Below are 53,391 nucleotides of genomic sequence, written 5' to 3' on the forward strand. Positions count from 1 at the left end.
TACTCACATTGACGGTGCTATTTTACAGGAAAAATTCTGTTTTTTGTTGTTTTTTTTATTGTGTATTACTATGGGCATTATAGGCTGTAGCAGATACATAAACTTCCTTCATTTCTAGTCAGCTCCTTGAAGTGTACACATGGGCGCTCCTTAATCTATACCACTCTTTGTAGGGTATTGAATGCAGACAGATGCTAGCAACCACCAGGTCTCGTGAGGTCATGTAGATCTCATTCTTGTTGGTTCTTCAGAGAAATATAGAATATCATGGGCTTATCCTCCTTTGTCCTCTGTTGTCTATTAGAGATAAGTGATCTCTATGTGAGTATCAATACCGGTCAATCTAATCTCTAACTGCGGAAGAATAAACTGAAATAAGAATCAATGGCGCAACAGGCCATACATAAGTAACCATGGGATAGCCCAATCACTTCTGTCCTTGGTATCATGTATGTGTATGTTAGATATTGCTTCCACGTATTCCAGTATTTCAGCCTTTATCACCTGTCCACGGTTGGTGGACAATCATCATCCTATCATGTGGAACAGCAGACCCTGGTCCCCCACGCTACAAGACAAGCAGCCAAGCTTGCACCCTGCCATACCATTTCAAGTCTATGCTGTGCCTGGACGTTCTCATCAGTGCTATAGACTTCAGGCTTAAATACCACTTTAAAAGGGTATTCCCATTTTGGGCATTTATAGCATATTCACAAGATGGGTGCATAGACCCCCATTTATCTTGAGAATGGGACGCTGCTAATACCTAATTCATAGTTGCAGAGAAGGGGGAGATGGTCACGTAAGTGCAGGTCTCTTCCTTCCCCGCAGCCATGATCAGGAGGTCAGTGGGGTGCTCCCATTCTCGAGAGCGAACCCACATCAATTGCAAATTTAAGCCATGTCCTATGGATAGGTGAAATTACGATTCCGGGACTCCATATTCAGTAACTCCATCAATAAAAAATAATATTAATGAAATGTGTTTCAAAAAGTTTTATGGAAAAGTTTAAATGGATTCTACGTCAGGGACAAGTTATTTCACCAATGGGCCATTATTGTGGCTTAGTGGGCCAAATTAAAGGTGAATTAATAGTGCAGGTTAATATAAGAAACTTTGTAATATATCTTGTTTAAGAAATGGGTTTCCTTCTCCAGTTATTAAACTGAGTTACTTTGTCCATATTAGTCTATGGAGATAGGAAGGGGGAGGAGGACGCTGCTGGAAAAGACATACAAATAACTGCTGCTGCTAAACTCTGCCACTCTGTGAGTGAGGGAACCCTTCTGACACTGCTGTATCTTCAAGATAAGATTCTACCACTTCACAGAATGAAGCAATAAATCAATTATCACCCTCCCCCTCCCCTCTCCATAGAGTTTGTGATCTGGATACAGGTTGGACTCTATGTAAACAAACAGGCTGAGCGAAGATAAGAAGGAGGACAACTTAATAAGTGAAAAAGGAAACAGAACTCCTTAAGAAGATATATTACAAAGTTTACATTCATTTATGAGAAGTGATTTATAATTGGAGGTACACCTTAAAGGGGATGTCCAAAATCATTTAAGCAAAGGACAGGAATGGCACTGTTTTTAGAAGAATTCAGAGTTTGTTCTAAGATTTCAGGAAATCTGTATTTTTTATTGCAAATTTTGCTATGTTTTTTTTCACGCCAAGGCCTAGAGAAGCTTATACTTCTCCCTTCTGCTAAATACAATCCTGGCTTTGGATGACAAAAATTACAGCAAAATCTACATAAAAAACACAGCTTTTCCACACCATTTTTGCCAAGGCAGCTCAAGAATATTAAAGGGGATATACCATAAAAATAATTTATACCCTATACATCTGTATAAAGTACAGTGTCGAGCACTGTACTTTGGCTATTTCTTGTGCTCCCATTGAAGCGAATGGAGTACTGGTGCATGTTCTATGTCTACCCTACATTCACAGTAGTGGTATAACACCCCTGTTCTTGGGATTGGTAAGGGTCTTAGTGGTTGGACCCCTACCGATCAGCAAGTTATTCCCTGTCCTATGGATAGGGGATAAATTATTTTTGCGGGATAACCCCTTTAACCAAAGTGTTAGCTGTGCAACTCTAAAGAACATATTACATAAACATAAATGTCGTAGAAACTTCCAAAAATATACAGAAATTGGAGAAATTTAGACCTGATTGCCATAGATGTATGAAAAAATGTATGTGTAGTCCATATGTGCACAGAGGAGACAGCCTTGGCGACTTTGTCTCCGGCATGTGCCAGGTCCGCAGTAGGATGGCACAGAGGGCACATGAATGATATACATGTGCCATGTGTGCCTTCATGGCTACATTCATTTTTGTCAGTGAGCCCGGGCCATACATAAGACAGGAAAAGGACCTGTTATGAGTTTTGTCCCTGACTTGCAGCCATGATAATACATGGGCTTGTATATGGGGCCATATAATAGAATTGGTCATTGTGTTAGGTGACATTGCCCACGGTCATGTACTGTCTACAAATACTGCATGATGCAATTTTTTTAGACATGGATATCTAAAGATTGGTTGCGTAAATTACATTGTGCCGTACATGTGCCGTCCATGTGCAATCTGTTGGACACATAGAAAGCGCATGCACCAAATGCCTTAAACCTCTCCAGCTTCTTGTACACAGACTATTGGTTAGTCCCTAAGCATCATGGGAAATACAGGTTGTATACAGGTGGAGTATCTACAAATCTAACAGAGGCTACAAAAGTGTGATGAGAACAAAGTCTTCACGCTCTATCATCCCATTGTATAGTCCATGGCAGAATCTAATTTTGTATTCCTGAGACAATGGCTCCTGCTATAATGACAATGGCTGTAAGAGATGTATTTTATTATTCTAAATAAAAGAAATAAACTGAAAATTGGGATTTATTACATGGTGGTGTTTTTGAACCCTGAAATTTCATTCGAGGAGAAGGGCATGCAGAGAAAATGCAAAACCAATTTCCATAACTCTACAAACAGCTCCCCATATCTCAGCTTTCTGTACCGCTGTGTACCGTTCCAATAATGAAACTCTCGGCATAAACAGGTTAACCTGTCCATGGTGCCTGCTGCTTTAGATATTTCAGCAATATGTCAAGTGCAAATTTATCGCTGCTCCCATTAACGTGCATTGCTGATTAATTGCCTAGATTAACTTAACCCCTTGTACTGTGATGGTGCAGGCACGGGGATGTCAGCTGACACCATGCTGCAACTGACCGGATTGGAGATAACCCAGCTATTTAATCGCTTAGGTGCTACTGGTAGTAGAGTCCATGGCTCTGTCACCCTGCCAGTGTCCCTGACTGTGAGTGCAGAACGGTGATGGGCTTCCATGGTAGTTGTGTGGCCTAATGAAGGTCACAGGTCTGCCATCTTTGTGTTATACTCACAAGCATAATACATAGAATGCAATGCAGAATTTTATATCTTTTAGAGCATGCTGGTCTTTTAGCTAAAATAATTTAATGTTGCCTGACACCCGGCCCCTGCACCGATCTGCCGATTCAGCTGTTAGGAACCAAATGAAACCAAGCCAAAAGGCTGATAGGTCATCAGTATCCATTACTTTTGGGTCTTGGACAACTACGTTTGGTGAGCCGGGCCAATGGCAGGCACAGCTTCTACAAAATATACAGAGTTGAGCCTAGTAAACAATCACGGGACCGGAGTGCCACATAACCATCAAGGGTTACTGACATCGCCCTCCATCAATCTGATAATGATGGCCTATCCCAACAATAGGGTATCAGTTTTGTAGCCCAACTTCCAAATGTACAATAAAGTTACCTGCTGTATCCAATCTTGTTACCATGGAGAGAAATAACTTTATTTCTGAGGAACCCAACTCATAGAGTTGTAGAGGAGGGTAAAGCACACCGAGATTGTCCGAAATTGCTTGCATTCAAGACATCTACTTGTAAGCACAATTGGTTCACCATCCATGCTGTGAAGATAACTGTTCGTGGTTCTTACCTCTGCTATTTTCTGGAGGAACACTGACCAAGCTTGAAGGAGTTCCTGGGAAACCCGGTTGGGAGTATCTGACATGACCTAACCACAAACCACTTTATTGAAGTATTTTCCATGCCACAGTAAAACATGCTTTAATGGCCTCTCAGGTTGCTCCGAGATCAATGAATAGATGATTAGGATGTGACTTGTGTCACAAGATGTCTTGCCTTCCTTCTGTATCAGATTTGGCAATCTTTGGTTTGCTCTGAATTTCATCATCATCATTGTGTGGACGAGACATTGGGGACCGAGAGCCGGTCAATGCTTCACTTGAGTAAGTAGAAGGTTGTCTAGTCTAAAGTGTGCGCAGTGTGCTTATAAATGTAGAGGGCGCTGGGGGGCCCCGGACAAAAGTTTGCACCCGGGCCCACGAGACACTTGTTACACCACTGGACATAACATAATTAAAGGGATTCTACCATTAAAAATCTTTTTTCTGTGGCTAACACGTCGGAATAGCCTTTAGAAAGGCTATTCGTCTCCTACCTTTAGATGGGATCTCCTCCGCACTGTTCCATAGTAATACCGGTTTTTACCGGTATGTAAATTAGTTCTATGGCAGCGATGGGGGCGTCCCGCAGCGCTGAAAATGTGATGAGGGCGTCCCCACCACTGCCTGAGAACAGGATCCTGCACCGCCTCTATCTTCTGCTGGATCCTCCCCTTCTTTCTTCGTCTTTCTTCTGACGCCTGCGCAGTTGGCTCTGCCACTGAGACACTAGTAGAGCTGACTGCGCATGCGCGCAATTGCGGCCTCGGAACTATGGCCGCGCATGTACAGTCGGCTCTACTAGTGTCAGAGCCGACAGAGGTGAAGCCGCCGAAGAAAGACGAAGAAAGATGGGGAGGATCCAGCAGAAGATAGAGGTGGCGCAGGATCCTGTTCTCAGGCAGTGATGGGGACGCCCTCATTGCATTTTCAGTGCTGGGGCCCGCCCCCATCGCTGCCAAAGAACTAATTTACATACCAGTAAAAACCGGTATTACTAAGGAACGGCGCGTCGGAGATCCCATCTACAGGTAGGAGACGAATAGCCTTTCTAAAGGCTATTCCGACGTGTTAGCCACAGAAAAAAGATTTTTAATGGTAGAATCCCTTTAAGCCTTAAATTTTACCTTCATTAATACAAATATACTTAAAAAAATTAATGTAACTTTATTGTAAATTACAATAAGAAGATATATCCCGTAAAGACATACATTGGATACCTACTATATGTCAACACTTTTGGAGATTTTATCAGTTTTAACAAAGATCGCTCTTCCTCCCACAAATGGGGGGAGAGTTCCTTTTAGCCTAAAATATTTTCCTTTTAATAAGTTATATAATGGACGTCCCCTGATATAAGTGATGCTTAGTCTTCGCATCTCCTGACCTGCTACATTATATTAACAAAATGATCATTTAGAATAGGATAACCTATGGTGTCACCTATGGACCACAGTGTATAATACTGGCAGTAGGCCAAAAATATATATATAGCATATATATCATATTAATTCATCCGTGTGACAGAATTAACACAACTTTAAATATATATTTATGGAATTCGAACATTTTGAATTTTTTGGCAACTTTAAATTTTTAAAATATTTTTGAACTAAATATGTTAAATTTATATTTGTTGTGAATAAACTCTAAACACAAATGCATTTAATATTGAATTCTTATATATCTAGCAATATATTCTAAAATATTTCTCTATCACTAAATCTCGTGAATCTGGGCAAATGACCCTAAACACCCGTGAATGATAATATGGTCTTTCTCACTTTCCAGTTTGACCCAGGCCAGATGGTGACTTCAGCGGTATGACATTTCTCAGGAAGCTGAAATCACAAACTCAATTATGTACATCAACCACAACGGAGAAGAAAAATCACATGAATTTTACATAAGTCACATTGGGTGATATGAAATGTGCGGCTTTCTGTAACGTCTCATGCACGTCACAGTAATACGGCACCGCGTGACTTTCGAATTGTATAGAGCGCTTATAGAAAATTCAATCCCTACTGCTTTGTATAGAATAAGTACTAGAGTTTTGTACCATGATAGTCATTGAAAGTGAAAGGTTTGTTGTTAAAGTGGACCTCCACCAACACCAGACCTTCACTGATTCCAATGTAGTTGGAATTTTTTTCTAGTCCCACCTTTCCCAAGAAATCAATTCTGTTCATTTCAGAACTCAATATGCTAGCTAGGCTCTCCACTGTCAACAATGGGAAGAATAAGTTCACAAACAAAGCAGCATTTCTAAAGCAATCTATTTAGGAAAAGTCTTCAATTTACATAAGCTACCAGTATACACACCTGGAGAAAATTGTTGGTACCCTAGATTTAGTGAAAGAAAAACCCTCAATGGCCACAGAAATAACTTGAATATGACAAAAGTACCGTATTTTTCGGACTATAAGACGCACTGGACTATAAGACGCAGGTTTTAGAGGAGGAAAATAGGGAAAAAAAATTTTGAAGCAAAAACTGGTAAAATATTTAATATATGGGAGTTGTAGTTTTGCAACAGCTGCAAGGCCACATTGACAGGTGACCCTGCAGCTGTACGGGGATGCATAGAGTGTTTTTTTTTTTGCGGGGCCAGAAGTACTTTTTAGTTATACCATTTTAGGGAATATCTATTGCTTAGATCACCTTTTATTGAAAAAAAAACCCCGGTGGTTTATTATATATGATTTTCTACTTTTATATATATATATATATTCTAGGGACAGGAGGTGATTTATAACTTTTATTTATTTCATATTTTTATTATATATTTTTAAAGCTTTTTTTTTTTTTTTTAAACTATTTTATTCCCCCCCCGGGGCTTGGACCTGCGGTCACTTGATTGCAAGTCCCATAGACGGCAATACAACTGTATTGCCGTCTATGGGACATTCTGTATATTAGTATTACGGCTGGTCTTAGAGACCAGCCGCAATACTAATATATAGCAGTGACAGGCCTGGGAGCCTCATTAGGCTCCCGGCTGTCACCCGAACAGGTCGGCTCCTGCGATACCGCCGTGCAGGAGCCGGCCTGCAACTTTACAGGTACGGGGCCGGTGGGGACCGGCCCCGGGGGAGAAGAGGCCGCTGATACAGACTGCAGACCCAGCATCCGCTGTACTAGAGAGGCGGATGCCGGGGAGGGATAGACGCCGGGGCCTGAGACATCGCTGCCCTGCCCTGCACGAAGCCAGCAGCAGCTCCTCCGTCCCCCCGCTGCTGGCTTCAGGCAGAGGAGCGCAGCGATGTCGCAGGCCCCGGCACCTGTAATGGCGTCTATCACTTGCCGGCTTCCGCCTCTCTATTACAGCGGATGCCAGGCGCCACCTTCAGACTATAAGACGCACCCTTCTTTTCCCCAAAAATTTTTGGGGAAAAAAGTGCGTCTTATAGTCCGAAAAATACGGTAATAATAAATAAAAATTGTTGACAAGTCACAAAGCTTCTGGGAGAATTTCTTATGGACAGATGCAACAAAAATCAAACGTTTTGGCAAGGCACATCAGCTCTATGTTCACAGAAAAATGAAGCCTATCTTGTAAAGAACACTGTCCCTACTGTGAAACATGGAGGAGGCTCTTATGTTCTGGGGGTGCTTTGCTGCATCCGGCACAGGGTGTCTTGAATCTGTGCAGGGTACAATGAAATCTCAAGACTATCAAGGGATTCTAGAGAGAAATGTGCTGCCCAGTTTCAGAAAGCTTGGTCTCAGTCACAGGTCATGGGTCTTGTAACAGGATAATGACCCAAAACGCACAGCTAAAAACACCCAAGAATGGTTAAGAGGAAAATATTGGACTATTCTGAAGTGGCTTCTATGAGCCCTGACCTAAATCCTATTGAGCATCTTTGGAAGGAGCTGAAACATGGCGTCTGGGAAAGGCAGCCTTCAAACCTGAGACAACTGGAGCAGTTTGCTCATGAGGAGGGGGCCAAAATACCTGCTGAGAGGGAACCATCATTTCTGTCCAGGCCTGTTTCATGAGTTTTATTTTATTTTTTTTAAATTCTGTTACAGCGAAAAGCAATGTCTGACTTTCATTTGTTTCTTTTCATAGAAATTTTATTTATTATTACTTTTGTCAGATTCATTGTGGGTTTTTCTTTCATTAAATGAGGGCTACCAACAATTTTGTCCATGTGTGTAGAGAGGATCCTTGAGATGGGACAACCCCTTTAAGGATGCAATTAGTTGGCGTTGGTGGAGGTGGTGGTAGTTCTTCTTTGAAGTCCAATATAACTGGATAACTGGAAAAAAAAATCAAAGCACAAGAAAGAAACAATAAACCTATTTTCATATGGAATTGGATGGAAATAATAATGACATGCTCCATTGGATACTATGTTACTACAGAGTCCATGTCATGGAGCGTCCCTAGCACAAAGGTGCAGAGACCTTGCACATGATCCTGCTATGTGCTGCGTGAGGCCTTAGGATGGGAATTATGTAGCAAAGTTACCATCTAGTCCATCGAGAATACAATATATCTAATACAATTATTGGCTATGATTTGGGACACCATAGGAGCATTGAAGGAAGCCCATTGATTCATTGGTGGCCACTAGTCTGGTTGAAGTACTAAAAATGGTGAAGAAAAAATGTATTATCTAAAATCTGTGATATTAAATGTGAACAGAGGAGCAGAGGCGTGATATAAATTGGCGATGTCTATATTGTTCAACTCTGGCTTAGAACTAGTTAAGTCCACCGAGGTCTTATAGGGGATCCATCAGAAATCTCACTGTTTCCTATGGGTAAGGGTAAGTTCTGATACATCCTGAAGTCAGATCTGGTGGTGGCTTACTCTACTCTATGCCGATGGTTCCTCATTCTATAAAGCATGAAGAAGCTACAAAGACTTTCATTCTAGTTACCTTACAAAAAGACTATATAATATTCCATATGATACGTATATTCAGCTCCATGATTGAGAATTACAAAACCCATAAATGTTAGAACTTTTTTTCCCCATGAAAAAATAAAGTCAAGCACAAGCTGGTAGTGAAATAGAAGTTATTTGTTCAAGCAAAGGCATTGTCTTCACTCTTCTCCACAGTCAATGAACTTCCGCAGGATCAGAATTGCAATGCGATATCGTTCCTCTTACAATAAATACGGTACATTTACCTTTCTCACAGGTCAGATCATGTAACTAAACTTTTTGTTCCAAAAAAAGTTCAGGGAATGCCCATGAAAATGGCTGGCCTTGGTGGATCCATAGTAGTGGTAAAATCCTTGGCAAGATTAGAACATAGAGACGCTCAGAGTGGTCATTTCCAGTTCATACCTGGGTACTAAGAGCATGAAGCCCTCTAGAAAGACTAGGGGTGCCCCCCATCACAAGAAGGGGTCCAGCTTCTGCATAGTGAGTTGGAGTGTATGAATCCCTCTCTCTTCCATTGCACATGGTATCTGCGGTCCGTATGATATATGGAGAGCCATATGGAGAGTAGGCTGGAGCTGTGTATGGAGGGAAGACTCCATCAAGGTGGGATGAAGAGCAGTCATGGCAAGGGAAGTGTGAGTGAGGCCGGTGACCAGAATCCTCCTCTGCCTCCCCATTCAGGTCGTCTTTCTTACAACAGTAATACTGTATAGGATATAGGCAAAATGAGGAGAGTCAGTCATTGGCCAGTAGTGTTACAATAGTGTGTGTAGTCCTATTATATCATATTATACAGTCCTAATAATGATACAAGACATTACATGGATATGATATTGAATTGATCACCAATCCTTAGGATAGGTTATCAATATCAAATTATTGGGGGCTCCAACATCCCAAATCCCCAAAGATCAGCTGATTAAATGGGCTGCAGTGTTTGCCCAAGTATTGTGGCCTCCACATTGTATTGTGGCTGTGCTTAGTATTGCAGCTCAGTCCTATTCATTTGAATGGGACTAAACTGCAGCTAGTTCATGGATGTGATGTCACTGACCTGAGAAGAGGAACTGGAGCTGACCCAATCACTGCAAGCTCTTCAAAGATCTGATCGGCAGGGGTCAAACTTTACTGATTTAATATTGATGGTCTATTCTAAGGATAGGTCACCAATACCATAGTCCAAGAAAGTCCCTTTAAAAGGGTAATGCCATGACACGTATTTATACACTATCCATAGGATAGATGATAAATACCTGATCAGTAGGGATATGACTGCTGAGACCCCATTATCTTGAGAACAGGGGATGTTTTCCCTTCATTGTGCATTTTGGCTTAATGTCGGGGTGTCAGGTGGTGGACAACGTTTGCATTCACTTCAGTGGGAGTGCTAGAGATAGCTGAAGTACAGCACTTGTCTATATCTGGTACTCCGAGGATGTGTCCTGTCCAGTACAGGCATGCATATATTCAGCCAGTGGCTGCAGTCAGACTGAATGGACGATGGGGGTAACAGACCCTGTTCTCAGGATCTGTTGGGGTCTTAGCAGTCAGACCCCCAATCTATAGGTATGTATCATCTATCCTACAGATAGAGAATAACTGCTTTTCATGTCATAACCCCTTTAATAATAGACATCATCTAGTACACAGGTCATGCTCTCACCTGAAGCCTGCAGTAGCAAAGCACTCCAATAATGCATAGAAGTATCACAGTCGCTAGGATTCCTCCTGTGATCACAACAGTTCCTGCTGTCATCCGAACAATCCCCCATCAAACCTAAATGTAAAAAAAATGAGTCTTCAATAACACTATACGGACAGTATCTATAAAGTTCTGGCTGGTAGCAGAAAACAACAGAGCAGCGGTATCAGCAGTATGTCTTTTCGGAATTAGTGGTACAACATTAATGCAAAACTACCGGCAAAAAGGATAATTTCATGTAATGGACAAATTTGCAGCTGCACAGCAGGGGGTGGGAAGACAATTTATATAGCTGTTCTTTGATATAGTAATTTACATGCCGAGCAGTCAGAGAGGGCGCGTTGTCTCAGCATGGGTCTTCTGAGACAGAATATTACCTACTTCTGTCTGAATGGGATGCCGCAAGGGCAATGGTTTGTGCTCAGTGGGTGAAAAACTATAGAAAGCGGTGAGAACAGAATAAAGCAGAAAAAGGTATTCAAAGGAAAGATGAAAATAAAAAAAAAGATGAAAATAAGTAAATCTTTGATAAGCATAAAATATAAGTTATTGCTTTAAAAAATAAAAATTATACCCCAGCCATGCTATAAGCTGTCTATATTAAACTCTATAAGATGTTATCTATGATCATTGCATTGTAACACTCTGATAATGTGGGATATGCAAGCTTTCTATAGCATAGAGGCAATCACATCATCAATGTTAGAGCTACTGTTCAGTCACAAGCTCAGAAATGATAAGTCAGTATCTACAAGGGTTGATCATTTGCTGTTTATTTTTCAGTCACTTTTAGCTCCGATCCTCTAGGGCGGAGCTGTAATCTGTGACTACAGTGCCTATAGGGAGTCTGGAGTACTCTGAGACACACCCCCTATCACATGATTGGTTGAGGCTGCTGCTCTGTCCCTCCCCTGCAGTTCCTGGCTTCTGTGCATAAACACAATCTATCACCAGCTCATCAGGAAGCCAGAACCGGAAGGATTTATGGAGCCTGGATTTTGGTTCCATTAGGACAACGTGATTATAATGTGCAGATTTCTGAAGGACTGGTGAAAAAAAAAGAAGATTATCAAGGTAATAGTAACACAAAGACTAAGGGGAAAGATCTTGGGTAAGAGAACCTGGAAGGGTTACTTTAAATGCTTCAGTCTTTCTTTGTTCTGATTGGTTGCTTGTTATGATATGTTGAGACCACCCAATAGTAGTAAGAAGCACACTAGATATATTTACTTCCCATACATATATTATGTTTTGATTCTAAAAAACAAATTCTGAGTTATAGATCAGAAAATATGAAGTTAGCATCCGAAAGGCAACAGAATCTTTTCCTTGAAAGTTAGGCTGATTTGGGAATGGGTACATGGTTGATACACGCATGCTTATCTAAGACACAAAGAGACTGCAGTTAAAGGGGTTTTCCAGGCAAAAAATAATTTTTTGAAAAAAAGTCTATTAGTACTATTAATGGGTTAACAAGTGCAACCAAATACCATTAGCAGTGTTTTGCGTAATTTCTGGGTTTATATGTGAACTCCTGGCATCTTCTGCATTTGTTTACATGGTAGCTTCCTGTTCTGTTTTCCTACAACTACCATGATGCCTTGGGCCACACCGAGCTGACTCACACCACCTCACTCTCTAACACGCCCTCCCTTTCCTAACTAACTCAACCCCCCACCCCATCATTCTTACCTATATTCTGGACAGGACCTTCAGGGCACGGGATGTCACTTCCTAAGGTGCATGCCGGTATTTTATTGCGCACACACAGGCAGTTGGCAGACATCAAGAATAGGAGGTGCTGGCTGCCCAGAAGAAGTGCTGTCTCGTGCCCAGCAGGTCTGGACCGGAAGCAGGTAAGTATGATGAGGTGGTGGGGATTGGATGGATTAGTATAGATTCCGTTCTGTTTACCCCCTTCCGGAAATAGAACATCACCGGAAAATCCAAAAATGGGCCTGGAGCTGCACTTAGATGGCTGAAATACAGATGATGTCAGTAAGACTATCAAGAGGTGGTCTGTTGGGCAACTGCGCCGGTAGAAGAATTACTTCTCATATACATGATTTATGTTGGATAGTTCAAACACATCCTGCATAGTGTCCCTCTAGCCATTTGGGGAAGTTCATGCTCTAGAATGCATTAAGGAGCAGTCTCTGTAATTTTGTTTAAATGTCCATTAAGGATCATTGAGTCACAATAGATTAGAGGAGATTAAAAGGGTGAGGATGAGTCACTGGTATAAACACATTTTAGCCAATCAAAAGTTATGATTCATTGTAAGATTTGTACATAGCAATTACTACCATCTGTTAATGGAGACTCTCTCTCTCTCTCTCTCTCTCTCTCTCTCTCTCTCTATTCCTCCACCTCTCTCTTTAGCTTGGATGTAACAGCTGCATTGTATTGCTATATGCTGGTGGAAATATTTACTTTTTGACTATCCATCCATCCATCCATCCATCCATCCATCATCTATCTATATATCTAGACACAAAAAAAATTCCCCGCTGTCCTCAATGGCCAGGTGCGATGTCTCTATTTTACAGCATAATACACAGTTCCATTCAGGAGAGATGCTTTATTCACCCAGAGCAGCAATGTTACAGCTTCTCCATAAAACCTCCTTTCTCAACCTACAAACTTACATACTGCATAAATGAGGCTTATATCAGCACACAAAATAACAGTAATAATTATACATCATTGCAGAATTAAGAATATAGTGAAAATATCAGTGATGATGCCAGAATATACTGTACTGTACACAGTGATCTTCTTGTGTATTCATTACCCCTTTGTTATATTGTCATAGTAGGTACTATCCCTGTACTGTGACATCACTGTGTGTATTATCCCTGTACTGTGACATCACTGTGTGTATTATCCCTTTTGCTGTGACATCACTGTGTGTATTATCCCTGTACTGTGACATCACTGTGTGTATTATCCCTGTACTGTGACATCACTGTGTGTATTATCCCTGTACTGTGACATCACTGTGTGTATTATCTCTGTACTGTGACATCACTGTGTGTATTATCCCTATACTGTGACATCACTGTGTGTATTATCTCTGTACTGTGACATCACTGTGTGTATTATCTCTGTACTGTGACATCACTGTGTGTATTATCCCTGTACTGTGACATCACTGTGTGTATTATCCTTGTACTGTGACATCACTGTGTGTATTATCCCTGTACTGTGACATCACTGTGTATATTATCCCTGTACTGTGACCTCACTGTGTGTATTATCCCTGTACTGTGACATCACTATGTGTATTATCTCTGTACTGTGACATCACTGTGTTTATTATCCCTGTACTGTGACATCACTCTGTGTTTTATCCCTCTGTGTAAAGGAGACCTAAATAATTGTTCATTTTTCAACTTCTGAATGTAATGTGATGATACTAGATAGGAGCCCCACTACTTGTCTTGCTGGCCCCATGGTTTCTTATTATGCCCCTGTAGATAATAACTTGAGGTTTGCTTGCATGGTTTCTTCTCCTCGCCATGACTTGCCCTTGTACAGCATCTCCCATTCCTAGCTGACTGTCACCATCAATCATATATACAATACTCTGTTTATGTAGAAGACAAGAGGGCAACTGAGGGCCTGAGGGGGCAGTATTGTTCTGGATATTTCTGGGGCTGCTCTAGCGCATTTCAGGACTGGCAGATTTTGCAACTTTTCTTCTAAGAAGTTCCGAATTTATCAGCAGCTATGAATATGCCTCGGACGACATCCTCTAAGACAGAACAATTGCAATTCCGTCCCTCTGCACATTCGCACTGCTATCATCTTCTTCTTGCTCAGCTCAACCCATTAATGTGACTTTTTGCCACAAATACAGTCTTGAATTAGCAAGTATTTTTTTCCATGCAAATATATTCCGCCTCCATTTGTTCAGTGGTTTAGTCGCACTCCATATTTTGTGTGCTTACATTATTTTATGAAGTCACTACAAGCTTGTCTAAGGAAGAGCATGAATTCCTTGCTGGCCTTAAATATGTTAGTGTAATAAACAGTGTAATTGCATTGTAGTGTAATAGAGATCTATGGGAGTTGTTACAGAAGTGACTCATACCACAAATACTGGAGGTCAGGGTAGAGCAGATGGGCTGAAACTCCTAGGATGCAGAAGAAGAACAGGCAGTGTCTTGGGTCACGGAAATCCTCTTCTCAATTCAATAGATGTCCAGGAGTGTTCTATAAATCAATATACAAAGCGTAAGGGTTGTGCTAGGACATATGACAAATGCATCTCAGCTACGTTCTATATAGTGAATGGACATTTAGGTATAAATTGAGATATCTGATGTCCTTGCAGAAGATAAACAACACAATAATGCTCCTGTTATAAGACAAGGTCTGTTTTCTACACAGTGCACAGAGCTGGAAGCAGTTGGCTCTGTGACAAGTATAGTGGCATCAGTACTATGGCTTTGTTCCATTGAAGTCAATGGGAGATGTGCTGTAGTATAGACATCCAGCTGCTATATAAGGCATAGAGCTATTGGATTCTGGCTCTGTGTACTGTATAGTACTCAGACTGGATGTATTCCAAACTAGCTGATTCATCAGTCCCCCACTGATCCTATGGAAATGCCATAAAAAAAAAAATTCCAGGATACATTTAGCTTCCAATATATATTCAATACCTGTGAAATGTTTGTCTGGTAACAGCTTTTCCTGGCTGCTCTCTTACATACTTGCATGCTTGTCTTGGCCGAGTATGTATTTGTATTTAACCAGTAAAGGCGAATGAGCGAATGCCAGACACCTCCAAAGGGGCACAGTATTGGGCATGTTGTAATCCAATACTCAAGATCTTTCTTTGTAAAGACAGTTGTCATTAGGAAAGAGTTTGAAGATCTCCATACAACTTAGATAGCCAGTTATGTGGCTGTTTATCTGCTCATTCAGGCCTTCTGTGATACTCGGGATATTTTCATTGCCTATATAATACCAACATATCCCAACAAATAACATTGAGAACACATATTCATCAGTATCTGACAAAGGGTTCAAGACGGTGTGGGGAAGGTAGCTCGGTAGAAGCAGTGGTACGGACCCAACCAGTCAGAGATGGGGACACAAATCTCGTAGCAAACAAACGGTTTATTTAAGAAAAATAGCAAAATAAACCTTTCCGTCTGGCACAAAAATGAGCAAAATAAAATACAGCCTTAACTTCAGGCAAAATAATGTCAAACCAAAATCCTGCTCGTCTGAGCACTAACTAAACTGAAAATACTAACTGTACATGTGGCCTACTATCAGCCACACAAAATCAACCAAAAACCACTTTACCTTACAAAAGGCTCTCAGTGTCAGGACAGACCAAGGCACTTCCTCTCCTCCCAGGATCTGCCCTGAAGTCTTTTATGGGCCAGTAATGAGCCTGAGGACCCAGACCTGGGGATGAGGCCTATTCTAGACCCGCCCTGGACCACACATAAGTCAGGAACCTCGGGCTGATATAGCGGGACTCCAGCACTTTGCCTTTCACAACAGATAAGGCAATGGATTGGGTAAAATACTTCTGTTATCTTGAGCTACAAGTTTCAATGCAAGCGATGGGAATATGGGAATAGTCCTTTAACTGCTGCAATTGCGAGAGATGCCAGCTGCGATTTCAGGTATTGTATAAGTATATGAATAGTATTATAATGGCCCGCACCCTCCCTGCCCACCCTACGCCCTCCTATTTACCAATTGGCAAGCATGGCAGAAAAATTCAGACTAGAGGAACCATTTTTATCACATAACTCTGCATGCCAGAAATGATCATTTCTATGTCATAAAACTGGCAGGTAGACAATAGGAAATGGAGGCCACAGCTGCAAGTTTACATATCGGTATGTTTTAGGAGTGTTGGAGACATTTAGAGTACATGGTTGAAACCCACAAAAACTTGGGGAAATCAATGATCATACAAACTTCATGCAGATGTTGTCCTTGGGTGACAATTGTTTCATTACTTGTCTCCCGTGTCTGTTGTGATGTGAAGCCTGGAGATGTAAATGATGTTAAAATGTACAGAAGGGAGTCTGATCGATGGGTCACCCAGGGATAAGGAGAAGAGGTACCAAAAGTCCCTCTAAAATCTCCTATTGAATGGAACAACAGTACAATTGCATGAGCGGATCTCTATTCACTTCAATGGGGCTGTGTGCACTGCTAGATATTACAGCCCTGGCCGACATACAGTAAGGAGGCTTTAGGGAGACTTTTGGCGCCCCGTTTTCCCGATCACTTCGTTTGACTTGTATTACTTATGTAAACTGACAAAAAACTAAAACAGAAACAGTAGCAATACAGAATAGACTAGAATGCAAAAGTCTGCAATACAAATGCCTTACACTTAAGACGCACTTGTCTGCAGACAGATTTTACAGAATACATCAATAATATATGGAAAAATAGCTAACACTCCTTGGATTAAATTGAAAAATCCAGCTTTATTAAATTCATGACTTCAGCACACAATGACAAAAAACGCCTCTGATGCAGTTCTGGCCGACAGGGGACCCTGATTCATAGCTATGAGTAAGGGCCTCTAGTTGGCCAAAAATGTGTCAGAGACGTGAATTTGTCTTCTTGTGCTGAAGCCATGCATTCTTTTGTCTATGTAATGGAGGGATCCCTGAGCCATGCACCGGGCGGGTGAACTGGTAGGCTATATTTTTGGACTATTAATCCATATCCATACACTCTTCTGTACCACACACTTGATACCCATCATACATCTTGCAATGAAATATTTAGGGGAAGATTTATGAAGTCTGGCGGGTTTATATCTCCTGCGCCAGTGAGGCCATCAGGAAGCGCGCCAGCACTGAAGTCTATGCCAGCTCATAGATAGTATAGATTTCTAGTGTCATATATGGCAGATTTCTGGCATAAAAGATGATTAATCTGGAGGGGACCAATGGCCGCAACCCCAGAACATCCTCATCATGCTCCCTTTGCGGATAGTGTTGAGCACCAGTTATGACAAATTGTCTTGCAAATCCAAGGATTGTGACTTTTTTACACCGGAAAATATTTAATAAAAATAAAAAATATATAAATATTATATATATTATTCCTCATTTTCTCCAAATCTCCAAAGAATAAATCCCTGGATCGAAGATGTCAAAGACCCATCTCCAGAAATCTAGTAATAGTCACAGTTACATCTCAATGCAATAGACAATGCATAAAGTCATCATGGGCCTGGTCACACTAGAAAATGTGCAAACTGATGTCACAAAATAGGAATTACAAACCAAGTGATGTCATAGTTCACAGTGAAGTTATGAGTTATTGCATACAGTGATGTCATAGCATTGGAGTAATGTCACATATCAATGGTGGAGGTAATAACTAAAGATCTTAGTGATGTCACAGCAAAGGGATAATATATAGATAATGCAAACAGTGATGTCATAGGACAGAGGTAATAAATACAGCTATGTCACAGTATAAGGATAATAGATGCAGTGATGTCACAACATGGGGTAACATTTTTGGCTCTCTGTGGCTGTCCAGCCCTTCTCCTGCCCCAGGGTTCGGATATAGCTGCAATCTATACGACCCCTATAGTTGTGCCTGTACCATCCACATTGGTAAAATCTGGTCACACTCACAACCAGAGCTGTTTGGTTTCTCCTGCTTGACCTTCCTACCGGCACGATCTACCCCAGGTACTATATACGTAGAAGTACACATGGCTACACATGTTTTCTGCTTTGGTAAAGAGAGTCCATTTAGTATATGAGGATTTGTCATTGGTGGAGCAAAAAATCACTGGGGCAGAAAATCCTGAAAAGTCTGTTAGCTCCATTTACTGTGGCTAGGACGAGAATATCTTTCGCTAACGTGTCTACTCAAGAGGCACGAGAGAACAGGACGACTGCATTTACGAGATCCTCACCCATATAGATACATGAGCTAACTATTCTCTATCAGTCTGTTGGGATTATAGGGATGACTGCTGCCCACTTGGCAGAAAAATTGAGAATAATTTATAGTGGAAGAATGGTTGGCCATTTTACGTATTACATTTTATGTAACATCTAACATCTAATCCGCTTATCAGTTATCACAACCATCCCCCTCTCCCCCAAACAAAACCACTTCCCCAATATTAACCCTACCCATAGAACTAAGGCAAACAAATTCCTTTGGTTTGATATTGGCACCGACGCTATTATACCCAAGATCCTGATAAGGATTTCTATCCAAATGGATCACCTTGTCTAAAGGATTTACAAAGTCTTGAGAGTTTATACCGTGTCGTATAAGAAGATTGGTGTATTATTATTCGAGTTTTCCCCGTGTCAATGGCTATACTGTACAATGCAATATCGTCATAAATGCTGAAGGGCAATCTCAGCTCTTGTACGTCTTCACATAAAGATATACTACATATCAGTGCCCCAATTTATACCGCTCTACAAATCCCAGTGCGGATGTAAAAAATGTAAGGCTTATGGTAGTGTAGCGTGGAAAATGAACTATGATGTTTTTGAAAGCTTGGCAAGAAATTCTTAAATGTTTGCTCGGTCTCTAGTGAGCTCTGAGCAGGGCAAGTTGAAGGGAAAGCTTCGGAGAGCAGTCAGGCACATGATAGGAAGTGAAAGGTACAAATGCTAGCGGTCCTGTAACATCAATCAAGAGCATATCTTGTGTCTGGGGACTTGTATCAGCAGTTAGTGGGAAAGGAGTGATATCGGCTCAAAGAGGTCAAGATCACCCAATATGAACGCTCGTAGAACGGAGCTCCGTATCCAGCACTCCGGGGTCAGTAATATGGAATTCTCTCTATGTAACTTCTTATCTTTGAGTTACATTTTTAACTTTGGCGCATTGTTTTTCAGAGATCAGTATTAGATCTGTAAGGTGGTAGAAGGCATCACACTCCAAAGGATGGCGAATGGTTTGGTCCACACCCAGGATTGGTCTGTTTGACGGTTGTGCATATCTACCAGGGCTCTGTGCATCTTATTGTGCATTATAAGATGTGTATTTCACTGAATGTGATGATGAGTTCTGGTACTATATAATGTTACACTGTCACTTCAATGGTCTACATGGGACAAACCTAGTTGGCTTGTTGGCTGTGCATTGGGTAGTGTCCCTTTGCCACCACTTGACATGTATTCGTCATGCATTGTGGTGTAACACCTTTTAGGCATGTTAAGCTAGAAGATATAAGGGGGAGGTTTTCCTGCGCTGTTGGGTCTTCCATCCGGAAGGCGTTCTGTTTGTGTGCTGCAATTTTAGAGCCTATTGTTTCTGAAGACCAGCGTCCTGAATCTGGTGTTTGCCTGAGAACTGGTTACTATGAGTGTTGAGTGCAAATCCCTGGGCATACAATCGCTGTGTATGCAGCAAGACCGCTGTTCTCACGCCAGGAGAAATGTTCTGTTCCCATCATGTGGATTGCTGATCCTGGCAGTTTCTTACTGCTGAGCAACTGATGTTAACCTGTGTTGTGCTGAACATCATCTACATCAATAAGCACAATGTCCCTACAGTGTATTTCATGACTAGCAGGGCCGATTCTGGCTTTTCTGCTGCCTGAGGTGTAAACTGAAATGACATCCCCCGATTATAGAAACTCCAGAAGAAGGGTGGTGGTCCCTGTGCAGGTGTAACATCAAAAAACCCATACTCATCTGACCCTACTCCAATGTCCGCCACCTAAGCCCATTCGGTCATGCACCATGTCCCCGGAAGCCCTGCACTACGTGTTGGCAGCCATCAGGGCGCCAATAACAGATGAGAGATGTTTTGTTTTTATGTTAGTCCTTACTCTGCTCCCTATAAGTTCAATTCCTGAAAAATCTTTGAAGAATAATGTCCCATAGTGTCCCCTCCACACAGTATAATGATCCACAGTAGCTCCTTCACATAGTATAATGTCCCATAGTGGCCTTCATACAGTATAATGTCCCATAGTGGCCTTCACATAGTATAATGTCCCATAGTGGCCTTCATACAGTATAATGTCCCATAGTGGCCTTCTCATAGTATAATGTCCCATAGTGGCCTTCATACAGTATAATGTCCCATAGTGGCCTTCACATAGTATAATGTCCCATAGTGGCCTTCATACAGTATAATGTCCCATAGTGGCCTTCACATAGTATAATGTCCCATAGTGACCCTCCTGCAGATCCCTGCCCCCCTGCAAAAGGTAAAGTATAAATCTAAACTACTGATACTGGTTAAATAAGACATGCTTGCACCATGTGCTAGATATCCATGATGGATTGTGTATTTTCTGCATTTTTTTGTGCATTTCAGTGAGACAGATCATTATTTTGCTGATACATGTATTTGTATTTTCATACAAAGCTAAAGTAAGACCAGACCTGGGGTGCCGGCCCTAAGGGGGGCCACCATGACAGGACCCTGACAGTGTGGCATAGCTTGTTAATGGAGGGAAAGGTAAGTGGTGGGGGTTGTCATGGGGAGGAGATTTAAGCCTCAGACTATCCTTCCCGCAGTCATTCGCCTATGGAATGAGCCGAGACCTTGCCCGCCTGCCCTAGTTTTTATTGTTTGATGGTGTGAGATTTCATTGTCGCAGCAGTGTTGGCGGGATGGGAAGTCCTTGGAGTTGGTTGAAATTCCAAGTGTGGGGAAACATTGTGGTCAGATTTCCCTATGATTAACTGTAGTTTTGGTCTGGATGGTTTTTGGGCGCTTCTGCTGAGCGGTGTCCCAGGGAGTGGTTTATATCTGCTTTATGGTGCCCCTGAGCCTGAAGTTTGCAGCTGGGGGTAATCAGTGTGGTGGAACAGATTGGTGGCCAGATTCATGTCGCTCCGTGGACTTCCCCCAGGATGCATTTTAGTGATTTAGTTTAGTTGGGGTTATTTATTTATTCATGGCCATATATTCAAGGCTATCTATTGTTTCGGTTGTTTTATATAGATATGATTAATTATATACTTATATTATGTCTAATTAATAGTCTTGACTGAGTAGTATTCGATTGAATACCTCGCCGCCATAGGAATGCGTGTAAGCGGCTGAACACCAATGGGTTAAACACATCGAATATTCGGCCACTTACACGCATTCCTATGGCGGCGAGGTATTCGATCGAATACTACTCGCTCAACACTACTAATTAATAGAGATGAGCGAACACTATTCGAAACAGCCGTTTCAAATAGCATGCTCCCATTGAAATGAATGGAAGTGGCCGGCACGCAGACTTTGCCGGCCGCCGGCCGCTTAACTCCTCGCGTGCCAGCTACGTCCATTCATTTCTGTGGGAGCGTGTTATTCGAAACGGCTGTTTCGAACAGTGTTCACTCATCTCTACTAATTGATAGTAAATGGCTGCTGTGGCCAATTAAGCCAACCCCCTGGTGTGCGGTCTTTATTCTCAGGAGAAAGGAAGGATGAGTGGTGGACGCGGGGAAGGTTGGCGACAGCAAAAGGATAAGTATGTGTACATTGGTTGCCAACATGCTCAGTGCCAATGTCATGGCATTGTATGAAATTAGAATACATGGCTAGATTCTTCCAGAAATATAAATGAAGAAAAAAAATGGGGGCATGGACCAGATAAGGAGATCCAAGGACCTCGGATATATTCAAGGATCGGTAGCTGTGGCATCCATACAAACACTCAACAGAGTTGTATCTAAGTCTACACAACCTCTAAAATTGAGAGAAATCTCACCAGTTGTTCCTTCTTTGGCCTTTCCTAACCAGTATAACTCTATGGGGAATGCCTTGTCTTTGTATTGCTCTTTGTTGGCATGGTCATATTCTGTGTTTGTATTGTAGCATGGCCTCGTGTACCCGAATGGGACAAACCACCCATGGACAAGAGTGGCATTGTTTTATGGAAGAAAGCAGCCATGATGTTCTAACCTTATACAACCTGTAGAATCAGTCAATGTCACAGTTATTAAAAAATACCACATCTTTGCATATAAGTAAGATGCACTGAATCTATACAGACAATATAAAACAGATGACAATAGTGTTACTTCCAATTTATATAAAAATATACAATATGGGCAATTAAATTGGCCAATGGGGTTGTATAAGATTGAAAAACCATGTCTACTAGCTTCCAGACACAGCGCCACACCTGCCCATAGGCAGTGACTGGTATTACAATTCATCCCTCATTCATCTCACAGAAACAATAGATTGAACCCATGGACAAGGGCAGCGCTGTGTCGAGACATATTGTGGCTATATTCACATACTGTGGCTAAAAACGGCACTGCAAAATTGAAAATGAAAATGAAATCTTTTTTTCTTGACCATTTTGTATCTGTCTGGACTTTGTTAATCTTGTAAGATCTCTTTATGCAATATCCGGTTTTCATTTGTTCCACCCAAATGGTTGTGACCAGAGACATACAATTTTGGAGGGCCTTCACGTGTTCCTCCAAATGGGTAGATGGCATATGACTGTACAGGTTTTATTTTCCAGAACGCCTGGATACAGAGGCCAGGGCAGAGTATTCACTAGTAAGACATACCAGTTAATTCAATCAGAAAAGAAGAATGAGCACCGGGAACTGACTAAGCTGATGTAAGTCGGAGTGAACTATGGACGCAATGTGTAGGATGATAAGAACATAGTCTGCGCAGTGACGTGAATTTGCAGCCTTCACGAATTCCTATACATCATAAGAGATGGGGAGAGCTATGATGTTATGTAAATCTGGCCTTGTATACTGATGTCCTGGGAATGCGAGGAATATGTATCCTACATTTCTGTAAGAAGGTTAGAATTATTCTACAGTGGAATCTCTTTGAGCTGACAACACAAATGTGCACAGAAAATTGGTCTTTTATAGGGGTGAAAAGTACAAAAAATGCAGGGTAAAGTATCTAACAGAGACAGCAAACCTGCACAGACCCCGAAACACAAATCATGATGAAAGAGGCAAAAATCAGACATATTATACTTCAGCATATTATACAGAGCCAGGTATCACATCAGTATATTATACAGGACCAGGTATCACATCAGTATATTACACAAAGCCAGGTATCACATCAGTATATTATACAGAACCAGATATCACATCAGTATATTACACAGAACCAGGTATCACATCAGTATATTACACAGAACAAGGTATCACATCAGTATATTACACAGGACCAGGTATCACATCAGTATATTACACAGAACCAGGTATTACATCAGTATATTACACAGAACCAGGTATCATATCAGTATATTACACAGAACCAGGTATTACATCAGTATATTACACAGAACCAGGTATCACATCAGTATAATACACAGAACCAGGTATCACATCAGTATAATACACAGAACAAGGTATCACATCAGTATATTACACAGGACCAGGTATCACATCAGTATATTACACAGAACAAGGTATCACATCAGTATATTACACAGGACCAGGTATCACATCAGTATATTACACAGAACCAGGTATTACATCAGTATATTACACAGAACCAGGTATCACATCAGTATAATACACAGAACCAGGTATCACATCAGTATAATTCACAGAATCAGGTATCACATCAGTATACAGGACCAGGTATCACATCAGTATATTATACGAGACCAGGTATCACATCAGTATATTATACAGAACCAGGTATCACATCAATATATTATACAGGACCAGGTATCACATTAGTATATTACACAGAACCAGGTATCACATCAGTATATTATACAGAACTAGGTATCACATCAGTATATTATACAGGACCAGGTATCACATCTGTATATTATACAGGACCAGGTATCACATCAATATATTATACAGGACCAGGTATCACATCTGTATATTACACAGGACCAGGTATCAAATTAGTATATTATACAGGACCAGCTATCACATCAGTATATTACACAGAACCAGGTATCACATCAGTATATTACACAGAACCAGATATCACATCAGTATATTACACAGAACCAGGTATCACATCAATATATTATACAGGACCAGGTATCACATCTGTATATTACACAGGACCAGGTATCACATCATTATATTACACAGGACCAGGTATCACATCAGTATATTACACAGAACCAGGTATTACATCAGTATATTACACAGAACCAGGTATCACATCAGTATAATACACAGAACCAGGTATAACATCAGTATAATTCACAGAATCAGGTATCACATCAGTATACAGGACCAGGTATCACATCAGTATATTATACAGGACCAGGTATCACATCAGTATAATACACAGAACCAGGTATCACATCAGTATACAGGACCAGGTATCACATCAGTATATTATACGAGACCAGGTATCACATCAGTATATTATACAGGACCAGGTATCACATCAATATATTACACAGGACCAGGTATCACATTAGTATATTACACAGAACCAGGTATCACATCAGTATATTATACAGAACCAGGTATCACATCAGTATATTATACAGGACCAGGTATCACATCTGTATATTATACAGGACCAGGTATCACATCAGTATATTATACAGGACCAGGTATCACATCTGTATATTACACAGGAGCAGGTATCAAATTAGTATATTATACAGGACCAGGTATCACATCAGTATATTACACAGAACCAGGTATCACATCAGTATATTACACAGAACCAGATATCACATCAGTATATTACCCAGAACCAGGTATCACATCAATATATTATACAGGACCAGGTATCACATCTGTATATTACACAGGACCAGGTATCACATCATTATATTATACAGAACCAGGTATCACATTAGTATATTACACAGAGCCAGATATCACATCAGTATATTACACAGAGCCAGGTATCACATCAGTATATTACACAGAGCAAGTTATCAAATCAGTATATTACACAGAACCAGGTATCACATCAGTAAATTATACAGAACCAGGTATCACATCAGTATATTACACAGAACCAGGTATCACATCATTATATTATACAGAACCAGGTATCACATTAGTATATTACATAGAGCCAGATATCACATCAGTATATTACACAGAGCCAGGTATCACATCAGTATATTACACAGAGCCAGGTATCAAATCAGTATATTACACAGAACCAGGTATCACATCAGTATATTATACAGAACCAGGTATCACATCAGTATATTACACAGAACCAGGTATCACATCAGTATATTACACAAAGCCAGGCATCACATCAGTATCTTACACAGAACTAGATATCACATCAGTGTATTATACAGAACCGGTTATTACATCAACATCCATTGTACTATACACACATCACTCTCACCCACACATATAACCACAGTGGGCCCCAACTCTTCCTTACTCCACTGGTGACCTGCACATTTGCTAGTTCAAGATGATTCCATCAGTATAATACACAGAACCAGGTATAACATCAGTATAATTCACAGAATCAGGTATCACATCAGTATACAGGACCAGGTATCACATCAGTATAATACACAGAACCAGGTATCACATCAGTATACAGGACCAGGTATCACATCAGTATATTATACGAGACCAGGTATCACATCAGTATATTATACAGGACCAGGTATCACATCAATATATTACACAGGACCAGGTATCACATTAGTATATTACACAGAACCAGGTATCACATCAGTATATTATACAGAATCAGGTATCACATCAGTATATTATACAGGACCAGGTATCACATCTGTATATTATACAGGACCAGGTATCACATCAGTATATTATACAGGACCAGGTATCACATCTGTATATTACACAGGAGCAGGTATCAAATTAGTATATTATACAGGACCAGGTATCACATCAGTATATTACACAGAACCAGGTATCACATCAGTATATTACACAGAACCAGGTATCACATCAGTATATTACACAGAACCAGATATCACATCAGTATATTACCCAGAACCAGGTATCACATCAATATATTATACAGGACCAGGTATCACATCTGTATATTACACAGGACCAGGTATCACATCATTATATTATACAGAACCAGGTATCACATTAGTATATTACACAGAGCCAGATATCACATCAGTATATTACACAGAGCCAGGTATCACATCAGTATATTACACAGAGCAAGGTATCAAATCAGTATATTACACAGAACCAGGTATCACATCAGTAAATTATACAGAACCAGGTATCACATCAGTATATTACACAGAACCAGGTATCACATCATTATATTATACAGAACCAGGTATCACATTAGTATATTACATAGAGCCAGATATCACATCAGTATATTACACAGAGCCAGGTATCACATCAGTATATTACACAGAGCCAGGTATCAAATCAGTATATTACACAGAACCAGGTATCACATCAGTATATTATACAGAACCAGGTATCACATCAGTATATTACACAGAACCAGGTATCACATCAGTATATTACACAAAGCCAGGCATCACATCAGTATATTACACAAAGCCAGGCATCACATCAGTATATTACACAGAACCAGATATCACATCAGTATATTATACAGAACCAGGTATCACATCAGTATATTATACAGAACCAGGTATCACATCAGTATATTACACAAAGCCAGGCATCACATCAGTATATTACACAGAGCCAGGTATCACATCAGTATATTACACAGAACCAAGTATCACATCAGTATATTATACAGGACCAGGTATCACATCAATATATTATACAGGACCAGGTATCACATCAGTATATTACACAGAACCAGGTATCACATCAATATATTACACAGGACCAGGTATCACATCAGTGTCTTATACAGAACCAGGTATCACATCAGTATATTACACAGAACCAGGTATCACATCAGTATATTACACAGAACCAGATATCACATCAGTATATTAAACAGAACCAGGTATCACATCAATATATTATACAGGACCAGGTATCACATCAGTATATTACACAGGACCAGGTATCACATCAGTATATTACACAGAACCAGGTATCACATCAGTATATTTCACAGAACCGGGTATCAAATTAGTATATTACACAGAACCAGATATCACATCAGTATATTATACAGGACCAAGTATCACATCAGTATATTACACAGAACCAGGTATCACATCAGTATATTATACAGAACCAGGTATCACATCAGTATATTACACAGAACCAGGTATCACATCAGTATATTACACAAAGCCAGGTATCACATCAGTATATTACACAGAGCCATGTATTACATCAGTATATTACACAGAACCAAGTATCACATCAGTATATTATACAGGACCAGGTATCACATCAATATATTATACAGGACCAGGTATCACATCAGTATATTACACAGAACCAGGTATCACATCAGTATATTATACAGGACCAGGTATCACATCAGTATAATACACAGAACCAGGTATCACATCAGTATAATTCACAGAATCAGGTATCACATCAGTATACAGGACCAGGTATCACATCAGTATATTATACAGGACCAGGTATCACATCAGTATAATACACAGAACCAGGTATCACATCAGTATACAGGACCAGGTATCACATCTGTATATTATACAGGACCAAGTATCACATCAGTATATTACACAGAACCAGGTATCACATCAGTATATTACACAGGACCAGGTATCACATCAGTATATTACACAGAACCAGGTATTACATCAGTATATTACACAGAACCAGGTATCACATCAGTATAATACTCAGAACCAGGTATCACATCAGTATAATTCACAGAATCAGGTATCACATCAGTATACAGGACCAGGTATCACATCAGTATATTATACAGGACCAGGTATCACATCAGTATAATACACAGAACCAGGTATCACATCAGTATACAGGACCAGGTATCACATCAGTATATTATACGAGACCAGGTATCACATCAGTATATTATACAGGACCAGGTATCACATCAATATATTATACAGGACCAGGTATCACATTAGTATATTACACAGAACCAGGTATCACATCAGTATATTATACAGAACCAGGTATCACATCAGTATATTATACAGGACCAGGTATCACATCTGTATATTATACAGGACCAGGTATCACATCAGTATATTATACAGGACCAGGTATCACATCTGTATATTACACAGGACCAGGTATCAAATTAGTATATTACACAGGATCAGGTATCACATCAGTATATTACACAGAGCCAGGTATCACATCAGTATAATACACAGAACCAGGTATCACATCAGTATACAGGACCAGGTATCACATCAGTATATTATGCAAGACCAGGTATCACATCAGTATATTATACAGGACCAGGTATCACATCAATATATTATACAGGACCTGGTATTACATTAGCATATTACACAGAACCAGGTATCACATCAGTATATTACACAGAGCCAGGTATCACATCAGTATATTACACAGAGCCAGGTATCACATCAGTATATTATACAGGACCAGGTATCACATCTGTATATTATACAGGACCAGGTATCACATCAGTATATTATACAGGACCAGGTATCACATCTGTATATTACACAGAACCAGGTATCAAATTAGTATATTACACAGGATCAGGTATCACATCAGTATATTACACAGAGCCAGGTGTCACATCAGTATATTACACAGAACCAGGTATCACATCAGTGTAATACAAAGAACCAGGTATCACATCAGTATACAGGACCAGGTATCACATCAGTATATTATACAAGACCAGGTATCACATCATTATATTATACAGGACCAGGTATCACATCAATATATTATACAGGACCAGGTATCACATCAGTATATTACACAAAGCCAGGTATCACATCAGTATATTACACATAGCCAGGTATCACATCAGTATATTACACAGAACCAGGTATCACATCAGTATATTATACAGGACCAGGTATCACATCTGTATATTATACAGGACCAGGTATCACATCAGTATATTATACAGGACCAGGTATCACATCTGTATATTACACAGAACCAGGTATCACATCAGTATATTACACAGAACCAGGTATCACATCAGTATATTACACAGAACCAGGTATCACATCAGTATAATACACAGAACCAGGTATCACATCAGTATAATTCACAGAATCAGGTATCACATCAGTATATTATACAGGACCAGGTATCACATCAGTATATTTCACAGGACTGGGTATCAAATTAGTATCTTACACAGAACTAGATATCACATCAGTGTATTATACAGAACCGGTTATTACATCAACATCCATTGTACTATACACACATCACTCTCACCCACACATATAACCACAGTGGGCCCCAACTCTTCCTTACTCCACTGGTGACCTGCACATTTGCTAGTTCAAGATGATTCCATCTTTCTTAGTCCCCAGCATGGCATATTTCTAAACCTTGGTCCCAAAATGGTTTTCCTCTCACTCTTAGTCATCAGCACAAATCCCCCTTATTCCTGGTGCCCAGTATGGTATGCTTTGGAATTGTGGTCTTCAGCATGGTTGCCCTCTTCCTAGTCTTCAGCACGATATCCCTTTAAACTGTGGTCCTCAGCATGGTTCTCCTCCTGGACCTCATCATGGCTACCCCTCTCATTCCTGGTTCCTAGCATTGCTCACTTTTGATTCCTAGACCCATACATGGTTCCCCTTTCTATTTTCCCCTTCACTGATAACCTTTCTGATGCTTGCTGACATTTCATAGGCCAATATCTGAACTTCACCTGGGATCACCCCATGAATGCCCATTTAGGTATGGGTATACATAAAACTTGTCTAGTTTGTAATCTAGTTCTGAGATCATCCTGGCAAAATGGAGACTGTAGTATATGATATGCTCAGCACCTCAGTGGCAGATTGCAGTCCCCACTGGTCAACAGTTACCCAGAATAATTTTATCTGGTTGACCCAAGGAACGTCAGTCCGACGACACTGGGCCTACTTATAGAGAGGTCGCTTTCATAGAGTATACTGGAGAAGAATCAGTCACTGAAGAAATTGATTTTTAAGAGTCTTTTCCATGGAGTGGCCTCTTGGAGAGGTTCCACTATATACTATATACACTTTAGAGGATGAGGCCAGGTAAAGACTAAACACACAAATGCACAAACTCACAAATGGCATAACAGGACATAGATCTGATGTGTATATAAATGGTTGGATAATTCGGTAACACTATGATGATATATTACAGCCCCATGATACCCTGTCCCCACTAGCCCAGTAACAGAATCTTAGCCTCCTTTCTGTAGGATCACGGACATAAACACCTTAAAGGCTAATATTGGATTAATGGGAAAAGGGCCATAGTTAAAGGTGGGCCACATCTCCCTACAAAATAGGTGGTATGATCCTATTTGGCTGTCCCATATTATAGGAAGTGAATGTCCACCACCGCTCTAAAAGGAATCTGAAGGAATGGATATGCAAGTATCCCACCATATTTATAGAAGCCCACATTGTTGGCCCATAGGATAGGACCAATATGTGATTGTTGAGGTCTTGTACAGAACTTGTAAATGTAGCTCCTCCCTAAAATGGGTAGATATGGGTGAACATAACAAACAATCGGCCATGTGAGTACAATCTTTCATATGGAAGTAGCTACAGCTAATGATGAATGACATATGTGCTGACCTTGCAGATTATTTGGAGATGTTTAGCCATTAGTAGATAGTGGAAATCAGCTAATGGACTAAAGACCTTAGACACACAAGAGATAAATTGTCTAAATTTCCATAGTTTGGAGTACTGGCCATCTATCTGATGCTATGTTAACGTTAACATCTGCGTCAGGGTGTTCATTGTTCTGGTCCATCAGAGGACCAGAACAATGGACACATGGACCACTAAAAGAGTGCACACCAATGGGGACCAACTAAAATGGGGCAGGTGTCCATTGTTTTAGCCTGAAATCATCAGATGAAAAAGTTGGACTTGCAACACTTTTTAGTCTAGAGATATAAACCAAGCCTTAAGTATATAAGGACTCTCCTACTTTCCCTGATATCATCTGTGAACAAATGATTGGACCTGTTGAATTTTAACACCCCGACTTTTTAGAGATGAGTCTAGTAACATCTCACAACCCTATTACTATTGAGAGAGAACACACGTAGACTGTGCCGAGCCAAGCTTGTGTGTGCCTGGGGGAATGAAGAAGAAACAGGTGATCCACCAACACCAAGGTCTATGGGCACCTTAACATCTGGTTTACCAACAATGGGATTCTCAATAATTTCCACTGGCATCTAAAGATTTAGGACTTGAGTTAAAAAACACAAATAGTGAAGTTAATTTCAGTTCATTGTAAAATCACATTCCGAACTTCGAAAAATATAGAAAAGTAACAATAAAGTAGCAATAAAGAAGGCTGAAAAAAACAAGGTGTAGCAAAGGGACCCTGCAGACTCCCACTTCCTCCTCTATGGTTTGCACACGTTTCCTTTACATGTTCCAGCTGTACTACAATGACTATACTCCCTATAATGTTACACACATTTTATCTCCTCCGTCTGCATTTCATAGATAAATCACAATTTCTTCTATTTTGTTATTTAACCATTTCTACCAAACCTCTCCTCCAGCAGCATAGCAACAAGGCGGGGATGGAGGGGGCTATAGAACGCTCTATACAGTAGTATGTGATGAGTAAATAAGGCCAGATGTGAATATTCGCTCATTGATGTCAGCCGTATATGGAAGATGGAATTAAATAATGGTGGACGAAGACACAAGTGCAATGTCGGGTGGAAAAATGAACTCACTCAGGCTCTGAGCATCCTTGGGAGATTGGTCCTCACCTGCAGATACACAATGTCTGCTGCTCCTCTTGTTGGTCGGTGCAGGCTCCTTTCCCAGCTGTATGCAGCTGCTTCCACATTCACTGAAGACAGAAACATGGGAATGTGCGCTCTCCACCCCTCCCCCAGCATTAGGATTTGTCCAATGAAGTGAAATAATATTAGAAACACTAAGAGATCGGCCCCTTCCTCTGAGCAGGGCCTTCAATCACCCTATCACAAGCACAACAACCAAGCCGATCATTAATACACAAGCCCAGGCACATATGCCAGCATTCACGTGTACAGAAACCAGACCCCTCTCCATCTATCCCACTGGTATTCACATCATTTGCCCGTCAGACAATGAGGTGAATTTTGTGTAGTGTAGTCACTTCCACATAATGAACAATGTGCCTGCGAGCTGTATCGCCACCGTGTCTGCTGTCCATGGTGCTGAATGTCCCTCAGCTAGTCCGGGATTGATACTTGTAATTGTAATTGTGTCCTAGATCCCCATCCAAGGAAAATGATGCCGGGGATTTATGTGATGAAATCATTCGCTTTCTCCCCCAAGGCGCAATGGGTGTAATAGAATGGCTCTAATGTCTTGTACTTGTTTCCAAGCAATGTAACTTACATTCTCCCGTGTAGTTTACAGTCAGCATTTCAGGCCAAAGATTAAAGTGGTGGTGGGGGAAGGGGGTGACTAGCAAGTACGTATACACCTATGGAATGGCTGGACTTATAGCACAGGATATAGACATTATTGTTACATAGTATTATAGTATTGGTATAGCTTCATCAACCATGTATTACATTATCGGTGACCTTCTATACCGTATAGTTATGTATATACAGTATTTCTATACTGTAAGGGGGGTGACTAGCAACTTCACATATACCTACGGACAGTGCTTAAATTGGGAAATAATTTTAGGGGGAACTCTGGAATACAAGGCCACCCTGACCAACTGACCGAAGACCCCCGCCCCGCATTCCTACACACACTATTATGCCCCATAGTGGCCCCTGCACACAGTATTATTCCCCATAGTGGCCCCTGCATACAGTATTATTCCCAATAGTGGCCCCTGTACACAGTATTATGTCCCATAGTGGCCCCTGCACACAGTATTATGCCCCATAGCGGCCCCTGCACACAGTATTATGTCCCATAGTGGCCCTTGCACACAGTATTATGCCCCATAGTGGCCCGTACACAAAGTATTATGTCCCATAGTGGCCCCTGCACACAGTATTATTCCCCATAGTGGCCCCTGCATACAGTATTATGCCCAATAGTGGCCCCTGTACACAGTATTATGTCCCATAGTGGCCCCTGCACACAGTATTATGCCCCATAGTGGCCCCTGCACGCAGTATTATGCCCCATAGTAGCTCCTGCACACAGTATTATGCCCCATAGTGACCCCTGCACACAGTATTATGCCCCATAGTGGCCCCTGCACACAGTATTATGCCCCATAGTGGCCCCTGCACACAATATTATGCCCCATAGTGGCCTCTGCATACAGTATTATGTCCCATAGTGGCCCCTGCACACAGTATGATGACCTATGGTGGCCCTTGCATGCAGTATTATGCCCCATAGTGGCCCCTGCACACAGTATTATGCCCCATAGTGGCCCCTGCACACAGTATTATACCCCATAGTGGCCCCTGCACACAGTATGATGACCTATGGTGGCCCTTGCATACAGTATTATTCCCCATAGTGGCCCCTACACAAAGTATTATGCCCCATAGTGGCCCCTGCACACAGTATCATGTCCCAGAGTGGCCCCTGCACACAGTATTATTCCCCATAGTGGCCCCTGCATACAGTATTATGCCCAATAGTGGCCCCTGCACACAGTATTATGTCCTATAGTGGCCCCTGCACACAATATTATGTCCCATAGTGGCCCTCGCACAAAGTATCATGTCCCAGAGTGGCCCCTGCACACAGTATTATTCCCCATAGTGACCCCTGCACACAGTATTATGTCCCATAGTGGCCCCTGCACACAGTATTATGTCCCATAGTGGCCCTCGCACAAAGTATCATGTCCCAGAGTGGCCCCTGCACACAGTATTATGCCCCATAGTGGCCCCTGCACACACTATTACGCCCCATAGTGGCCCCTGCACACACTATTATGCCTCATAGTGGCCCCTGCACAAAGTATTATTCCCCATAGTGACCCTTCCAGGTATATCTCCTGATGAGTTTCTGGTGTGAACTATAGTAAATTTGTCACTCCTGCCCTGGCCCGCCAAGGTCTCTGTTGCACATCCAGATGCACATTTTTGGTTCAGTTTTTGGCACATTTGTGTCTTTATACTAGTCAATCCTGGGGCACATTAATCAAAAAAAATATAAGGGAAGTTTATCACCGTAGCAGTCCCATTAAGTACTTGACTATGTGCATGTGCAAGTCCAGATTACTGCATAGGATAAAGGGGTTTTCAAGTTTTTAATATTACTGAATTATCCATAAGTCTTCGATATCAGATAGGTATGGATCTGACATCTCACACCCCCACAACAGCCGCCTGTGCTGGAATTAACATATAGTATGGAGCGGGCAGCACAGATCTGTTCTGTGTGCAGTGGCCATGCCAGACTACTGTAAAGAGTCATTACTATCAAAATCTTGGTAAAACTCCTTTAGTCCATGTATTTTAGCTTGTAGTTGGATTATGTTTTTTTTTAGCTGATTTACCGAAACCTTACAGTACGAGACTATAGAAGTGTACCATCAGTGGGGTGATCCTCAGTGGCCAGCGATAATACCAATGACATTGGTAGTCGAAACCAATGGCAACCATGTCAGATATTGGCAAGACTGAAAGTGCTCTGTCAGCTTTGCAGTGGTATGTAGATACCACTGAAAATTAGTGGACACCCAATGGACACCTGGTGAACCCCAGTATAGTCTATGGGGTCTGCCAGTGTCCGCAGGTAACCACTATTTTAGCAGTCCAGTTCTCCGTCCTTCCAGTTCCGGGGAGGGTGAACCTAACCTAAGCCTAGTATAGGACTGGAAAAAATGCCATATCTGGAACTTGCAGCAATTTGGATAAAAAGGCCAGGAAAACAAAAAAACCCATGAAAGTGCCAAAAAAAAATAAATCACTGCATGGGCAACTTTTATAGGGCACCTGAGAAACAAAATCCTACTGACCAAACAAAAGCCACTGAAAATGCCAAATACGAAAAAAAGACAAGTAACCAGTGTGTGCGACCACTGTAGTTGCTCCCGAATTATTTCATTACTAAGTGTTAGCTTTAGATTTGGCGGAGTATTGTTACCAGATAACTGTTAGTGACAGTGACGTTCTTTTCCCGATATTAGTGCGGAAGTATTTGATGTCGCCCCCATCCATCTTACATGCGCTTCCCTGAGTAATGGCTCTGCTTATTAGGTTCCCCATTGAACATATTGATTATTTTCTAACGATGTGACGAAGGTGTCAAAAGTCATTGTGAGGTTGGTCATGGAGACATGAGCCCCCACCCCCACCTATTATATCCTTCTCAGAAAATCATAAAATATTCACCACTGATATTCTTGTTCTATAATGTTGTATAGTGTAGCATTATTCTTACCCTTCTCTCATCACTAGATTTATGTTACCTTATTATTGTACTTTTAGGGCCCCTTTCAGACGATCACATTCAGGCTTGGAAACATGGCCTGTGTATTGCCCGCAGTGACTGAGTTGCTGAGCTCAGCATAACTAAGCCATGGTTGGGCCATGAAATGCAGCGTTATATGAATGTCAACGTTTCAGGCCTAAAATTGACCATGAACTAAGGGTTCAATGTTATTATTTGTTATACGTTTAATGGATTGTTCATCCCAAAAAGGATAGTATGTGATATTTGGGGGTCTGACACCCATATCCTAGCAAACATAGTATAAACACAGGTGCACAATATGTTGGGTTAAAGGGATTCTACCATTAAAAATCATTTTTCTGTGGCTAACACGTCGGAATAGCCTTTAGAAAGGCTATTCGTCTCTTACCTTTAGATGGGATCTCTGCCGCGCCGTTCCTTAGTAATACCGGTTTTTACCGGTATGTAAATTAGTTCTCTGGCACCGCTGCCTGAGAACAGGACCCTGCGCTGCCTCTATCTTCTGCTGGATCCTCCCCTTCTTTCTTCGTCTTTCTTTGGCAGCTTCACCTCTGTCGGCTCTGACACTAGTAGAGCCGACTGCACATGCGCGGCCATAGTTCCGAGGCCGCAATTGCGCGCATGCGCAGTTGGCTCTACTAGTGTCTCAGTGGCAGAGCCAACTGCGCAGGCGTCAGAAGAAAGACAAAGAAAGAAGAGGAGGATCCAGCAGAAGATAGAGGCGGCGCAGGATCCTGTTCTCAGGCAGCAGTGGGGACGCCCTCATCGCATTTTCAGCGCTGGGGCCCGCCCCCATCGCTGCCAGAGAACTAATTTACATACCGGTAAAAACCGGTATTACTAAGGAACAGCGCGGCAGAGATCCCATCTAAAGGTAAGAGACGAATAGCCTTTCTAAAGGCTATTCCGACGTGTTAGCCACAGAAAAAAGATTTTTAATGGTAGAATCCCTTTAAAGGGGTTTTCTGGGCAAAAAAAAATATTTTTTTAAAAAAGGTCTGTTAGTGCTATCAATGGGTTAATAACTGCACCCAAATCCCTTTAGCAGTGTTTTTAGTTATTTCTGGCTTTCTCTGGGAGCTCCTGGTATCCTCTGCATTTGTTTACATGAGTAGCTTCCTGCTGTCTTAGCCTACAACTACCTTGATTTATTGCAGTTCACTTAGATCCCCCCTCTCACTTCCTCCTTTACCTCCTACCCTATTTCCCTAGCTAGCCTGCGGATTACTAGCCCTATCTACCTAGCTAGCTAACTAACTCAGTCCCAACATCCTCCCCACCTCATCATACTTATCTGTCTTCTCATCCTGGAGATGACTTTGGGGTTCTGCTGTCCCCTTTTCTGCCCGCACCTGGGATCTGGAACTGGCACCTGCACAATAGAACGCCGGCAGAAGCCATGCATGCGCAATAGAATACTGCTTCTTTTTGCTTCTGCTGACGTTCTGTTGTGCAGGTGCCGGCTCCAGCTCCCTTGTGATGGAATTGCCACCCAGCAAAAGAAGAGGAAGTGAGTATTAGTGGGTATGATGGGGACGGCAAGGGATGGGGGAGGGGGCGGTGAGAGAAGTACTGGTGACCCCTCGTCTCTGGAAACAGTGAAATGGAATGCCACCAGGAAATCAGAAAATGTGCCTGGGGCTGTCACATGACCACCCGGCATATAGGTATATAAACATTTTTTTAAGGGAGTAAATTAGACGTTAGACTGGGGGAGGGGGTTTAGCTTAGTGGTAAAATTTTAATTTATCCCGGACAACCCTTGTAAAGAGAGTCTGTTAGCAGCACCCAGCCCTGCAGATCGATGGGTTAGGGTCACCTGAGTCAAGCAGAGTTTTTCTCCATTGCAGAGATATTGCTATTTTTGCCACTATGCAAATGAGATTTATGGAGAAATGAAGGCGTTCCTGCTTATCTCTTTGGAGTAATGACAACACCCTCATTACTCAAAATTGCTCATTTGCATATTGGTAAAAATTGCAATATGTCTGCACTGGAGACACTGATTCACAAGGGGGAAACTCTATCCCCAGAGATAGATAACCTATCTATCTGTGGGGCTAGGGTTGATATGCTGGGTTCTGGTAACAAACACCTTCACGAATTTCCCCACACCAAATATTCATGTATTCAGACTAACAGCAAACATCTGACCTCGGCACTTTGAGAACGCCTTAACAAACACAGTGAAAAAAAAGCTAGTAACCCCTGTGTGTAATCCGGCATTACCATACAGTAAATGTATCCGTGGTGGAATTTTAATTCTTAGCCTTGCTGATAATAAGAAGGGAAGGTCTCCGGGGCCATAGGGAAGGAGAACAGTGAGAATACAATATATGTTGTAGAGATCACACACGCGGCAGGGGGTAAATGTCTGTCATCTGTACATCTACATATAGGTTTCCAAAAATGTCAAGGCACAGTAACCCTCTCCAGGTATTTGCAGGCGATCATTATGTGGAGACCTTTAATAATGCAGCGGCTCCATTGGTGTGCGCTTGTGCTGCATACGTAATGAGTCGGGATATTAAATTAGCGGCATGTGCTGTAATTACCGAGATCCTGGATATTCTGGAGGCCCAGCTGTGCTCTATGGCGTGTAATTAGCTTTCTAGCATTGGGAAGGTAACAGAAATTAGATTGGGAAACTAATGTGTACGGCCTGAATTGTTGTGTCATGTGCAGAGCTGAGTACACGTATGCGGTCTGGCCTTCTACGCCTCATTCGCCCCCTCCTCACCTTCAAAATCAATTACAGCGTCAGAACCCGCAATACATAATTCACGATGTCTGCAGGGTACGTTTGGATATCCATCATTTTCCTGACTCGTACGTAGTGAAAAGCTGCAGCGTTCCAAAATCATCATTTAATTGGACTGTTTATACTGTAAATTACTCGGCCGTGGTAGCGCAAAGAAAATCCCCTGATATTTGGGCCTGGGTTTCAGGAAACACAGCAAAGCAAAGAGCTCAAAGATACATTTACCAACAGGGTTGCAAGGGCGCATTAGAATTACATGAGAATTACGTTACCACAATTTTTGCTGGGTTAACATATTTGTAAAAACGGGAAAAAAACGCTTGTACATATCTGCACCGTAGTCTCTGTTGGCCAACCCTCAAAAATATCCCCATAATATTATTCCTCCTCCACCAAACATTATAGTTTCTAAAATGTAGTCAGGCAGGAAATGTTCTCCTGCCATTCCCCAAACCTAGACTTGTCCATCAGGCTGGCAAGATTTCTCACTCCACAGTAGACCTTTCCTCTGCTTCAGGGTCCAGTGGTGACATTGTATTCTATACCACTCCGTCTGACACTTGGCATTGTGCTTGGTGATATATAGCATGCATGCAGCAGTTCAGCCATGATATATATATATATCTTCCAGGCCACAGTTTTTGTGCTGATGTGATATTAGAGGGGTTTTGGACTCTACAACTATTGAGTCAGCAGAGCTTAGTGACTTTTATGCACTATATGGGATGGGTGCATTCACACGGAGTAACGTGCCGCGTGATGTGGCACGTATACGGCGTGTGAGACTTTGCGCGTCGTAAAAGCTCCCATTTATTTCAATGGGAGCCTGGATCGTATACACCGCGTTATTTTGCGGCTGCAAAATCACGCCCGCAAAATAACGTGGCGTATACGATCCACGCTCCCATTGAAATCAATGGGAGCTTTTACGACGCGCAAAGTCTCACATGCCGTATACGTGCCACATCACGCGGCACGTTACTCCGTGTGAATGCACCCTATGCCTTGGCAACACCAATCTGATGGTGAAATATCTAGGAGGAAGGACACAAACTGACTTGTTGCAGTGGGGGAGCCTTCACACGGAGTAAACGCGCGTGTATTTTTGCAAAATACACGTGTAAAAATACACATGTAAAAATACACATGTAAAAATAAGACTCCCATTGACTTCAATGATATTTTTTACACGTGTAAAAATACGCCTGTAATATGTCAATATAGTCAATGGGAGTCTTATTTTTACACGTGCATTTTGCAAAAATACATGCGCGTTTACTCCGTGTGAAGGCTCCTACAGAACCTCAATGGAGTTCAGTGAGTTCGTGAGAACCAGCCATTCTGCCACGTGTGTTTGTAAAGGTGACTACATGGCCAGGATATTATAAACTGGGGAGCAATGGGGCTGAATGAGACACCAGAATTCCATGATTAAGAGCAGGGAGGAATACTTCTGCTCATATAGTGTATATTTGACACACTTCTAACTAATAGTTATCATATATGTAGACCAGTATATATATATATATATATATATATATATATATATATATATATATAGGGCTCTCAATCTACTGTACATTTCTCCCTATCAGTATGTCTTTGGAGTATGGGAGGAAATCCTCACAAACATGGGGAGAACATACAAACTCCTTGCAGATGTTGTCCTTGGCAGGATTTGAACCCAAGACTCAGTGCTGCATGGCACCAGTGCTAACCACTGAGCCACCATGTTGCCCCTGTAAACCAGTATATTGCCCAAACAATTGCTGGTTCATAATCAGTTTAGTACAGCATTTTGATTTTTGGGGGGGTCAGTGGTGTTTGGTGTTTTTACTAACACACAACATGCTTTAGGACTGGTGTTTTTTGTGGTGTTTTTCTCCATAGGCTTCTATATAGAAGTTCAAATATATCAGCAAACAGCACCAGTACCCTTGCAGACATGGTTCTGGTTCTGAACTTTTGGTGCTCAGCCTGGAGGTGGAGAAGCTCTTGAGAAGTATGGCCTTAGGGGCCCTTTGATGACGGCAATTCGAAGCCACTCTTGCAGATTTTGTATATGATTCCCATTGCTTTCAATGGGAGGCAGAGATCACAGAAAAAAAATCAGCGTCCTGCTCGAGAAACGGCATAGCTAAAGAACCCATTAAATCTCTTTCACTTAGATACTTCTGTGTGTCACAGCAGATTAATCGCTTGCGAGTATGTGGTGGCTATGACAGTGCAAGTACGTATTATATGACCCCGGGCTTTCGGAAGAGACGCAAATAGCAGCCCCTGTCGACATGATGTGTGACCACAAGGCTGCTGAATCATGGTGACGTATTAACATTAGACTATGGAGAAGAAGGCTGGAAATTTTTAAATAGTTTTTAAGCTAATGTCTAAACTGCAACAATTTGCTCATAAAAAACACTGAAAAAATGCTACGGTAAATGCAATAAAAATTCTGCAACAGATCCGTTGTGTGTGAATGTATGAATTTATGGGCTCTTGAATCCTCCTGTACTAATGCATACCTAAGGTTTGGATTTTTTGGTCCAATTCTGTAGTATAGCAATGCATTGCGGCCTTGTCTATTAATCTTGGTGGGACCTTGACAAATGGACCATGATGGAAAACACATTAAAATCCTAATGGATCTGTTTAAGAAAGAACAAATACAAATGGCTGCTTGAGAAGAATAGTCAAAGGTCATGTGAACATTCCCTAACACGTTTTATGCTGTTTCAATGGCATTTTAATGTAGTTTTAAGGAATATTAAATGCACAGATGTACCCAACTGGACGCTGGAAAGGGTTGTCCGGGGACCGTTAATTTACTTACCTGTCCTGGGTCTCTGCCACGTCATGTGATCCAAAGCACCCTCCTCTATCGATCTCATAGGCAATTATGTGAGATGGTTAGAAGAGGAGGTGGAACAACCCTGGAGGCTTAAGGCCCCTTCAGATCACATGTGCTGGGGGTTGTGATCTGGTGACACCCCTGGGTCCTTCAGCTGCAATAACCTGGGCCAGGAAAGTAAATTAAAATATATAAAACTGACACCACCACATTACAGAACACATTACAGTGATAAATAACTTACCTTTGTTATGTATGTCACTTTTGCAGATTTGGAGAAAAAACTAATTTGAAGCTTTATGTAAATGAGGCAGTCGGTGCACTGGGGGCGGGCCTTCAACTCTCGGGAGCACTGGACCTGAGACCTCTATCATCTCACTCCATGCAGTGAAAGTTGATCATCCCATTGTTATGACATCACTCATCACTAAGAGCATTGCCCCCCCCCGCAAAAAAAAGCCAAAAACTGCCCCAAGCCTAATGATGGTAAAAATTCCATGTAATACACTTTACTGCAGGTCAGAATTTTATTGTAACAATACTGTAGACATGCTCTATAAAGATACCGTCCATAAAATGTGAGACATTACAAAGCCATCATTATGTCTCATCCCAATTAAGTGACATCCTTCATCATAATCTGAACATATTCAGCCCGTAGATTAACAGTAATGTGGAGGAGCCAGGAGGAGGCAGAAAATAACAGAAATCATAAATCACATCAGACAGAATTGGAACACAAGACAGAATTGGAGCCTGGAACGCAGATCTGCTACGGAATACAGTTACGTGCTATGGCAAAGTCATAAAGAAAGAAGCTTTCTAGGATAAATCACAAAAAATAAACATTAAACACTAACATCATTTTGGTAGGATATTAAAGATCTAGGAAATTGAGTAAGGGTTTAAAGGGAATTTTTCCATGAAACGCATTTATAACACATCCACAGGATATACCATTAGTGTCTGGACTCTCATGTCTAAACTGAACCCTAAGAGGTAAGCTGTTTCCTTAATCCCCATTCACTTTTATGGGAGTTATGGAAACAGTGTAGCTCAGGATAGCACACAGAGACCCCACCAGAAAAATCACCCACTTAGCTAGTACAACCTGATCTGTATCAACACTAGAAGGACTTATATCTTTGGAATGGCTGAACAGATTTGGATACACAAGACATGCAGAACCAAACAACCTTCTGTTCTTCTGCTTTTTTTTAAGATGAATTGAAGATTTATTTTTTACTATTAATGCAATATTAGTGTTCAATAAGTAAATGTGTTTTTTCAGATATATTAGAATCAGCATAGATGACATAGGCTGTTTGCTGGAAATCCCTGCTCAGTGCTAGAAATCCTAAAAGTGCTATGTCAGTCCCTGCCCAGGTTCGAGGCAGCGCTAGTGTCGGGCCAAGCCTGGTTTCCTTCATTCTAATAAGATGCAACAGAGATGAGGACAGTGGGTCAGAGAAAGGTCAGGCCAAGGAAGTGAATCTTGTCCATTTCTAGGTAACTGGTGCTTTCATATCTAGCCATTCATTGTTCCCGATCCAGCAGGGCACCAGGTACTACAGAATCCCTCCCAATACTCTAAGGGTGTACTCGTATCCAGACATTTCACTTTATTTAAAGGGGACAGTGGGGATGGTTGTATTAAAGGGTAATTTGTTGGCCTCTCATATTGATGACTTGCTTTAAAGGGATTCTACCATTAAAACACTTTTTTTCTGGTTGACACGTAGGAATAGCCTTAAGAAAGGCTATTCTCCTATTTTTAGATGTCTTCCCCAATGCTGCGAGAGAACTCTCCAGCGCCGCCTCTATCTTCGTCAGGAACGTCCTCTTCACGCATCTTTTTCCTGTGTAGGCGGTCAAACTTGTAGGCCTCGGGCCTCGAGCAGAGTCGACTGCGCATGCCCACAGGCCACAAGAAAATGGCCGCTTACTTACTGTGTAAGCGGCCATTTTTCTTGTGGCCGCGGGCATGCGCAGTCGGCTCTACCCGAGGCCTGCAAGTTTGACCGCCTACACTGGAAGAAGACATTCCTGAAGAAGATGGAGGCGGCACTGGAGAGTTCTCTCGCAGCATTGGGGACGGCCCCAGTGCTGTTTGAGAACTTATTTGCATACCGACGAAAACCGGGATTTCTACGGAACGGTGACGTGGAGAAGACGTCTAAAGGTAGGAGAAGAATAGCCTTTCTTAAGGCTATTCCTATGTGTCAACCAGAAAAAAAAGTGTTTTGATGGCAGAATCCCTTTAAGACTCAGTCATCAATATCAGATTGGTGGGGTCTGACAACTAGTACTCCCATCACTGCCTGAAATATACAGTGAATGGGACCAGATGCAGACGACTCTCTCTTCTATGTAGTGACTGTGCAGTGATATTGCAGCTTGGTAAAGTGAGCTACAGTAACCTTGTATGGCCGCCACACATGACAGGTTATCAATATAAAAAGCCTAAAAAATCTCTTTAAATATGGGTAAACTAACCAGCTATTAAAGGGAAATATAGGAAAAAGTTACAGGCTATAAAGCTCTGTACTTGGAAACGGTATTTTTATGTGCACAGTGTTCTGCAATGAGTCCTTATACAAGGCTACAGTCACATTTGCACTGGAGTTTCTTGCACAAAGGATTTTTTCAGTTTAAAAACTACACCAGGCGAACACATTATAGTCAATGGGTCCCTCCGACTCCGTGTGTAACTGATGTTATAGTGGTATGCTACACCATTGTTCCATAAACCTGTAGAGTTTCCATACAAGAGACAGACGACACTGCTGTGAACCTACCGTAAAATATAAGAAGTTTCTTTTGTGATTCTTCTTATATCCAGGGAGTAACCTATGTTATATTCTGCCATCTAGTGGCTAGAAAGAAAACACCATGTTGTACATTTTCATAGCATTTACTGAAAGCTTTTATCTCATTCACATAGTGAAAGTTTTATTTTATAAAAATAATTCAATGTTTTCTTTTTCCTTAACTTTCATCATTGTACACCATTTTCTGCATTTTCCGTATAGGTACAAGAGAGGCAGAAACTCTGCAGAAAAAAACGCAATGTGTTTCGGCCGCAGTCTTTTCTGCATTGTGTATTTGGCTGTGGCTTGCTATATGGGGACTTAGCATAAAAAAAAGAAATTTGAAGAAACTTCTACTCCTCCTTCCCGCACCACCCCATGTAGTGAGAGTCGATCCTCCCACTGCTATAACGTCACCATTACTACTTAAGTAGCAGAGCAGTGCTCCCAAGACTGAAGCCCCGCCCCCAGTGCACCAACTGCATCATTTACTTGTCTTTGTCATAGCTTGTTTGTCTCCAAATCTACAAAATGTTGTTTATCGCTGTAATGTTCTCTGTAATATGGTGGTAGCAGCTGAATATGTTTGGGTACGGTAGTAGACTCCCTTTAAACTTCATACAGATGGCATACAATGGACACACATGCTTGGTGTGCACCTTACTGACCAACAAATCCTTAATCACACCACCAGTTTAATGAATAAAACCCTGTGTCAGTGGAATTATTGCATGCTTCAGCTACTTGTGTTGCAATGTTCAGATTTAGACTACACCGGCTTTATTGGCCTGACCACCATGCTGGGAGAGTAGCTGCTGCCACAGGGCCCGAGACATTAGAGGGCCTTGCGGGCCCCTGATGTTGTTTTTTTTAAATAAGAGTAAATCCAGCAGGTAACGGGCCCTATTTACTTACCAATCCTGGCTCCTGCTCACGGCTGCCTGTGCTTCCTCTTCTACAGAGGCTGCTGCAAGCAGGATTGGGATTGGTAAGTAAAGCCATGGGCCCCCCAATCCCACAAACACCGCTATCATTGTACTTGGGTGGTCTTTTCAGACCCCCTAAGTATAATGATTGGAGGGCTAGGAGAGATGAGGGAGCATAACAACAACTGTTACTTACCTCTCCTGGGTTCCGGCAGGCTTCGGGCTTACTTGGTGACATCCCAGACTTCCCTTGGGCTGTGCTTGCGTCCTTATCGTCGCGATGCAAACCCGGCTCATGTGACATCCTGTGCATCATTGACTATGACTGACATCAGCAGGGAGTGCGCTGGAGCCCAGGAGAGGTAAGTAACAGTGTTTTTTGGTGTTTGTAATGCTTTTATATGTCAAATGTTCCCCTTGGGGCCCCGCTATTCCTAGTTACGCCACTGTATGTATCCCAGGGACATACTCTCTCATAGTGATTATAGTACAGGATAGGTGGTCACTGGGACAAGATAAGATAAAGATGATCCTTTAATAGTCCCACCATGGAGAAATTCAGTGTGTTACAGCATCATGGATAGTACAATAATAGTACAATTAACACAATGTAATAATGTAAGTTGTGTTTTGCAAATTATCACAATAAAAATGAAATTTTACATTTGACCCTAATGCTGACAACTTACATAATGAAACAAGAGCGTATCGTAACCGTAGCTCCGGGAGCCCAATTTTGCATGCAAAGTCCCATCATCCATAACAGGCCCCACATTGCAGAAAAGCTGCTTCTTTTGTTGTATATGTATCTGCAGTTGTGGGCCAAAGTAAAGAATAGCTTGAAAAGGAATGGGAAATATAAAGGAAACTCTTTTACTTTTTTTCCCTGAAATCCACTTCTGACTTTGGCTCAAAAAAATCAGCAAACCCTGCAATAAAAGCAACTTTTCTGCAACGCAGGGTCTTAACCTAGGTAGGGTAAGACTCAGTAGGTGGGAAGGCTACATCGAAAAAGAATAGTTCTACTACTCTGGGTTATATGCAAGAAGACAGCCACATTAAAAATGTGACATTATACTCAATGGGTTTTTTACGGATAAGTAAAAATAGAAAGGACCTTCTTGTGAATAAGACGAAGAGCAAGACTGACATCCAGTGTCTCGATTTGGTTACTACATTCAGCAGATATTATAACTAAGGTTGGAACAGAGGAGAGAGTCCATTAGTAATAAACACCGTTGTTTTGTTGTGAAAAAACCCCATAATCAGTGGTGTGGGGAGAGGGGGTCCACTTATGGAGGATCTTTCATCATCTCAGTTGGAATGTTTTCTCTAGTCCCCACCGTTCCTGAGTAATCAATACTGTTAGTTTTAGTATCTGATACTATTTAGACTCTGTACTGTCAGGAGGGCAGTCTCATACAGGGGCAAACAAGGCAGTGACAGACAGCGACAGCCCTCTTATTGGAGCTCTGAATCACCGCCCTTCAACGTTGATGAGTCTGAATAACACATCAGGCACCAAAACTACCTGTGCTTGTTGCTCAGGAATAGTGGGGACTAGAGATAAAATTCCAACTGTGCTGTAATCAGTGGAGCAGTGACCTATAACATATGCTAAGAAGTAGAATTGATGAGGTGGTGAAAGGTCCTCTTTAAGTGGTGTAAATGGTGATAGAAATCTATTATTTTCGCAGAGGTGAACAGATCCTGGGAGATGCTCTTACTAGTAAGTCCTGATGGATGAGGTCCCTGCCATGTCATGAACTAAGCGCATCCACGCTGGTACAAGTGACTTCAATTCTACCAATTTCCTAAAGAGTTAAATCACAAGGCTGATCTGATCTTCAATTATAGATGTAATGGTTGAGTTGAAGCCCTGTGCCATAGTTTGCAGTGCCTTCTCTTAGCAGGACCTGGCTGATGTTAGCCATGCCGTCCCAGCGCTGCACCTCTAATGAGGCGAGGTCAAGCACCTGCCTCAGGCGGCGCTCTGGAAGGGGCAGAAACCCGGGCGATTTATTTTTTTTACTTTTTTTGCTAACCGAATGCAGGAGAGCTGCCGCTCTCCTCGCGCTGGTTCAGATGTCTACGTATCAGAGTCATTACATCGCCTACGCTGATATGCAGACGTCTTAGTGCCGGGAGAAGAGGATGCGGCAGCAGCGGGAGCGGCAGCAGCGCTCAGGTCAGTAAGTATAACAACTTTTTTTTTTTTTTTATAATAGACTGCTACCTGCTGGAGTATCCCCAGCAGGTAGCGGCCTATTTACCAACCTGTTCACTGACGCCCCCGCTTCCCTTGTACCATAGGCTGTGGAGGACGGTACTGAATAGGCCCAGGCCGCAATCCCACTACCGCTATTATTATACTCGGGGGTCTTTTCAGACCCCCGAGTATAATAATTGGAGCCCCAGGGGAGGTGAGGGAACATAATAAACAATGTTACTTACCTTTCGGCGGATCCGATGTTAATCCTAGCAGGCTTCGGGCCTATATGGTAATACTCAGACATTACGTGGTCTGGGATATTACCATATAGGCCCGAAGCCTGTGCAAGTAGTAATAGCCTTTTACTGCTAGCACAGGCTTTGGGCCTGTAGGGTAACAGGCTGTTACTGCTACCACAGGCTTTGGGCCTATAAGGTACTTCTAGCACATGCTTTGGGCCTTTATGGTAATATCCCAGACCACGTGACGTCTGGGACATTACCATATAGGCCCGAAGCCTGCTAGGATTAACATCAGATCAGAGAGGTAAGTAACACTGTTTATGTTCCCTCATCTCCCCTGGGGCTCTGTTTATTATTCTCAGGGGTCTGAAAAGACCCCTGAGTATAATAATAGTTCATGGGTGTGCAACTGTGAGGCATAATAGAGCGTGAAGGGTCCACTGTGGCTGTAACCTCTATTATGCCCCACAGCGGCCCCCCTGAAAACTCTATTATGCCCCACAGTCTATTGTGTTATATATATATAGAGGTTGGGTTTGTGGAGAAGTGAGGAGTCAAAGATGTCTGTGTTTCCAACTTTACAGAGTCAAGTCACAGCTGGAAGAAGTGGTCATGGCGGTCCAAAGGGAAGAGACCGGAAATGTGGGAAGACGTCTCCTGTGAGTATTACTGTACAAAATATTAATGTAATGTGCAAAATTAAATATTAATGCATTGTATTTATTGCAATGTATTGCAATGTTACCGCTAGCACCCCCATCCCCCCTGAGGTGGACGATCAAAAGATGAACAACACCCCGCCCCCCCACCCCCGGACTCAATACGGTGAGGGGGGTATCTTTTGATTGTCCTCCTCAGGCAGCAAAGAATCTAGGTTCACCACTGTGCCGTCCCATTTGTGATAGGTGTCAATTCTACTTTATTTCCAGCACTCTGTCAAGAATATCAAACAGTAGGCTTCCTTGCAGAGTAATAAACGCACAATGGACAATCCTTTCCTATAGGGAAGCCAAGCTTACATGTTAGACACTTTTTCAGCACTCTACTGTATTGTACTAGAAACATGTAACATGATAAATGGACACCATGACGGATAATACCATTCTGGTTCTGGGAATGCCAGAGTATAGGGGTTGTCCAGCATCTGAAGATATACCGTATAGGTCATCAGTATCAGATCAGTCCAACACCAGAATCCTGAACCAATCAGCGGCTGCTGTAAGTATATGGCCCTGCTCTTATTCAAGTGAAAGGGAGTTTGGGGTTTGGTTGTGCAATATCTTTAGATTCTGACCAAGTTATGATCATGTATAAAAATGACTTGTCCTTGAAATAGGGTTGTAAGTGGCCCCTGCGGTGCTTTCTGGGTCCTCCATTGGGCATCTGGAAATGATACATTTTAGAAGTGCTAACACATGACAGTATATTTTTTGTGGGCTCATTTTGGGCTCATTCATTTTATGGAAATTTTTTTTGAGGTTTCAAAAAGTATTCATGAACTTATGAATAAGTCTTTATGAATTTTGTCCCAAGGCACCAGTTGTTCTGACACACCAGGTTATATTGACTCTAGCTAGGTGCCGTTGGTTATTCTCCATGTTATGGCTTGGAACTATTTGCAGCCAGTAAATACACCTGTTTGGTTACGTTGCCACGCACGTACTTTCTCTCCTGTACTGAAACCACCTCTGGCAGGTTTAATCTTGGTCTGTATTTTGTGTCACATAGAATTTTATATTCCAGTTCTAACCAAAAATCTTCCATTTTATGAAATGTGGAAATCCTGGTGGTTCAATGCTTAGCACTGTGACCCTACAGTATCCTGGGCTTCAATCCAGGCTAGTACAACATTAGCATAGAGTTTGCATATACACCCTGTGTGGGTTTCCAGTAATATTGGATTTTAGACTTATATCTGTAACTATGGACTATGTTGGTGCTATTCAAATAAAATATGTCTTATACACCTATATAAATTTGCAAAAATTTCAATTCTGTTCTATGTAGCCTGTCTAAAGCTTCTCATCTCTAAAGCTTCTCATGTGTTATAGTCCTTGTAAGCCGATGGTCGGTCAGATAATGGAGGGGGTGTACATCTCGCCCAGACTACTCAGGTAGGCAAGATGAGAAAAGTCCAGGAATGATTTTTGTTCTCAGCTGACAACTTTTGTCTGCTGAGCATTTTGGTAAATGCTCAGTATTGGGCTGGATTGTTAGGAATGGCAGGTAGGTTGGCAGTGGGACCTGTCATTCCAACCCCCTCCAGTCCACACATTGGGGCAGTTTGTGCAGCATGTCAGCTCCTGTGAGTTCTCCTCATCAAGGAGGCTTAAGAGGTCGCTACAGCAGCAGACCTTGGTCAGCGCTTGGCTGGAGAGCCAGCAGGAAGGTTGCACTATTGGAGCTGTCCTGGATGATGCAACTTACTATTGAGTCTGCTATTATAGTTTAGGTAACCTATGTTCAGTTAGAGCCTAGCCGCGCAGGTATTTATTTTTGTATTGTTTTCTTTTGTTGCTGCACTGTTTTTTTGGAGTGAGAATAAAACTCTACCTTTTTTTCTGGACTAATTATCTGGACTTGTGTGTCTATGCCACCCCACCTAGCAACCCCAGACCCTGACAGCCTATTATAAATAGTTCTTTCCTTATAAATAATAGGTCATCTAATGTTTCCCCCTTATAATAGCCCCCCTTATATATAATCATTTCCTCTAATAGCCTCCTTATATATCAGTTCCTGCCCTATACATAATAGCCCCCTTATATATAACACACTCCCCCTTATAACAATCCGCCTTATACAGTAGGTATGGAAAGTATTCAGACCCCTTAAAGTTTTTCACTCTTTGTTTCATTGCAGGCATTTGCTAAAAGCAAAAACGTTCATTTTATTTCTCATTTATGTACACTCAGCACCCCATCTTGACAGAAAAAAAACAGAAAGGTAAATTTTTTGCAAATTTATTAAAAAAGAAAAAATGAAATATCACATGGTCATAAGTATTCAGACCTTTTGCTGTGACGCTCATATTTAACTCACACACTGTCTATTTCCTTCTGATCCTCCTTGTGATGGTTCTACTCCTTCATTGGAATCCAGCTGTGTTTAATTAAACTGATTAGACTTGATTAGGAAAAGCACACACCTGTCTATATACAGTAAGGGTCGGTTCACATTAGCGTATGGAATACAGTGCTTGCATTTGCAATTGTATTCCATCCGAAGGGTCTCCATGGGGACTCTAACTGGACAGAATACATACACTAATGTGAACCGGGGTAAGACCTCACAGCTCACAGTGCATGTCAGAGCAAATGAGAATCATAAGGTCAAAGGAACTGCCCAAGGAGCTCGGAGACAGAACTGTGGCAAGACACAGATCTGGTCAAGGTTACAAAAGAATTTCTGCAGCACTCAAGGTTGCCAAGAGCACATTGGCCTCCGTAATCCTTAAATGGAAGTAATTTGGGATGAACAGACTCTTCCTAGACCTGGCCATCCAGCCAAAATGAGCAATCGTGGGAGAAGAGCCTTGGTGAGAGAGGTAAAGAACCCAAAGATCGATGTGGCTGAGCTCCAGAGATGCAGTAGGGAGATGGGAGAAAATTCCACAAAGTCAACTATCACTGCAGCCCTCCACCAGTTGGGGCTTTATGACAGAGTGTCCCAAAGGAAGCCTCTCCTCAGTGCAAGACACATGAAATCCTGCATAGCCTTGCAGTGCTGGAGCCCTGGGTTCAAATCCTGCCAAGAGCAAAAGACCATCTGCAAGGAGTTTGTGTGTTCTCCCTGTGTTTGTGTGGATTTCCATCCCATACTCCAAAAACATACTGATAGGGAAAATGTACATTGTGAGCCCTATGTGGGGCTCACAATCTATGTAAAAACAAAAACATGAAAGCCTGCAAAGAGTTTGTCAAAAAACACATGAAACACTCCCAGACTATGAGAAATAAGATTCTCTGGTCTGATGAGATGAAGATTGAACTTTTTGGCATTGATTCTAATTGGTATGTGTGGAGAAAACCAGGCACTGCTCATCCCCTGCCCAATATAATCCCAACAGTGAAACATGGTGGTGGCAGCATCATGCTATGGGGGTGTTTTTCAGCTCCAGGGACAAGACGACTGGTTGCAATTGAAGGAAAGATGAATGCGGCCAAGTACAGAGATATCCTGGAAGAAAACCTCTTCCAGAGTGCTGTGGACCTCAGACTGGGCCAAAGGTTCATCTTCCAACAAGACAATGAGCATCTCTGGAGAGACCTGAAAATGACTGTCCACCAACGTTCACCATCCAACCTGATGGAAGTGGAGAGAATCTGTAAGGGAGAATGGCAGAGAATCCCCAAATCCAAATGTTGAAAAACTTGTTGAATCATCGTAATAATTCTGCCTTATAACAGCCCCATTATAAGTAATAGTTTCCCCGTATTTGTAACCGTTTTGACCTTATATTAGCCTCCCTTATTTGTACTAGTTCTCCCCTTCTCAGGGGGGCTATTATAAGAGCATACCTCCCAACTTTTGAAGAACAGAAAGAGGGACAAAATGCTGTCCGCTTGAAAAATCGGACATCTTTGTGAACGGACACTTAAGGACAGGCACAGACAGTAAAAGAACGCACCCGATGCCCATTTAAATCAATGCAAAATGTAACGGACACAGCTAGTGTCCAATGCTAATGTCCGCACAAGATTTTGCGCGGACATTAGCATCGGACACTAGCTGTCGGACACCAACGGTAGTGTGAACACCCCCTTACTTATAATGGGGGATTATTAATATGGCACACCAGAGCAGGCTGTGGCTGGGCTGAGGTGACCTCTGGTATATCTGTATTACATTATGTAGCCTGTGTGACATAGCAGGGAACCTGAGTCTCACCACACAGCGCCCCCTACTGAGTCTCACACATGCATCACACCTCCCATAGGATTGTATAGTAACCAAATGTCCAATGGGGGGGACATCACCTGGTAAAGGGGAGGATGCAGCTGATCACTACTTCCCATGGTAACACACCCAGACAGGAACTTCCTCTGTGTGTGTGTGTATGTGTGTGTGTGTGTGTGCGGAGAATTTGAGGAGATTGTGGAGTTAGTGAGAAGAAGAGAGAAGTGAAGTCCTGTGAGGTAAACAGAAAGCTTAACCCTTTCCCGACATCCGCTGTACTATTACGGTGCATGCCGGGTGTGTAACTATGGCGGCCACCATAGCCGTCGGGTGTCTATTGCTTTATGCAGTAGATAACTGGCGCTAATGTCTCCGATCAGTTTCCCTCCAACGCATGGGCGCCGCCACTCCTGGAGCATGCCCCAGGGCCGACGTCACGTTTCCATGACAGCCGGGAGCCTTGTAAAGACTCCCGGCTGGTCTGCTTTCTCTTTCTTTTGCAGGCTGGTCTATGCAGCCTGCAAAAGAAATGATGAGTTTTTGCAATGCATTAGCATTGTAATGCATTGCATTAGTGATCAGACCCCCTGGGGTTCAAGACCCCTAGGGGGTCTAATAAATGCAAAAAAATAAATAAAAAAAGTTTAA

The 53,391-nt window shown here is 41.9% G+C and overlaps 1 long non-coding RNA gene across 2 annotated transcripts; it reads right to left on the minus strand.

Annotated features, from left to right (window-relative positions):
* Window positions 1–8,845: 8,845 nt before the first annotated feature.
* Window positions 8,846–32,530, minus strand: LOC142217900 (uncharacterized). 2 transcript variants are annotated; one of them, XR_012717436.1, is made up of 4 exons: window positions 32,418–32,530; window positions 14,734–14,855; window positions 10,599–10,712; window positions 8,846–9,640 (listed from the first exon to the last, which is right to left on the minus strand). It is a non-coding gene; the product is annotated as an uncharacterized LOC142217900 (long non-coding RNA). The 2 variants fall into 2 exon arrangements; XR_012717435.1 differs by having other exon boundaries at window positions 32,382–32,530.
* Between the last annotated feature and the right edge of the window lie 20,861 nt (window positions 32,531–53,391).

The sequence above is a fragment of the Leptodactylus fuscus genome, chromosome 9, assembly GCF_031893055.1.
Source record: "Leptodactylus fuscus isolate aLepFus1 chromosome 9, aLepFus1.hap2, whole genome shotgun sequence".
In the NCBI taxonomy this organism is placed as follows: Eukaryota; Metazoa; Chordata; class Amphibia; order Anura; family Leptodactylidae; genus Leptodactylus; species Leptodactylus fuscus.